Below are 72,089 nucleotides of genomic sequence, written 5' to 3' on the forward strand. Positions count from 1 at the left end.
TTTAAGAAATTAAACATGAAAGGAATCCAACAGAGACCTTTCAAGAGTTTCTCAGGATAGTTACCGTCTATCTTCAAAAGTCTGCTAGTTCAGTTCTTTTAACGTCTCATTGACACTCTCCCGCTGCTCAGTCGAATCTGTCACCATTCGTGCTGCCCTTCTCTGTATACGTGCAATATCTGGTGCCAGTCCCGTTCGGTACAGGTCCCACACACTTGAGCAGTGTTCTAGGACTGGTCCCACGAGAGATTTGCATGCTATCTCTTTTGTAGATCGATTGCATTACCCTAGTGTTGTCCCAAGAAACCCAAGTCTGCTAGCTGCTTTATCGACTACTGTGCCTGTGTGATCGTTTCGATCCGTGTCCCTGATAAGTGTCGCACCCTGTTATTTGCATGAGCTTACAGTTCCCAACTGTTACTCACTAATGTCATAATCATAGGATACCACGTTCTTCTTCGTTTTGTGAAGTGCAAAATTTTGCATTTTTGAAAATTTAGAGCAAGCTGCAAATGTTTGCGCCACTTTGGGATCTTATCAAGGTCTGACTTAATATTTGTATAGCTTCATGCACACCGTACTTCGTTGTAGGTAACTGCATCATCTGGGAAACGTCGGAGGTTACTATCAGAATTGTCCGCAAGGGCAATAGCACGAACAGCAAGGGACCCAACACACTTCCATAGCATACTTCTACAACTGTCGGTGGCTTTCCATCCAGGATAACATGCAGCGTCCTCCGTACGAAGGAATCTTCAGTCCTCTCACAAAGGTTTCGACGGTAGCCTCAATCGTCATCGTCAGGAGCAACTGCCTGTCTTCATTGCTGCTGTAGTGGCCTTATCAAGCCCGTGGACGGTTTCTGACGGGTCGGCTTGTGATTGGTCGGCGATTACGTCGAGACGGTGTCAATGTCTGCGCTGGTAGCGCCACCGCTCCCGTGGGAACGTAAACCTTGGCAGGAACGTCTCTGCTGCTTCTCTGCATCGCGCGCTCTTTTCCACGCACCGCTCACATAGTATCCGCTATCACAGTTAAAGTTCCTCTCCCTCATTCTTATTTCAACAGCCTCCTTAATAACAGAGTCCCAGTATGTGGAGGCATGGCACAAAATTTTTGTTTCATCTATCAGTATTTTATGTTTCTTCGTGAGGTTGTGCTCCGCAATTTCCGATTCCACCAGTTTTAATATGCCGTTGGTGTTCTGCACAGCGGTCGGAAACGGTAGGAATGGTTCCACACTCACAGGGAATATTATACACTCCTGGAAATGGAAAAAAGAACACATTGACACCGGTGTGTCAGACCCACCATACTTGCTCCGGACACTGCGAGAGGGCTGTACAAGCAATGATCACACGCACGGCACAGCGGACACACCAGGAACCGCGGTGTTGGCCGTCGAATGGCGCTAGCTGCGCAGCATTTGTGCACCGCCGCCGTCAGTGTCAGCCAGTTTGCCGTGGCATACGGAGCTCCATCGCAGTCTTTAACACTGGTAGCATGCCACGACAGCGTGGACGTGAACCGTATGTGCAGTTGACGGACTTTGAGCGAGGGCGTATAGTGGGCATGCGGGAGGCCGGGTGGACGTACCGCCAAATTGCTCAACACGTGGGGCGTGAGGTCTCCACATTACATCGATGTTGTCGCCAGTGGTCGGCGGAAGGTGCACGTGCCCGTCGACCTGGGACCGGACCGCAGCGACGCACGGATGCACGCCAAGACCGTAGGATCCTACGCAGTGCCGTAGGGGACCGCACCGCCACTTCCCAGCAAATTAGGGACACTGTTGCTCCTGGGGTATCGGCGAGGACCATTCGCAACCGTCTCCATGAAGCTGGGCTACGGTCCCGCACACCGTTAGGCCGTCTTCCGCTCACGTCCCAACATCGTGCAGCCCGCCTCCAGTGGTGTCGCGACAGGCGTGAATGGAGGGACGAATGGAGACGTGTCGTCTTCAGCGATGAGAGTCGCTTCTGCCTTGGTGCCAATGATGGTCGTATGCGTCTTTGGCGCCGTGCAGGTGAGCGCCACAATCAGGACTGCATACGACCGAGGCACACAGGGCCAACACCCGGCATCATGGCGTGGGGAGCGATCTCCTACACTGGCCGTACACCACTGGTGATCGTCGAGGGGACACTGAATAGTGCACGGTACATCCAAACCGTCATCGAACCCATCGTTCTACCATTCCTAGACCGGCAAGGGAACTTGCTGTTCCAACAGGACAATGCACGTCCGCATGTATCCCGTGCCACCCAACGTGCTCTAGAAGGTGTAAGTCAACTACCCTGGCCAGCAAGATCTCCGGATCTGTCCCCCATCGAGCATGTTTGGGACTGGATGAAGCGTCGTCTCACGCGGTCTGCACGTCCAGCACGAACGCTGGTCCAACTGAGGCGCCAGGTGGAAATGGCATGGCAAGCCGTTCCACAGGACTACATCCAGCATCTCTACGATCGTCTCCATGGGAGAATAGCAGCCTGCATTGCTGCGAAAGGTGGATATACACTGTACTAGTGCCGACATTGTGCATGCTCTGTTGCCTGTGTCTATGTGCCTGTGGTTCTGTCAGTGTGATCATGTGATGTATCTGACCCCAGGAATGTGTCAATAAAGTTTCCCCTTCCTGGGACAATGAATTCACGGTGTTCTTATTTCAATTTCCAGGAGTGTAAATACCAGGGACCCTGAGGCCGAGACTGTTCTTAACAGGGCGCATCATATCCTTAATTTTCTTAGGAGGACGAAAAATCGGTCCATCCAAGACTTTAACTGCGATAGCGGATACTATTTGAGCGGCGCACGGAAACGAGAGCGCGATGCTGAGAAGCAGCAGAGACATTCCTTGCAGGGTTTACATACCCACAGGGGCGGTGGCGCCACCAGCGCAGACATTGACACCATCTCGACAGCAGTACGTAATAGCCGACCAATCACAAGCCGACCAGTCAGAAACCAGAATGAAATTTTCACTCTACAGCGGAGTGTGCGCTGATATGAAACTTGCTGGCAGATTAGAACTGTGTGCCAGACCGAGACTCGAACTCGGCACCTTCGCCTTTCCCGGCCAAGTGCTCTACCAATGTAGGAGACGAGGTACTGGCGGAATTGGAGCTATGTGGACGGGGCGTGAGTCGTGCTCGGGTAGCTCAGTCGGTAGAGCACTTGCCCGCGAAAGGCAAAGGTTCCGAGTTCGAGTCTCGGTCCGGCACACAGTTTTAATCTGCCAAGAAGTGTCAGTCAGAAACCGTCCACGGGCTATATAAGGCCACCACAGCAGCAGTAAAGACAGTCAGTTAGTCCTGAGGAAGACGATGGAGGCTACCGTCGAAACCTTGACGCGGCAAGAAAACCGAGATCGTTGTACATACACCTCATTATGTCTGAACTCAGAATATGTTCTAAGATTTTACAAGAAATGAATGTCAAGGATATTGGACGGTAGGTTTGCGGGTCACTTGTACTACCCTTCTTGTAGACAGATGTGAACTGCTCTGTCTTCCAACTATTGGGCATAATTTTTTCTTCAATGCATCGACGATAGATTATTGTTAACAGGGTAGGTAACTCAGCAGCGAATTGCGTATAGAATCTGATGGGGATTCCAAAGGGCCCTGTTCCTGACTGTTGGCAGTTAGCATAGTGGCAGGTAAGGTTCTGCAAGGATCCATCAAACCCGAACCCTGCCATCGCACTGCCACAGGGCACAGTGTGAGTCATCACTCGAAATCCAGTCGTCCAGTGTCCAGTTGTGTGGCTCTTGACATATCTGAAGCATCGCTTAACTTTCACTACAGGAAAGTGTGCCTTCTAACAAGGGAACATCCCCATCGCACCCCCCTCAGATTTAGTTATAAGTTGGCACAGTGGATAGGCCTTGAACAACTGAACACAGATCGATCGAGAAAACAGGAAGAAGTTGTGTGGAACTATGAAAAAAATAAGCAAAATATGCAAACTGGGTCGTCCATGCGTAAGATAGGCAATATTAAGGGCAATGTGAGGGGAGGAGCTCCGTGGTCCTGTGGTTTGTGTGAGCAGCTGCGGAACGAGAGGTCCTTGATTCAAATCTTCCCTCGACAGAAAATTTTAACTTTTTATTTTCAGTTTATGTGAAAAACTCTTATGTTTTCATCACTTTTTTTGGAGTGATTATTACATCCACAAGAAAACCTAAATCGGGTAAGGTAGAAGAAACTTTTCACCCATTCGCCAAGTGTACAAGTTAGGTGGGTCGACAACATATTCATGTCATGTGACGCACATGCTGTCACCAGTGTCGTATACAAAACATCTGACGTGTTTTCCTGTGGAGGAATCGGTTGACCTATGACCTTGCGATCAAATGTTTTCGGTTCCCATTGGAGAGGCACGTCCTTTCGTCTACTAATCGCATGGTTTTGCGGTGCGGTCGCAAAACACAGACACTAAACTTATTACAGTGAACAGAGACGTCAATGAACGAACGGACAGATCATAACTTTGCGAAAATAAAGAAAGCAAAATTTTCAGTGGAGGGCAGATTTGAACCAAGGATCTCTCATCCCACAGCTGTTCACGCTAACCACGGCACCACGGCGCTCCTCGCCTCATATTGCCCTTAATATTGCCTATCTTACGCATGGACGACGCAGTTTGTATATTTTCCTTATTTTTTCATAGTTCCACACAACTTCTTCCTGTTTTCTCGATTTATCTGTGTTCAGTTTTTCAAGGCCTATCCACTGTGCCAACTTATAACTAAATCTGAGGGGGGTGCGATGGGGATGTTCCCTTGTAAGAAGTAACTCGATCATGTCGCCCCACTCTTTTCTAACTCTTTGCTCTCAGTCACCATCTTAGTAGGAGTGCCGGTAACATTTTAGAACTGTGCTGATCTTGTAGAACCATCCTACGAAATGCTCCACCATCCCTCGCCGCCAGATCACCGAGCCTGTCTGGTAACGCTGTAGCTATGGTTACAAGGGTTGAAATCTTCCTGACGAATTTATTAGCCAGGTCACGTCCAATGACCACGTTCGAAGCCACCGACCTTCTGATCAACCCATTACACCGGTTATTGCTTCTTTGCTGACAATCTAATACCCTCCGCTTCCTTATGTACGGGTGGGTTCGCCTCACGGGAAATCTAGGGCTAACTTCAGCATTATGTAGGGGTGTTGAGATACTTTTACTAGTTAGTGTGTTGACGTGGTAGTTTTCAAATGGCTCTAAGCACTATGGGACTTTAACATCTGAGGTCATCAGTCCCCTAGAACTCAGAACTACTTACACCTAACTAACCTAAGGAGATCACACACATCCATCCCCGAGGCAGGATTCGAACCTGTGACCGTACCAGTCGTGCGGTTCCGGACTGAAGCAGCTAGAACCGCTCGGCCACCGCGGCCAGCTCGTGGGAGTTTTCCGGAAGTATGTTATAGTAAAAACTCTGAAAAATCCCTTTGTTGTACATCATCATCATCATCAGTTACCTGCTATATTAGCAGGTCCTTTGCCTCTCCATTTTCTGCGATCCATTGCTTCCTCCTTAAAGCTGCTGTATGTTGTACCGTCCATCATGTCATCCAGTATCTGATATCTCTTCCTCCTTCGCTTCCTTTTCCCTTCTACATAACCATCTAAAACTGTTTTTATCAGTCCGTCATTCTTTCTTAATATATTCCCAATCCAATTTCTTTTTCTTCTCTTTATTACATCTAGTAACTGTCTTTTCTCTCCCACTCTTCTCAGTACCTCTTCATTTTTTACTCTGACAATCCAACTTATTCTTTCCATCCCCCGCCATGTCCAGATCTCAAAAGCCTCCAGCCTTTCTCTATCTTTCTTCCTCATAGTCCATGTTTCAGCGCCATACAGAAGAACACTCCATACAAATCATTTTATGAGTGTCTTTCTGAGTTCTCTGTCCAGACCGCTGCAGAAAATTCTCTTATGAAACGCCTCTTTTGCCATTGCTATCCTTGTTTTAATTTCTGTGCTGCACTTCCAGTCGGTGTCTATCCAGCTTCCAAGGTACTTAAAATTTTGCACCTGTTCTAGTATTTCTCCATTCAGCAAAATTTTTATTACCTTATTTCCTCTTAGTGCCAATACTTTTGTTTTATTTGTGTTAATTTTCATTCCATATTTTTTCCGTTAGTTTCAGTGGTGTCCACCAAATCCTGTAATTCTTTTTCCCCTGTGGTTAGAAGGACCATGTCATCAGCAAACCTCAAACACCCTACTCTTCTTCCTCCAATTTCTACTCCTTTGCCATTTAATGAGCATTGGTCAGTCATATTTTCCAACTAGAGGTTGAAAAGAGTAGGTGATAGACAGCATCCTTGTCTTACTCCTTTTCCTAGTGCGATCCAGTTTATACTTTCTCCTGTCACTTTAACTGAGGCTTTTTGATTAAGGTGTAATGAGTCTTCTCGTTTTCCAGTCCACTCTCTTTTTACCTCATTATAGTCGCCAGCTTGTCCCAAAACACACTGTCAAATGCCTTTTCTAGATCGATGAAGCAGATATATAGGTCTCTTCCTTTTTAAATAAACCTTTCTCCCTAGATTCGCAGGAGCCATATTGCATCTCTGGTGCCCGTATTCCGTCTGAAGCCAAACTGCTCCTCGCCAAGATTCTCATCCATTACTTTTTCAAGTCTTTTATTAATTATTCTTAACATCACTTTGGCTGCATCTGAAATGAGGCTGATTGTCCTGTGCTCGCTGCATTTCTTGGTTCCTTGTTTTTTTCGGTAATGGAATCATTACAGTTGTCAGAAAGTCCTCAGGCCATTCACCACTGTCATATATTTTATTACATAACCTCAATATTCCTCTTATTCCATCTTGACTCAAGCATTTTAGTATTTCTCCCGGTATTGTATCTGTACCTACCGCTTTGCCATTTTTCGTTGCAGCTATGGCAGACTTTACGTCTTTCATTATGATGGTTGTTGTACATAGCGAAGCCCAAAATGGCGAAACGTGTATCTCTACATATACTGTAGGACCAAAGAAGTTCGAACACCTACCTAATATCGTGTAGCGCCTGCGCGAGCACGGACAAGTGCAACAGAATGTGGCATGCAGTCGATTAATGTGTGAAGTAGTGCTGGAGGGAAATGACACCGTGAATCCTGCAGGACTGTCCATAAATCCGTAAGAGAACGAGGGGGTGGAGATCTCTTCTGAACAGCACGTTGCAAGGCATTCCAGATATGCTCAATAATGTTAATCTCTCCAGAGTTTGTTGGGCAGTGGAAGTGTTTAAACTCAGAGAGTGTTCCTGCAGCCACTCTGTACCAATACCGGACGTGTGCGGTGTCGCATTGTGCTGCTGGAATTGTCCAAGTCCGTGGGAATGCACAGTGGATATGAACGGATGCAGGTGATCAGACAGGATGTTTACGTACGCGTCACCTGTCAGAGTCGTATCTAGACGTATCAGGTTCCCCACATCACTCCAACAGCACACGCCCCACACCATTAGAGAGCCTCCACCAGCTCGAAGAGTCCCCTGGTGACATGCAGGGTCCCTGGATTCGTGAGGCTGTCTCCGTACCCCAACACGTCCATCCATTCGACACAATTTGAAACGAGACTCGTCCGACCAGGCAACACGTTTGCAGTCATCAACAGTCCAATGTCGGTGATGATGCAAATTAATGATTAAATGCAAAGCCCTTATTTATTCGGCATAGCTTCTCCAAGGTCTGAAGCCTCCTTGGTATACCCCCAGTTCCTTATCCAGTTGCTCATTGATTCTATTGCGTAAAATCTTGGAAAAACGTTGTAGGTACGGTGCAAGAGCGAGGTTAGGTTCCTCTACAGCTGTCTGGATCACTTTTGTCTCCTTTCTTATGAAGTGGGTTAATTATAGCTGTGGTCCATTCTTCTGGGAATTCTCCTGTTGCCAAATTTTTTGTAAAGTAATATGAACACATGTCTGAGTTGTTTTCCCAGCATACTTCCACATTTCCAAAAAACGTGTTGTGTTATTCCTCACTGCTTTAAGTGCAATTTCTATTGTACGTGGGTTTACATTTTCTGGTCTGGTTTTTACAGGGGTTCTAGTGTCTATTGTTGAAAGTTTTTCAGGTTCATCACATTTCAAGGGATTCTGCCATGATTTCTGCGTTTTCCTTCTTATTACTGGCTATTTTCCCACCTTTATTTCTCAGCAATAGTGTGGAAGACTTGTAATTACGTGACTGTTTACCAAAGGCTTCCAAATAATCTCTGGAAGTGGTTTTGTAGCAGCTTCTTCAATCGAACTCAGCAGATCCTTTTTATGTTGCCGCTTTGCTTTTGGAAGAATTTAAAAGAAATTTTTTCTGGTGCTTTTGGGGTTAGTTGCATTTTGGTCTGTTTCGTGAGTCTGAAATTTTGTCCAAGCTTGATATCTTTTATCATGAATTTCGTCATATTCGGTAGTCCCCCATGCATGTTTTTTACTTTGATTTACTGGGGGCGATAATTCAGCATTATTACTCGTTACCGTTGTATTTTGTGTCTCTCTGTGATGTTCGTCATTTTTGATTGTTTGGATCATACTTTCTTTTCTCTCCAATTGCTCTCTGCCTTTGTTTCCTCAATAGGGTGACTTTGATTTTGACCAAATAATGATCTGAATATTTTGATTACTGTATTAGAAAAGATTACACTTTAGCGTTTCTGAAAGTTGTTACGACATATTTCAACCAATAAAGGAACTACTGAGTTCCACCATTGAACGCAGAGCTTAGAAAGTTAAAAACATGATCAAAAATATATACTTTCCCACCATTATACTTTGCACTTTATACATTATGCCACTTATACTTTTATTTGTTCCTTTTGTGGTGAATGTCCTTGCAGTGTCGAATGATATTCCAGCAATAATCAGCCAGCATGGTAGGTATCTGTTTCACTTCGTACTGGCGTTCTAAGGTCACGGAACCTTCCTCCAGGTTCATCAGATACGTCGCTGCAGCTTCCTGGGAACTGATCCAAACGAGAGCGCATTAAATGCACTTTGAGGGACACGTTGCATCCCAATTTTTGGTACGCAAAAAGCAACTCATTTACCAATTCTTTGTAGTTACAGTTTTCCCAGATAGTTATTTGTGACATTCATGAAACATAATCAAGCTTTTTCTTTCTTTTGTCGTCAGGATTTCTTCAAAATTTGGGTCGTGCTGAATTCGTCTAATCTGGAGCTAACAGACACACCTTCCTTTATCTTTGCTCGTGTAAGACGAACAAATTTAATTCAGAGGTAAGCCAATCCTTATCCACTTTTATCCACTGCCTTAACAACTTATTAAGCCTAGTTTGAAGGAAGAAGCACATTTCCACTAGCTACCAATGTCTTACGCAGAAAATTTTTTCGCCCAGTTTCCATTTTCGGAGAGACCATATAATGCCAATCTCCGTCTCGACTATCCACTCACACATGAAACATCCATATTTCGTGCAGCCTTGCTGCATATCTAATACTACGGCTATAATTTTGAGGTCGCCACATATTTTCCATTTACGTATTTCAAACATGTGGACATATATTCCAAAATTTCATTTAACTCTTTTGCCATAGTAGCATAAGCAACTGGGACGAAAGGAGTTATGTTCCCATTGTGGAGCAGGACTGCTTCTAAACTAGTTTTGGAGGCATCTATTAACAGTCTCCAGTCTTGTGCATTATATTTGAAGCCCAGTGCTCTGATTAAACCACCACATGCACTATCTATCTATCTATATCCGAATCCCGCTCCAGCTACTGCCGGGTCTGGATGCTGACGAGTGCTCTCTGTCTGGCTCGGTCCTCCCACCACTTTTCTTCCTCCACTTGCTGCCAGGTCACACCTCTCCTTTCAACAGATATCCTCACTCCCATTTTCCACCGTGTTCTTGGGCGCCCTCTAGGTCGTTTCCCATCCATCTTTAGTTCATCCATAATTTTGGGGAGTCTCTGCCCATGCATCCTCTTAACATGCCCATACCATCTTAATCTCTTTCTTTCAATTTCTTCTCTCATACTTTCTTGTTTGAGGTCCTTTCTAATCTCTACATTCCTTACTCTGTCCATTCTTGTTTTTCCCTTAACTGCTCTGAGAAATTTCATTTCCCCTGCTTGCAGTTTGTTCCAGTCCCTTTCTTTCATTGTCCATGTTTCTCCACCATAGGTGACAATAGGGAAGTAATAATTTTTATACATCAGGAGTTTTGCTCCTTCTGAAATTTCATTATTCCAAATCAGATGTTTTATTGTTTGGTAGAAATTTCCTCCCTTCTGTAACCTCCTATTTATTTCGTTAGTTATTCTTCCATCCCTAGATATTTCACTCCCTAAATAAGTGAAACTTTCTACCACTTTGAGGGGTTCTCCATTCAAGGTAATATTTCCATTGATTCCTTTCTCTCTTCCAAATACCATTACTTCACTCTTATCTTTATTTATTTTTAATCCATACCTTTTCATTATTTCCTTCCACGCATCAAGCTGTAACTGTACATCTACCTCTTTATCACCCCATATTACCATATCATCTGCAAAAATCATCTTTTTGTCTTTTTCTTTTACTATATCTTTAACTGCCCTATTCATTCCCTCCATCACAACATTAAAAAGCGCAGGAGATAGAATACTTCCTTGCTTAAGTCCTTCTCTTATTTCGAAGTATTCAGAGTTCCCCAATGGTGTTCTAATTCTACAATTGTGGCCTCTGTACATTGTCTTTATAACATTAATGTATCCATCTTCTATATCTATCTTCTTCAGTTCTTCCCAGAGTCTTTCCCTGTCAACTGAGTCATATGCTTTTTCTATGTCTATAAAAACCATTATCACCCTTTTGTTATACTCCCAACTTTTTTCCATCAGTTGACGGATAGAAAATATCAGGTCGATTGTGCTCCTTCCTTTTCTAAACCCATGCTGTTCTTCACTCAGCTCCTTTTCTATCTTTTCACTTATTCGATTTAGTAAAATTCTTTCAAAAATCTTGGCTGTATGACTCATAAGGGTTATTCCTCTGTAGTTTTTACAAAGTCTTTTATTGCCTTTCTTGAAGATGGGAACAATGTCTCCTGTTCTCCAGTCGCCAGGTATTTTACCATTTCTCCACACGCTTGATAGTACTCTATACAGCCACTGGATTCCCACTGGACCTGCTGCTCTTATCATGTCCACTGATACTTCAGCAGGTCCTGGGGCTTTCCCCCCATTCATCTTCTTCATAGCTTTTTCCATTTCTTCCTGTGTAATTTGTCCTAATTCTGCTTCCCAACTTCTCTCAATTTCTCCATTATTTGTTGTTTCCACATGCACTATGTGATCAAAAGTATCCGGACACCCCCAAAAATATACGTTTTTCACATTAGGTGCATTGTGCTGCCAGGTACTCCATATCAGCGACCTCAGTAGTCATCAGAAATCGTGAGAGCAGAATTGGGAGCAACACGGAGCTCACGGACTTCGAACGTGGTCAGGTGATTGGGTGTCACTAGTAGAGTCCTGCATGATCGAGTAAGCGAGCACAAAATACGAGGTGGGGCGAGCACACCCTAACTGGATAGGCTACCCGCACTAGTTATTGCGACCGATCATAAAGCCGTGACCGAATACGTAGCACATAACTTCAAACACATTACACGTGCCATCATCCGTGTGACACTGCAGCCAGTACGGGCTTCTCATTTGTGGTGTGTCTCTCTCTGTAATCATGCAGCGCGAGGAAGCCAGTGTAGTAAGACGTAAGACTGAAATCAATGCTTACACGTTAAAGAAACGGGAAGGTCTAAAAAGCCAAGTATGGAGTACATTTCTGTTGGTCGTAGATAAAACATTGCGTCTACTGGGTACGTATCGTGCATAAACTGCTCCACTTTATTGTTTTTTCAGTCGGCAACCACTCATTTAAAGAAACACTGTTGCAAGAAACCTCACAGAGATCGTTTCTTTGGCCGTCCTTCCGTTATCTTAATAGGCTTGAAATAAGTGAAAAGCAGGAAATTCTTAACAATGTGCGACAAATGTGTGCTACGTACGCAGGTACAACATTCAATCATTAACATAATCGTTTTTGCATAGTGAGTGGAAAGTGTATTATAGAAAAACGGGTATGTTGTGACTCGTATAATATTTCATTAACGAGAAAACATCTCGTTTTTATGGGAACGGGGGGTCGGGTTGTTTGGGGAGAGAGACCAAAACAGCGAGGTCATCGGTCTCTCACGGGAATGTTTCGATTATTTCCATATCAGTTCTGTGTTACTTGTCTCTTTTGTTTATTATCATAGATCCCTCAAGTTTTGTGTCATCACCACCCAGAAAGAGAGCTCGTTTCAAGGAATGGAGGAACAACAGATCGTCCGCAGCAGATGAAGTAGATCCGTACATTTTAATGCACTCCGGATATGATGATGACATCTTAAAGTGGTGGAGCAGACATGAAACAGATCTGCCAGGTTTGGCTGCAGTTGCAAGACGTATTTTATGTATCCCAGCAACAAGCGCACCTAGTGGAAGGTGCTTTAGTAAAGCCGGCATGTTACTAACAAATTGCCGCAGCCAATTAAATCCGGAACGCGTTAGTGATTTCCTGCTGATCAACAATTACTATAATTTTGTTTATGTTGCAATCAATTGGAACGTATGAGAAGTTACGTCTGTAAATGTTTAATGTTCTTTGTATGCTTTCTTTATGAAGATGGTTGTCTTCTAGATTACAGGGAAAGCACTTATTTAATGTTCCCTATAAATGAAAGGAAAAATATCTCTTTTGCTTGGAAATGAGACTCGTCTTCTATCCACGATAGTATTGAAATATCATTTTACTTTGCAGGTGCTTTATGAATTTAGCTGTGTCACGTACCCGTTCTTGGAAATGTTACTTTTGTATTAAAAGAGAGCGAGAGAGAGAGAGAGAGAGAGAGAGAGAGAGAGAGAGAGAGAGAGAGAGGCGTTGTATTTGTACAGTACAGAGCAGCGAGCCGTGGCGAGGCGAGGTGAGACGTCAGCGGTGACCGGTCATGCTGGGTTACCCGCGTGTCCGGAATCCGGACATCAGACATGGGGCGAGTACGTGACCGAGCCGAGTCATATGGGGCCGGACCCGAGCGGCTCGGTCCCCCCGTCAACAGGCGGGCAGTGACCGGTCAAACACGGAGCGTTGCAGCACTCTAGTCACTAGTGTCATACGTCTGTGCGCGAGATTTCCACACTCATAAACATCCCTAGGTCCACTGTCTCCGATGTGATGGTGAAGTGGAAACGTGGAGGGACACGTAGAGCAGAGGCCGACCTCGTCTGTTGACTGACAGAGACCGCCGACAGTTGAAGAGGGTCGTAATGTGTAACAGGCAGACATCTATCCAGACCGTCACACAGGAATTCCAAACTGCATCAGGATCCACTGCAAGTACTATGACAGTTAGCCGGGACGTGAGAAAACTTGCATTTCATGGTCCAGCGGCTACTCATAAGCCGGTAAATGCCAAACGACGCCTCGCTTGGTGCAAGGAGCGTAAACATTGGACTATTGGACAGTGGAAAAACGTTGTGTGGAGTGACGAATCACGGTACACAATGTGGCGATCCGATGGCAGGGTGTCGGTTTTGCGTGGCACGATCACAGCACAGGCCTTCATTGATGTTTTAGGCACCTTCTTCCTTCCCACTGTTGAGCAGCACTTCGGGGATGGCGATTGCATCTTTCGACACGATCGAGCACCAGTTCATGGTGCACGGCCTGTGGCGGAGTGGTTACACGACAATAACATCCCTGTAATGGATTGGCCTGCACAGAGTCCTGACCTGAATCCTACGGGACACCTTTGGGATATTTTGGAACGCCGAATTCGTGACAAGCATCACCGACCGACATCGATAGCTCTCCTCAGTGCAGCACTCCGTGAAGAATGGGCTGCCACTCCCCAAGAAACGTTCCAGCACCTGACTGAACGTATGCCTGTGACAGCAGAAGCTGTCATCAAAGCGAAGGATGAGCCAACACCATACTGAATTCCAGCATTACCGATGGAGGGCGCCACGAACTTGTAAGTCATTTTCAGCCATGTTTCCGGATACTTGTGATCACATAGTGTACATCATTATAGAATGTCCGTCTTCCATAATCTGGAAAAGAAGAAAAGTACTTTCTCTATACCTATAAAAACAATGGTATCTCGTCTTGGAAGTTTACATTCTTTTAATCTAGATTCTTAGCGGTTCTTTCTTTTGTCTGCGTAGGCGCAAGTTACGGACTAGATCATTTAGGTATGCCTGACTTAAGAAACATGGATAATGATCACTTATTTCCTGATATGTTGGATTACTTGCTTCAGGAGAAGACGGCAAATCCTGAGCAACACGTTGTCCTTCACTGCCTCTGTGCCCAAAAACATCAGGTGGTATTCATAAGTAGTGCATGTAAGCCTTCTTTATGATGGGCGAAAATTTTCTTCCTATGCCTTTAAAGTGTGTAATCTCCTCAGATGTAACAGAAAGAGTGTGGATAAATCAGACACGTTCGGCGACAAGACATTTCCTAGGAAGAAAAAAATTGTATGCATAAGATACGGTAAAAATAAACAGCTAGGTATTTTTAAGTACAAAAGATCATGGGAGATTCCATTTGTGCCAAGAAGGATCAAAATTAATACAACAATAAGTTCTGTAAACTTACAGACTGAATTCTGCAAAGCCGGAAGCTGTCTGGTTCTACTTCAGTGTGACAATGATTTTTTTCTAGAAAAAAGGAAATTTTCACATTAATAGACTAATACGTCTAGAGACGTCTAGAGACGACTCTGACAGGTGACACATATGTAAGCAGCCTGTCTGATCACCTGCATCCATTTATCCATTGATCCATCGTACAATCCGACGGACTTGGGGAATTCCAGCAGCACAATGCGATACCCCATCCGTCCAGAATTGCTACAGAGGAACACTCTTCTGAGTTTAAAGAGTTCCGCTGGTCACCAAAATCCCCAGGCATGAACATTACTGAGCATATCTGGGATGCATTGCAACGCGCCGCTCAGAAGACATCTCCACCTACTGGTACTCTTATGCATTTATGGACAGCCCTGCGGGATTCATATTGTCAGATCCCTCCAGCACTACTTCAGACATTAGTCGGGTCCACCAGCAATACTTCGGACATTAGTCGGGTCCACCAGCAATACTTCGGACATTAGTCGGGTCCACCAGCAATACTTCAGACATTAGTCGGGTCCTCCAGCAATACTTCAGACATTAGTCGGGTCCACCAGCAATACTTCAGACATTAGTCGGGTCCACCAACAATACTTCCGACATAAGTCGGGTCCACCAGCAATACTTCGGACATTAGTCGGGTCCACCAGCAATACTTCGGACATTAGTCGGGTCCACCAGCAATACTTCGGACATTAGTCGGGTCCACCAGCAATACTTCAGACATTAGTCCGGTCCTCCAGCAATACTTCAGACATTAGTCGGGTCCACCAGCAATACTTCACACATTAGTCGGGTCCACCAGCAATACTTCAGACATTAGTCGGGTCCACCAGCAATACTTCAGACATTAGTCGGGTCCACCAGCAATACTTCAGACATTAGTCGGGTCCACCAGCAATACTTCAGACATTAGTCGGGTCCACCAGCAATACTTCAGACATTAGTCGGGTCCAACAGCAATACTTCAGACATTAGTCGGGTCCACCAGCAATACTTCAGACATTAGTCGGGTCCACCAGCAATACTTCAGACATTAGTCGGGTCCTCCAGCAATACTTCAGACATTAGTCGGGTCCACCAGCAATACTTCAGACATTAGTCGGGTCCACCAGCAATACTTCAGACATTAGTCGGGTCCACCAGCAATACTTCAGACATTAGTCGGGTCCACCAGCAATACTTCAGACATTAGTCGGGTCCTCCAGCAATACTTCAGACATTAGTCGGGTCCACGAGCAATACTTCACACATTAGTCGGGTCCACGAGCAATACTTCAGACATTAGTCGGGTCCTCCAGCAATACTTTAGACATTAGTCGGGTCCACCAGCAATACTTCAGACATTAGTCGCGTCCACCAGCAATACTTCACACATTAGTCGGGTCCACCAGCAATACTTCAGATATTAGTCGGGTCCTCCAGCAATACTTCAGACATTAGTCGGGTCCACAAGCAATACTTCACACATTAGGCGGGTCCACCAGCAATACTTCAGACATTAGTCGGGTCCTCCAGCAATATTTCAGACATTAGTCGGATCCACCAGCAATACTTCAGACATTAGTCGGGTCCACCAGCAATACTTCAGACATTAGTCGGGTCCACCAGCAATACTTCAGACATTAGTCGGGTCCTCCAGCAATACTTCAGACATTAGTCGGGTCCACCAGCAATACCTCAGACATTAGTCGGGTCCACCAGCAATACTTCAGACATTAGTCGGGTCCTCCAGCAATACTTCAGACATTAGTCGGGTCCTCCAGCAATACTTCAGACATTAGTCGGGTCCTCCAGCAATACTTCAGACATTAGTCGGGTCCTCCAGCAATACTTCAGACATTAGTTGGGTCCACCAGCAATACTTCAGACATTAGTCGGGTCCACCAGCAATACTTCAGACATTAGTCGGGTCCACAAGCAATACTTCACACATTAGGCGGGTCCACCAGCAATACTTCAGACATTAGTCTGGTCCTCCAGCAATACTTCAGACATTAGTCGGGTCCACCAGCAATACTTCAGACATTAGTCGGGTCCACCAGCAATACTTCAGACATTAGTCGGGTCCACCAGCAATACTTCAGACATTAGTCGGGTCCACCAGCAATACTTCAGACATTAGTCGGGTCCACCAGCAATACTTCAGACATTAGTCGGGTCCACCAGCAATACTTCACACATTAGTCGGGTCCACCAGCAATACTTCACACATTAGTCGGGTCCACCAGCAATACTTCAGACATTAGTCGGGTCCACCAGCAATACTTCAGATATTAGTCGGGTCCTCCAGCAATACTTCAGACATTAGTCGGGTCCACAAGCAATACTTCACACATTAGGCGGGTCCACCAGCAATACTTCAGACATTAGTCGGGTCCTCCAGCAATACTTCAGACATTAGTCGGGTCCACCAGCAATACTTCAGACATTAGTCGGGTCCACCAGCAATACTTCAGACCTTAGTCGGGTCCACCAGCAATACTTCAGACCTTAGTCGGGTCCACCAGCAATACTTCAGACATTAGTCGGGTCCTCCAGCAATACTTCAGACATTAGTCGGGTCCACCAGCAATACTTCAGACATTAGTCGGGTCCACCAGCAATACTTCAGACATTAGTCGGGTCCACCAGCAATACTTCAGACATTAGTCGGGTCCACCACAAAACTTCAGACATTAGTCGGGTCCACAAGCAATACTTCACACATTAGGCGGGTCCACCAGCAATACTTCAGACATTAGTCGGGTCCACAAGCAATACTTCACACATTAGGCGGGTCCACCAGCAATACTTCACACATTAGTCGGGTCCACCAGCAATACTTCAGACATTAGTCGGGTCCACCAGCAATACTTCAGACATTAGTCGGGTCCACCAGCAATACTTCAGACATTAGTCGGGTCCACCAGCAATACTTCAGACATTAGTCGGGTCCACAAGCAATACTTCACACATTAGGCGGGTCCACCAGCAATACTTCAGACATTAGTCGGGTCCACAAGCAATACTTCACACATTAGGCGGGTCCACCAGCAATACTTCAGACATTAGTCGGGTCCACCAGCAATACTTCAGACATTAGTCGGGTCCACCAGCAATACTTCAGACATTAGTCGGGTCCACCAGCAATACTTCAGACATTAGTCAGGTCCACCAGCAATACTTCACACATTAGTCGGGTCCACCAGCAATACTTCACACATTAGTCGGGTCCACCAGCAATACTTCAGACATTAGTCGGGTCCACCAGCAATACTTCAGACATTAGTCGGGTCCACCAGCAATACTTCAGACATTAGTCGGGTCCACCAGCAATACTTCAGACATTAGTCGGGTCCACCAGCAATACTTCAGACATTAGTCGGGTCCACCAGCAATACTTCACACATTAGTCGGGTCCACCAGCAATACTTCAGACATTAGTCGGGTCCACCAGCAATACTTCAGACATTAGTCGGGTCCACCAGCAATACTTCAGACATTAGTCGGGTCCACCAGCAATACTTCAGACATTAGTCGGGTCCACAAGCAATACTTCACACATTAGGCGGGTCCACCAGCAATACTTCAGACATTAGTCGGGTCCACAAGCAATACTTCACACATTAGGCGGGTCCACCAGCAATACTTCAGACATTAGTCGGGTCCACCAGCAATACTTCAGACATTAGTCGGGTCCACCAGCAATACTTCAGACATTAGTCGGGTCCACAAGCAATACTTCAGACATTAGTCGGGTCCACCAGCAATACTTCACACATTAGTCGGGTCCACCAGCAATACTTCACACATTAGTCGGGTCCACCAGCAATACTTCAGACATTAGTCGGGTCCACCAGCAATACTTCAGACATTAGTCGGGTCCACCAGCAATACTTCAGACATTAGTCGGGTCCACCAGCAATACTTCAGACATTAGTCGGGTCCACCAGCAATACTTCAGACATTAGTCGGGTCCACCAGCAATACTTCACACATTAGTCGGGTCCACCAGCAATACTTCAGACATTAGTCGGGTCCACAAGCAATACTTCACACATTAGTCGGGTCCACCAGCAATACTTCAGACATTAGTCGGGTCCACCAGCAATATTTCAGACATTAGTCGGGTCCACAAGCAATACTTCAGACATTAGTCGGGTCCACCAGCAATACTTCACACATTAGTCGGGTCCACCAGCAATACTTCAGACATTAGTCGGGTCCTCCAGCAATACTTCAGACATTAGTCGGGTCCACCAGCAATACTTCACACATTAGTCGGGTCCATGCCACGTCGCACTGTGGCACTCCTGCCTGCTCGCGGGAGCCCTACACCATATTAGGCAAGTGTACCAGTTTCTTTTGCTCTTCAGGGTAAATTACAACTGCTAAACCGCTATGTGAGCAATGTTAAATTCATAATTTCATGTGGCGATATTAACACTAAGAAAGGCTAGAATTAGTATAACAAGGCAATACTGTACAGGGATAGCTATCAATATTTGGATGCTAAAGCAAGTCAAATGCAGAAGCTGGTGTTACCAACTACTTTTAGTAAATTTACTCTTGTTGAGAAACAATAATATCTACGAAATATAAATTATATATATTTTCGTATAACTAAAAAAATGCAGCTGATGGTGAATTTCTGATTTGAGCGTTGAATTTTCCAAAACGCTGCAGAAATCCTTATTTGCATATTAGAAAATTTGCCTTTGTTCAACTGTATAATTTATTTCACAATTGACACATTAAATCTTCAAGGAATTACAGAGTCATTCTTAAGAGATTCAATTCAAGTGGTATACACATGGTGATCTTAATTCTGAGATGCTTGACGACTGAGTATCGCTGCTATTAGGTTTGGAAGTGTAGTGACCGCAAGGTGTGAGGATAACAGCAAATGAAGACAAGTATGCCACCGAGTTGGGACACCCAGTAGATGGTGCCCTGCTTCTCGGTCCCAAATGCGTCTACCGAACGTCTGATCGCAAAGGTCCATAAACGCGCTCCTCTCCGTTTAAGCTTTCCAACCAATCACCAGGTATTCCGCCAACACTCGCCAATGGCACAATTTTCTAATGTTTCTCTACTCCTGCGTATACATACGTACTCTGCAAGCCACAATACGGTGCGTCTTAAAGGGTGCCGTGTACCATTGCTAGTCATTTCCTTTCCTGTTCCGCTGGCAAATAGAGCGAGGAAAAACGACTATCTACACTCCTGGAAATGGAAAAAAGAACACATTGACACCGGTGTGTCAGACCCACCATACTTGCTCCGGACACTGCGAGAGGGCTGTACAAGCAATGATCACACGTACGGCACAGCGGACACACCAGGAACCGCGGTGTTGGCCGTCGAATGGCGCTAGCTGCGCAGCATTTGTGCACCGCCGCCGTCAGTGTCAGCCAGTTTGCCGTGGCATACGGAGCTCCATCGCAGTCTTTAACACTGGTAGCATGCCGCGACAGCGTGGACGTGAACCGTATGTGCAGTTGACGGACTTTGAGCGAGGGCGTATAGTGGGCATGCGGGAGGCCGGGTGGACGTACCACCGAATTGCTCAACACGTGGGGCGTGAGGTCTCCACAGTACATCGATGTTGTCGCCAGTGGTCGGCGGAAGGTGCACGTGCCCGTCGACCTGGGACCGGACCGCAGCGACGCACGGATGCACGCCAAGACCGTAGGATCCTACGCAGTGCCGTAGGGGACCGCACCGCCACTTCCCAGCAAATTAGGGACACTGTTGCTCCTGGGGTATCGGCGAGGACCATTCGCAACCGTCTCCATGAAGCTGGGCTACGGTCCCGCACACCGTTAGGCCGTCTTCCGCTCACGCCCCAACATCGTGCAGCCCGCCTCCAGTGGTGTCGCGACAGGCGTGAATGGAGGGACGAATGGAGACGTGTCGTCTTCAGCGATGAGAGTCGCTTCTGCCTTGGTGCCAATGATGGTCGTATGCGTGTTTCGCGCCGTGCAGGTGAGCGCCACAATCAGGACTGCATACGACCGAGGCACACAGGGCCAACACCCGGCATCGTGGTGTGGGGAGCGATCTCCTACACTGGCCGTACACCACTGGTGATCGTCGAGGGGACACTGAATAGTGCACGGTACATCCAAACCGTCATCGAACCCATCGTTCTACCATTCCTAGACCGGCAAGGGAACTTGCTGTTCCAACAGGACAATGCACGTCCGCATGTATCCCGTGCCACCCAACGTGCTCTAGAAGGTGTAAGTCAACTACCCTGGCCAGCAAGATCTCCGGATCTGTCCCCCATTGAGCATGTTTGGGACTGGATGAAGCGTCGTCTCACGCGGTCTGCACGTCCAGCACGAACGCTGGTCCAGCTGAGGCGCCAGGTGGAAATGGCATGGCAAGCCGTTCCACAGGACTACATCCAGCATCTCTACGATCGTCTCCATGGGAGAATAGCAGCCTGCATTGCTGCGAAAGGTGGATATACACTGTACTAGTGCCGACATTGTGCATGCTCTGTTGCCTGTGTCTATGTGCCTGTGGTTCTGTCAGTGTGATCATGTGATGTATCTGACCCCAGGAATGTGTCAATAAAGTTTCCCCTTCCTGGGACAATGAATTCACGGTGTTCTTATTTCAATTTCCAGGAGTGTATATGCCTCCGTATGAGCATTAATTTCTCGTATCCTTACGCGAAATTTGTGTTGGCATCAGTAGAATCTTTCAGCAGTCAGCTTCAAATGCCAGCCCTCTAAGTTTTCTCAACAGTGTTCCTCGAAAAGATTGTCGTCTTCCTTCCAGGGATTCGCATTTGTGTTCTCGAAGCATCTGCGTAACACTTGCGTGTTTTTAGAACGTTTTCTTTCTTTTTTTTCCTTCATTAATAAGTCATCCAACTGCTTTGATGCACCCCACCACGAATTTCTTTCCTTTGCCAACCTCTCCATCTTTCAACCTACCTCCTCAATTATTTGCTGCATTTATTCCAGTCTCTGTCTTCTTCTGCAGTTTTTGCCCCCTACGACTCCCTCTAGTACCATGGAAGTCATCCTGTCCCTTCTCCTTGTCACTTGTTTTCCACATATTCCGAGTCTGCGGAAAAGTCCTGATTCCGTACCTTATTAGTCTACCTAAATTTCAACATTCGTCTGTAGCACCTCAGGGCAACTGTGTAATTCTTTTTCACTTTCATTAAGAACAGCAATATCATCAGCGAATCGTATCATTCGTACCCTTTCAACTTCAATTTTAATTCCACTCTTGAACCTTTCTTTCATTTTCATCATTGCTTCTTCGATATACAGATTGAACGGTAGGGGCGAAAGACCACATCCCTGTCCTACATACCCCTTTTATTCAGCGCACTTGGTTCTCGGTCGTACATTCTTATTATTCCTTCTTGGCTCTTGTACATATTGTACATTACCAGTTGTAACGTCCCCTTTGAACAATTGTACACGACTGGGGTTAAACTGACACAATATTTTTAGCGCAACGCAATCTGACTTTCAAAAATCCCTGCAAAAGAATGGCCCTGACTAACATTAATCTATACCTTTCACAAATCACTTACCTCACAAAACTCTACTCGAACTACTGCAAGACAGCGAGCGCCACTATTGCCAGCTAAATAAAAGATTCAAACTACAGAAGGCACTAACTACTGACAGGCATAGTTAACAAATGAAAGATTTTAATAGAGAACAAACAATGTATTTACCTTAATAGTCATAATATATATAGCACTTCATGACAAATTACAAAACTCCGCCATCTCTCTCCTCACATCCACCACTGCTGGCGGCTCACCTCCCACTGCCTACGCCATTGTTTGCCGCCCGCTCCACAGTCTCTCCCCACAAATTGCTTCGATGTGTTCCTTTAACCCGACTTAGTGCGAATCCGAAACACCGGAACAGTAGCCAAGAATTGGTGGCACTACACTGCCGTGCTATGTGCGGGCTCCTTTACACTTTCCAAAAAATCTCCCAATAAACTCAAGTTGACCATTGCCTTCCGTACCACAGTACTCACATGGCCGTTCCATTTCATATCACTTTCCAACGTTACACCCATAAATCTAAACTACGTGACTTTGTCAAGCAGGACACTACTGACGGCCTTGGGAGAGCCAGTCCTGACAAAACTCTACCATCTGGTGAGCAAGATGTATGAGACAGGCGAAATACCCTCAGACTTCAAGAAGAATATAATAATTCCAATCCCAAAGAAAGCAGGTGTTGACAGATGTGAAAATCACCGAACAATCAGTTCAATAAGCCACAGTTGCAAAATACTAACACGAATTGTTTACAGACCAATGGAAAAACTAGTAGAAGCCGACCTCGGGGAAGATCAGTTTGGATTCCGTAGAAATACTGGAACACGTGAGGCAATACTGACCTTACGACTTATCTTAGAAGAAAGATTGAGGAAAGGTAAACCTATATTTCTAGCATTTGTAGACTTAGAGAAAGCTTTTGATAATGTTGACTGGAATACTCTCTTTCAAATTCTAAAGGTGGCAGGGGTAAAATACAGGGAGGGAAAGGCTATTTACAATTTGTACAGAAACCAGATGGCAGTTATAAGAGTCGAGGGACATGAAAGGGAGGTAATGGTTAGGAAGGGAGTGAGACAGGGTTGTAGCCTCTCCCCGATGTTATTCAATCTGTATATTGAGCAAGCAGTAAAGGAAACAAAAGAAAAATTCGGAGTAGGTATTAAAATCCATGGAGAAGAAATAAAAACTTTGAGGTTCGCCGATGACATTGTAATTCTGTCAGAGACAGCAAAGGACTTCGAAGAGCAGTTGAACGGAATGGACAGTGTCTTGAAGGGAAGATATAAGATGAACATCAACAAAAGCAAAACGAGGATAATGGAATGTAGTCGAATTAAGTCGGGTGATGTTGAGGGTATTAGATTAGGAAATGAGACACTTAAAGTAGTAAAGGAGTTTTGCTATTTGGGTAGCAAAATAACTGATGATGGTCGAAGTAGAGAGGATATAAAATGTAGACTGGCAATGGCAAGGAAAGCGTTTCCGAAGAAGAGAAATTTGTTAACATCGAGTATAGATTTAAGTGTCAGGAAGTCATTTTTGAAAGTATTTGTATGGAGTGTAGCCATGTATGGAAGTGAAACGTGGATGATAAATAGTTTAGACAAGAAGAGAATAGAAGCTTTCGAAATGTGGTGCTATAGAAGAATGCTGAAGATAAGGTGGGTAGATCACATAACTAATGAGGAAGTATTGAATAGGATTGGGGAGAAGAGTAGTTTGTGGCACAACTTGACCAGAAGAAGGGATCGGTTGGTAGGACATGTTCTGAGGCATCAAGGGATCACCAATTTAGTATTGGAGGGCAGCGTGGAGGGTAAAAATCGTAGGGGGAGACCAAGAGATGAATACACTAAGCAGATTCGGAAGGATGTAGCTTGCAGTAGGTACTGGAAGACGAAGAAGCTTGCACAGGATAGAGTAGCATGGAGAGCTGCATCAAACCAGTCTCGGGACTGAAGACCACAACAACAACAACACACTACTAATTCTGTAACACTGCTGAACATTCACTCGCATTTACTTACATTTTTCTGCCATCCGTGACACCAACTACACATTTTGTATCCTGCTACAGTCACTTAACTTTTCTGTGAAACCCTTTTCCCATTCAGCTTCTTTATCGGCAGTCTCATTTTAGAAACTGGATCTCAGGATCTACGTGACAGGCCACCGACCAGTATTGGACCGTGCTTTTCCCGCCGCTGTGTTTTCGCCATCGTGGGAAAACAAACAGGGAAGAAAGTCGTCTTACTCTTTTAGCTGAACCAGCTGACCACCCTCCAAGTTTCAGACCAGTTTCCCTTTTGAGCTCTACTTATAAATTTTGGCAGAGGCTCATCCATAATAGGATTAGCGGCTTCAGTCTGGAACATATCGCAGTTGAGCAAGCGGGTTTCAGGGCAGAGAGAAGTTGCTTTGACCGGGTACTGGCCCTAACAACTTTCACACAGGCCGGTTTCCAAGAAAACATGAGGACGTCTGTCATAGACCTGACCGCGGCGTTACGGCACAGTCTGGAGAGAAGGGATGATATACAAGTTACTAAAAAGATGCCAAAAACTGTAACTCTCATCAACACCACGATAAACGATAGATATCTCCGTGTTTATTTGGGAGAAATGTGAGCAAAGGGAGGGTAAAAATAATGGTCTACCACAGGGCTCCGTGTTAGTCCCTCTATTATTCAACCTGTATACCTTCGATCTCGCCCATACCAGATTCTGCTACGCCAACGATATCGCTCTTGCTTGTAGAACTAAGGATCTTGGACGAGCAGAGGCAATTCTCACACAAGATCTAGTCGTTATAAGGGCCTATTTCAGAAAGTGGCGACTTAAATCCAGTACAAGGAAAACAGAAGTATGTACATTCCATCTGACAAACAAGCTAATGCGGAGCTCAGAGTGAAACTTAACGGAAACATAGCAAGCACTGTAAGTACCTTGGTGTCACTCTAGACCACACCTTCTCATATGGAAAATGTCTTGAAAATACTGCTGCCAATATAAAAACTTGAAAAAAGAGACAGCATTGGTCGTATATATATTTTTTTTTATTATCACAAAATCGATATTCTGTCACTGAGTGACCATCTTCAGTGCTGTATTGTATAACTTAAATTAGGATGCACTGTTGTCACTAAGCTTACGGCAATCACAATCTATGTGATTGCCGTAAGCTTAGTGACAACAGTGCATAAGTACCAAACTATAGCATCAGATTTAAAAAGATAAAGTTGACCTTCATACCTCTGGAGCGACCACACCTAGCAAGAAAAAAACCAATACCTTATTAAGGCCCCCGTTGTCCCATGCAACTTTTGTCCCACAAACTTTTCAGCACCTATCATATTTTCGGGGTTATTCTTGGTGGCAATAGTTCGTGGCTCACCTTGTACATACACGGTGTTTCAAAAATGACCGGTATATTTGAAACGGCAATAAAAACTAAACGAGCAGCGATAGAAATACACCGTTTGTTGCAATATGCTTGGGACAACAGTACATTTTCAGGCGGACAAACTTTCGAAATTACAGTAGTTACAATTTTCAACAACAGATGGCGCTGCAAGTGATGTGAAAGATATAGAAGACAACGCAGTCTGTGGGTGCGCCATTCTGTACGTCGTCTTTCTGCTGTAAGCGTGTGCTGTTCACAACGTGCAAGTGTGCTGTAGACAACATGGTTTATTCCTTAGAACAGAGGATTTTTCTGGTGTTGGAATTCCACCGCCTAGAACACAGTGTTGTTGCAACAAGACGAAGTTTTCAACGGAGCTTTAATGTAACCAAAGGACCGATAAGCGATACTATAAAGGATCTGTTTGAAAAATTTCAACGGACTGGGAACGTGACGGACGAACGTGCCGGAAAGGTAGGGCGACCGCGTACGGCAACCGCAGAGGGCAGCGCGCAGCTAGTGCAGCAGGTGATCCGACAGCGGCCTCGGGTTTCCGTTCGCAGTGTTGCAGCTGCGGTCCAAATGACGCCAACGTCCACGTATCGTCTCGTGCACCAGAGTTTACACCTCTATCCGTACAAAATTCAAATGCGGCAACCCCTCAGCGCCGCTACCATTGCTGCAGGAGAGACATTCACTAACAATATAGTGCACAGGATTGATGACGGCGATATGCATGTGGGCAGCATTTGGTTTACTGACGAAGCTTATTTTTACCTGGACGGCTTCGTCAATAAACAGAACTGGTGCATATCGGAAACCGAAAAGCCCCATGTTGCAGTCCCATCGTCCCTGCGTCCTCAAAAAGTACTGGTCTGAGCCGCCATTTCTTCCAAAGGAATCATTGGCCCATTTTTCAGATCCGAAACGATTACTGCATCACGCTATCTAGACATTCTTTGTGAATTTGTGGCGGTACAAACTGCCTTAGACGACACTGCGAACACCTCGTGATTTATGCAAGATGGTGCCCAGCCACATCGCACGGCCGACGTCTTTAATTTCCCGAATGAATATTTTGATGATCATGTGATTGCTTTGGGCTATCCGAAACATACAGGAGGCGGCGTGGATTGGCCTCCCTATTCGCCAGACATGAACCCCTGTGACTTCTTTTTGTGGGGACACTTGAAATACCAGGTGTACCGCCAGAATCCAGAAACAATTGAACAGCTGAAGCAGTACATCTCATCTGCACGTGAAGCCATTCCGCCAGACACGTTGTCAAAGGTTTCGGGTAATTTCATTCAGAGACTACGTCATATTATTGCTACGCATGGTGGATATGTGGAAAATATCGTACTATAGAGTTTCCCAGACCGCAGCGCCATCTGTTGTTGAAAATTGTAACTACTGTAATTTCGAAAGTTTGTCCACCTGAAAATGTACTGTTGTCCCAAGGATGTTGCAACAAACGGTGTATTTCTATCGCTGCTCGTTTAGTTTTTATTGCCGTTTCAAATATACCGGTCATTTTTGAAACACCCTGTAGATGAGTGCTTGTAAGCCAGCTTACACGTGCACCACAGCTTGGCTGTTGTCTCTCGACAGCTGTCACAACGTGAATCAAAATTCAGGGACTTTTCTCGAATTAGTCCTGAAAACAACTTCCATTTTCTGAAGCACCTAGTGTCACAAACCCTTGGAAAAAAAGATACACTCTTCAGTAAGGCTATTTCTCCAGACGAAGAACTTTTGATTACTACAAGGTAAATAGAAATAAATGTAAACATTGGTATTAATAAAATTCACCAGTTTTATTTTTATAATGGTTTATAATATTTTACAAATTGTACCAATTAGTTTCACTTTCTTGCGGCAGTTGGGTGATAGGATTGAATCCTGAATAGGATCGAATCCTGAAGTCGTTGCAATATTGCTCATGTTAGACTGAGTTTGTAACACGTCATCGTAGGATGACGAACTCCAAGTAGAAGGACTGCGACCAACTGAAACACTGGATTCCACATTCTCTCCTTAGTCCTCTTCCAACAGCTTATGTGAAGGAGGCGTTGTGTGTATTTTAAAAATCCTCCTCCGATGCGAGCTAAGGTTTTTCAGATCAGGCAAAAGAGAAAGAAGGAAATGCTGCTCAGCATCTTGGTCACTTTTATTAGCAGATTTGTTAACTAACATATGTTTCTGGGTGGGGTCCGCCTTTAGCAAAACACTGTTTTGTTTGTTGTCTGTTTCACTGCAGTTGCAGCACCATGAGTGGTTTTTTTTTTATTATTATGCCTGTTAAACATAATGTTCACTACTGTTTAAATGCATGTAAATATTACTTTCTAAATCGTAATTACAGATTTTTGAATGTCCGCTTACGATTTAAAAGCTAATGTTTACATGTATTTAAACAGTAAAGAGCATTCCTTATGTTTAAGGGGCTCCGGAAAGGCTCAAAATCATGAAAAGTTCAATTTTTACTTTTTTGCGTTTTCTGAATCTGCAGACTATTACCTTTTAATAGATACATAATTTATTCAATTCCGAAGACTACAACTATTTTTAAATTTTTTTTGAAATGTGTTCTACATGGGCGTGACCCACTGTGGCGCTGTTAAACTGCTGTCAAATGGTGTTATTATTAACGTCCGTGTTCATCAGGTACGTTTTAGTGATGTGAGATAAAGTATGTGTTGTGGCTAACCTGTGATGGCTCAATATATATCGCTGGTGTGATTGTCGATTGTTTCATGTTTATTTACTCTGTCGTTATCTCGAAAATATTCGTAATTAATTCTGTTTCTTGAGTCTCAGTTTTGTTTAAGTATAATAATGAGTGAAAGTAAAGTTGCTGTTGCGACTTTCAATGATGGCAACATTGTAAGGTGCAAGGTATTTAGAAACATGGGAATGAAGATAGGTTCTAACATGGTACGAGTGATGCTTGCTTTAGACAAGGAACGCCTTCGGGCTGTAGACAGGGCTGTAAAGAGTCTAGAAATACAAGCAAGAGTAAACAGGAGGAGGAACAAGAGGAAGCTGGAGGAGGAGTTTGCAGAGGATGAAGATAATCCATCCTATGGACCTGGAATGCACTAAAAAGTTAATCCAATCTTTGTCGCTCGATTCCCAAAACTTTTATTTTCTCATACTAATTACATGTTTTCTAAGGATCTTCCAAACATATTTGTTTCAAACTTTCAGTAAATGTTACACAGTACCTTCTGCATAATTTAATACAGCCTTTTTCCAAAAAACTGTATATTTTTGAATATATAAATAAAAAATTGAAAAAAAATGTTGGGAATTTTCATTACAATTGAAAAAAATCATCTTTAATAACTGAACAAAAATTTTGCAAAATCCCTGTGTAAAGTTGTAGCCCATATTCCAATAAATAATCTGTAAAAAGTTCAACTTCCTACCTCAAATACTTTGTGAGGAAAGATGTAATTTATAGGCGTTATTTTAACATTGCAAGTATAGGGCGTTCCGGAGCCCCTTAACAGCCATAATAATAAAAATCTCACTGATGATGCTGCAGCTGCAGTGAAACATGTCCGGGACAACAAATAAAATTGTGTTTTGCTAAAGGCGGGCCCCACTCAAAAACATATCTTATTGTTAAAGCAAACCCAGACAAAAGAGCTTCAACAAGATTTTTTCATGTTCATCCATTCTATAAAAACATCGTCGACTTGGTCTTTTTCCCATTCGTTTTTTGTGTGTTTCACTTGAGCTTCTGCGAGCGGGTTTTCCAAGTAATTACACGGAAGAAGCTTCGTCAGGCGTTTCCTCTTCAACGAATGTGTCGCTTTCATCGTTTTGAGTAACACTGGACTCCTCTGCTGCTGTATCTTCAACGCGAAGACTGCCGGACGTATTTCCTCCTTTCAAATACGATTGCAGAAAAGCTAAATGCTCAGTCAAATAATACGTTTTCTGTGAATTCTGGCCAGCACCAGATTTTTGTGGTCTCAGCGAAGGCACATGTGGTCTTCTGATATTCTTCCATCGCTCTCGACAGTTCTTTTCTGAAACAAGATTTTAAAAAAGTAGACATCAATAGCATTTATTTAAAAATGTTATTTAATAAAGTGAAAACACAATTTCGTTTGTACATATGAAAACACAGTGAGACTTATGTAACTATTTACCACTTAAAAATCTCAGTTTACTTAATATGTATGTTATAGTTCTTATTTTGTTTTTATTGTAGTATCAAACTTGTTGAAAAAGAAGACACAATTTTTTTTAACTTTTTCAGTATCTAGCTCCTGCAAGCAGTTTTCAGGATCATCCCTCGCAGTTTTACACAGTCAGTTACGTTGTCCTACATCTACATCCATACTCCGCAAGCCACAAGACGGTGCGTGGCGGAGGGTACCTTGAGTACCTCTATCGGTTCTCCCTTCTATTCCAGTCTCGTATTGTTCGTGGAAAGAAAGATTGTCGGTATGCCTCTGTGTGGGCTCTAATCTCTCTGATTTTATCCTCGTGGTCTCTTCGCGAGATATACGTAGGAGGGAGCAATATACTGCTTGACTCCTCGGTGAAGGTATGTTCTCGAAACTTCAACAAAAGCCCGTACCGAGCTACTGAGCGTCTCTCCCGCAGAGACTTCCACTGGAGTTTATCTGTCATCTCCGTAACGCTTTCGCGATTACTAAATGATCCTGTAACGAAGCGCGCTGCTCTCCGTTGGGTCTTCTCTATCTCTTCTATCAACCCTATCTGGTACGGATCCCACACTGCTGAGCACTATTCGAGCAGTGGGCGAACAAACGTACTGTAACCTACTTCCTTTGTTTTCGGACTGCATTTCCTTAGGATTCTTTTCTGGCATCTGCTTTATCGATGATTGATTTTATATGGTCATTCCATTTTAAGTCACTGCTAATGACTACTCACAGATAATTTACGGAATTAACAGCTTCCACTTGCTGACCTGCTATATTGTAGCTAAATGATAAAGGCTCTTTCTTTCTATGTATTCGCAGCACATTACACTTGTCTACATTGAGATTCAATTGCCATTCCCTGCACCATGCGTCAATTCGCTGCAGATCCTCCTGCATTTCAGTACAATTTTCCATTGTTACAACCTCTCGATACACCACAGCATAATCCGCAAAAAGCCTCAGTGAACTTCCGATGTCATCCACAAGGTGATTTATGTATATTGTGAATAGCAACGGTCCTACGACACTCCCCTGCGGCACACCTGAAATCACTCTTACTTCGGAAGACTTCTCTCCATTGAGAATGACATGCTGCGTCCTGTTATCTAGGAACTCCTCAATCGACTTGTGCTGTTATGCAGTCTCACTTAACAACCGCTGTATATGCCACAACCAACGGAGGAAACTTGGAGGCAAATATCAAAATGTTATTATGAGTTACGGAATTTACCTAAGTGCATTGGTTCTCTCGATGGCAAACATTTCCGTATTCACTACTACTGGGTCCACAGATTATAACTATAAAGGATTCTTTTGAGTAGTTCTAATGGCTCTGTCTGATGCAGATGGAATGTTCACCGGAACAGAGGTTGGACACTACGAACGGTATAGTAACGGTGCTGTGTTCCGCCAATCGACGCTCGCAGAATTATTGCACAGTAATACATTGAGAATACCCGAAGCAACTTCCTTGCCAAGCGGGGCAAATCACAATCATTTTCCGTACTACTTTGTGTCAGATGAAGCATTCCCTCTCCAGCATAATATAATGCTGCCCTTTGCAAAAACAGTTTTAAATGCTGCCAGAAGAGTATTCGACTATCAAGAGGCAGAAAAATGTGTGGAATGCAGCTTTGGAATGCTAACCTCAGAATTTCGTCTACTTGACCGACCGGCTTATACCAACAGAAGTAACGCTGTACAGACCATTAAGGCAGCGTTCGTGCTTCGTAATTTTGCACGCAGACGACAAGGTCAACCTTATGTTCGGCAACAATTTAATAAGTGTTCTGTGATACCAGCATTAGCAGATAACAGGGCGTTCAGTCCATGCAACAATCTGAACGAAGCAAACCGCTAACAAAAGAAACTAGGTGAACAGTTGCTCAAACCTACTGGTGCAATCCCTACACTGTGGAGATGTGTACGTTTACAAGACCCACAAATTTTTTACATACCTGTAAACAGTTCAAATTCAAATAAAAAATAAACAAAATTTAAAATAAAACAGTAGGGCGTAGTTCATTATAGAGCCCCATTTGTTAATTTTTTAAAAAAATGTTTAGTTCTTAAATTTACCACGTTAATGAAAATTTAATTTGAAGCAACAATTCTGTAAATGACAATTCTGTCTATGTTGTTGTTGTTGTGGTCTTCAGTCCTGAGACTGGTTTGATGCAGCTCTCCATGCTACTCTATCCTGTGCAAGCTTCTTCATCTCCCAGTACCTACTGCAACCTACATCCTTCTGAATCTGCTTAGTGTATTCATCTCTTGGCCTCCCCCTACGATTTTTACCCTCCACGCTGCCCTCCAATACTAAATTGGTGATCCCTTGATGCCTCAGAACATGTCCTACCATCCGATCCCTTCTTCTGGTCAAGTTGTGCCACAAACTTCTCTTCTCCCCAATCCTATTCAATACCTCCTCGTTAGTTACGTGATCTACCCATCTAGTCTTCAGCATTCTTCTGTAGCACCACATTTCAAAAGCTTCTATTCTCTTCTTGTCCAAACTATTTACCGTCCATGTTTCACTTCCATACATGGCTACACTCCATACAAATACTTTCAGAAACGACTTCCTGACACTTAAATCTATACTCGATGTTAACAAATTTCTCTTCCTCAGAAACGCTTTCCTTGCCATTGCCAGTCTACATTTTATATCCACTCTACTTCGACCATCATCAGTTATTTTGCTCCCCAAATAGCAAAACTCCTTTACTACTTTAAGTGTCTCATTTCCTAATCTAATACCCTCAACATCACCCGACTTAATTCGACTACATTCCATTATCCTCGTTTTGCTTTTGTTGATGTTCATCTTATATCCTCCCTTCAAGACACCATCCATTCCGTTCAACTGCTCTTCCAAGTCCTTTGCTGTCTTTGACAGAATTACAATGTCATCGGCGAACCTCAAAATTTTTATTTCTTCTCCATGGATTTAAATTCCTACTCCAAATTTTTCTTTTGTTTCCTTCACTGCTTGCTCAATATACAGATTGAATAACATCGGAGAGAGGCTACAATCCTGTCTTACTCCCTTCCCAACCACTGCTTCCCTTTCATGCCCCTCGACTCTTATAACTGCCATCTGGTTTCTGTACAAATTGTAAATAGCCTTTCGCTCCCTGTATTTTACCCCTGCCACCTTTAGAATTTGAAAGAGAGTATTCCAGTCAACATTGTCAAAAGCTTTCTCTAAGTCTACAAATGCTAGAAACGTAGGTTTGCCTTTCCTTAATCTTTCTTCTAAGTTAAGTCGTAAGGTCAGTATTGCCTCACGTGTTCCAGTATTTCTACGGAATCCAAACTGATCTTCCCCGAGGTCGGCTTCTACTAGTTTTTCCATTCGTTTGTAAAGAATTCGTGTCAGTACTTTGCAGCTGTGGCTTATTAAACTGATTGTTCGGTAATTTTCACATCTGTCAACACCTGCTTTCTTTGGGATTGGAATTATTATATTCTTCTTGAAGTCTGTGGGTATTTCGCCTGTTTCATACATCTTGCTCACCAGATGGTAGAGTTTTGTCAGGACTGCCTCTCCCAAGGCCGTCAGTAGTTCCAATGGAATGTTGTCTACTCCGGGGGCCTTTTTTCGACTCAGGTCAATTCTGTCTAATTGAATTATAATTAATGTATCCACTACACGCGTCAAAAAAGTTTTGCATCACCTCGGTTCCGAGAGTTCCGGAACCTGCACAGAAAATTGGAATAGAGGTCAACATAAACATCATTTCCGCCCTTTTTATTGCTCATCAAAACCACACACTGCATATTGTACCACCGTACAGCGAGACCTTCAGAGTGATGGTGCAGACTGCTGTACACACCGGTACCTCTAACACCCAGTAGCACGTCCTCTTTCCTTGATGCATGTCTGTATCCGTCGTGGAATACTATCCACAAGTTTATCAAGGCACTGTCGGTCCAGATTGTCCCACTCCTCTACGGCGGTTCGGCGTAGATCCCTCAGAGTGGTTGGTGGGTCACGTCGTTCCAGCAGCCCTTTTCAACCTGTCCCAGGCATGTTCGATAGGGTTCATGTCTGGAGAACATGCTGGCCACATGTCGTTATCCTGCAGGAAGTTATTCACAAGACGTGCACGATGCGGGCGCGAATTGTCGTCCGCGAAGACGAATGCCTCGCCAGTATCCTGCCGACGTGGATGCACTATCGGTCGGAGGATGGCGTTCACGTATCGTACAGCCGTTACGACACCTTCCGTGACCACCAGGCGGCGTACGTCGGCCCCACATAATGCCACCCCAAAACAGCAGGGGACCTCCGCCTCGTTGCACTGCCGGCCGCGGTGGCCGTGCGGTTCTAGGCGCACAGTCCGGAACCGCTTGACTGGTACGGTCGCAGGTTCGAATGCTGCCTCGGGCATGGATGTGTGTGACGTCCTTAGATTAGTTAGGTTTAAGGGGCTCCGGAAAGGCTCAAAATCATGAAAAGTTCAATTTTTACTTTTTTGCGTTTTCTGAATCTGCAGACTATTACCTTTTAATAGATATATAATTTATTCAATTCCGAAGACTACAACTATTTTTAAATTTTTTTTGAAATGTGTTCTACATGGGCGTGACCCACTGTGGCGCTGTTAAACTGCTGTCAAATGGTGTTATTATTAACGTCCGTGTTCATCAGGTACATTTTAGTGATGTGAGATGAAGTATGTGTTGTGGCTAACCTATTTTCAGAGACTTAGCAGCACCTGAACTGTTGAAAAAGTGTATTCACGGAAAAACTCAAAACCCCAATGAAAGTGTAAATAGTGTTATATTGTCGAGAATCCCCAAGACTGTATTTGTTGGAATAGAAACACTTCACTTTGGTGTGTATGATGCTGTTGCGACTTTCAATGATGGCAACATTGTAAGGTGCAAGGTATTTAGAAATATGGGAATGAAGATAGGTTCTAACATGGTACGAGCGATGCTTGCTTTAGACAAGGAACGCCTTCGGGCTGCAGACAGGGCTGTAAAGAGTCTAGAAATACAAGCAATAGTAAACAGGAGGAGGAACAAGAGGAAGCTGGAGGAGGAGTTTGCAGAGGATGAAGATAATCCATCCTATGGACCTGGAATGCACTAAAAAGTTAATACAATCTTTGTCGCTCGATTCCCAAAACTTTTATTTTCTCATAGTAATTACATGTTTTCTAAGGATCTTCCAAACATATTTGTTTCAAACTTTCAGTAAATGTTACACAGTACCTTCTGCATAATTTAACACAGCCTTTTTCCAAAAAACTCTATATTTTTGAATACATAAATAAAAAATTGCAAAAAATGTTGTGAATTTTCATTACAATTGAAAAAAAATCATCTTTAATAACTGAACAAAAATTTTGTAAAATCCCTGTGTTAAGTTGTAGCCCATATTCCAATAAATAATCTGTAAAAAGTTCAACTTCCTACCTCAAATACTTGGTGAGGAAAGATGTAATTTATAAGCGTTATTTTAACATTGCAAGTATAGGGCGTTCCGGAGCCCCTTAAGTAGTTCTAAGGTCTAGGGGACTGATTACCACAGATGTTAAGTCCCATATTGCTCAGAGCCATTTCAGCCTTCTTGCACTCTCTGGATAGTGTGTCTGAGGCGTTCAGCCTAACCGGCTTGCCTCCAAACACGTCTCCAACGATTGTCTGGTTGAAGGCACATGCGACAATCATCGGTGAAGAGAACGTGATGGCAATCCTAAGCGGTCCATTCGGCGTGGTTGTTGGGTGCTGCAGGGTGTCGTGGTTGCAAAGACGGACCTCGCCGTGGACGTCGGGAGCCAAGTTGCGCATCGTGCAGCCTGTTGCGCGCAGTTTGAGTCGTAACACGACGTCCTGTGGCTGCACGAAAAGTATTATTCAACTTGGCGGCGTTGCTGTCAGGCTTCCTCCGAGCCATAATCCGTAGGTAGCGGCCATCCTCTGCAGTAGTAGCCCTCGGGTGGGCTGAGCGAGGCATGTCGTCAACAGTTCCTGTCTCTCTGTGTCTCCTCCACGTCTGAACAACATCGCTTTGGCTCACTCCGAGACGCCTGGACACTTCCCATGTCGAGAGCCCTTGAAAGGTCTCTGTCGGATTCCTTTCATGTTTAATTTCTTAAATCTATTGTCATTAACGGCATAAATTCCTCTTCTAAATTTACTGTGGCGTTTCTGACTATCTGGGAGGAGACTGAGTAGTGGAACGTGTTACTTTTACACATAAACAAGAACGATCTGTCACACTACTACACTTTAAAACACAGTTTATATGTAATTCATGTCACACAGCCTCATACGGAACCTACATCCGCTTTCTTTTATATACTGTATATGATAAGACACCGTCATCCCCCTTCCCTTCTGTGTGAGAGGATGAATGAGCAAACGTATTTCTAGTTGCATGCTTGAGGGTAGCAGACAAGGCTGTCTGCTAGAGAACAGTAGGACCAACGTCGGAACAGGTAGGTACGCTTTCTAAAAGCAAAGAGGTTTCTATCCTTAGTATGGTCCTGTCCGTCCCTTGTCATGTTGGTGTAGGAAGCTGCCCCTCTGGCCACTTCCGTTTGTATTTGTGAGCCACCCCTCAGGAAGGAACCAAGTGAGTCGGTCCGTGGCGAGCGTCTGAAGTGGTAAGATCTCCGGCTAAGCGCGTGTCTGCCAAGTCCGTAGGACAATGGATTTCTTAAGTTCAGCCTAACTGAAAATTTAATCACCTTTATTTCAGGTTTAGCTCTAAAATATCTAATGTTATCTTAAATTGCAGCGCAGTGTAATTCTCGTGTGAAGTTCAGATTATTTTCCGGCAGTTGCTTTGTCGCTACTTTGTGAGTAAAGTGGAACCACGTGTTGATCAGTAACTCTAACTAAGATCAATCTTAAATGCGAATGCTTGTGTGATTATAACGTCTCGTCTTGACAATATTTTTCAATATAGCAACTTTTCTTTATGTTCAACCCACGTGGGGTGTACTTTGCGAGACCAGTACCACGTGCTTATATAACTGCTTGACCCGTCAGGTTAACAGTAAGACGTTAGTAACCAGTTCGAGGTTTTTCTTTTGTAAATTGCTTTTCGATCTAATTTATTTTAATTATCAAAATTATTGTGGAGTTATACGCTTTGTGTAAACCAAGTTGACCACGTGAAGCATGTGGTGTAATCATCAAAGTAGCCCTCAGCTATTCTTTTTGGGAAGATTTCACAGAGAGTTAGTATGAATTTAGTATACCAGTGTGTGGTAATTACATGACGGACAGGATTGTGCTACGAACGTATCTTCTTTGGGTGAAAATTTGAATCTGTTGGTAGTGGTTAACTTTCTCTTGCATACGTTTCAACGTTCTTTGTGTGTTGTTTTATGAATGCAGTGTTGTATGCAGTTTCCCAATCTTGGCTCCATATTTGATGTGTTCCGTAAGATTACAAACTCACATTTTCACAATCCTAAATAAGGCACCAGCTCAGTTATAACTCACGTTTAATATGCTGAAATTTCAATGATCAATGTTAAAATAAATTTCCCAAATATAAACTGATTTCTTTCTTTTTATTTAAATTCTCCTTATATATATATATATATATATATATATATATATATATATATATATATATATATATATATATATATATATATATTACCGGTTGTTGTACGACTATTAAAAGATTATAATTAATGTTAGTCTGTTTTGGGAATTTGGTAAACCTAGACTAGTTACCTGGTGAAACAGTTGCGCAGTAATGCAAGGTTAACTTCCCCAGACAGCTCACAGCTTTTAACCCGCTTTTATTGTCCATCAGTACCGCTTTCATCATAGCAAATTAAAGTAACAAACTTACACCCTTCCTGGCACAAAGTAACAATGCGGACGCGGTCGAACTGCGGTATTGACCGTCCAGGGATGGTTGGACACGAGCCCTATACCTCCTCCCTGGTGGGATGACTGGAACTGATCGGCTGTGGGATCCCCTCCGTCTAATAGGCGCTGCTCATGCACGGTTGTTTACATCTGTGGGCGGGTTTAGTGACATCTCTGAACAGTCAAAGAGAGTGTGTCTGTGATCCAATATCCACACTCAACGTCTGTCTTCAGGAGTTCTGGGAACCTGGGTGACGCAAAACTTTTTTTGGTGTGTGTATAACTGAATTACTTATTTGCCGGCAGGTGTGGCCGAGCGGTTCTAAGCGCTTCAGTCTGGATCCGCGGCAGGTTGGAATCCTGCCTCGGGCATGGATGTGTGTGATGTCCATACGTTAGTTAGGTTTAAGTAGTTCTAAGTTGTAGGCGACTGATGACCTTAGAAGTAAAGTCCCACAGTGCTCAGAGCCATTTTTGAATTACTTATTTCGTGTGAGAGCTTCAAAATATTTACAGTATGAGTTAATGCCATTACAATTTCATTACTCACTTGTCTGTGTCTTTTATTCCTGATGCACTGATGACCTTTCACTAAATTAATGAACGGAAGTAGAGAATTGTCTTGTTCCCGTCATGCCAACAGCTGCTAATCGCTGCAGAGGGCGGCAAGCGGCGCCGCAGGCAGATACGTCGCTTACGACATGCTGCGCTATCGCGCCGACGTGCACCTTTCGTATCGCCTCCCTTTAGATTTAGAGTAGCTGTCCGTGCGTGTCTCGCATCGTGTGTCGCTTTCGATACATCCCTTAAGCCGTCGGCACACGGACCGTGCTGTCGAACGTTAACGTTGAGCGTGCCGAGTTCAACGTGCTGCTGAACGCTCAGGAACGATGCGACTTGTGCACACGGTACGTGGGCCACAACGTGGTATACGCGATCGCAACGCACTCTAGCGGCAGTTGTTTATAGTAGTTCGTAAATCACATTATTTACTCAACGGACGTGCGTAAAATTCCCACGTTGGCTCTATTAAAACGCACATTTTCTCCACCGTCCACGAAAAGGAAAGTACCATGTCCAGTCAATAAGGACACAGCCTTATAACAGTTCCATTACAAACAGCGACGTACAAGTCGGAATACTTCTCTGCATACGATAAACATTATTTCATCATTCCCACATTTCAGTAAAACTCCAGGGTCAGTCTTACTTGATCACTGTTCCTACCCAGTAGCAGAATCCTAGCAACATGTGAATTACGAAGCGTAAAAGAAAAATTAACAAAATAACTTTAGTAGCGCAAGCTGTCCTGTAGATTAAGCCAATGGAATAAAGTCACCCCTCAAAAAAAGGTGACTTTTTATATTTATATAACATCAAATATTATAGCGTATACTTATATTAAACTAATAATAAAGTATCAAAACCTAATAATGCGAATGATAGGAAAAAAATTTTTTGTAGTGTTAAGACGCGAACCACCGCCCCAACAAAATGAGCTTCGAAGGCAGAGACGCTAACCATCACACTAAACCCCTTTCATACTTGTCGTGCTTAATCATATTGTATTAGGGCTTGCTAAAACCGTTAATCGTTTGTAATTACACTCATGGAAATGGAAAAAACAACACATTGACACCGGTGTGTCAGACCCACCATACTTGCTCCGGACACTGCGAGAGGGCTGTACAAGCAATGATCACACGCACGGCACAGCGGACACACCAGGAACCTCGGCGTTGGCCGTCGAATGGCGCTAGCTGCGCAGCATTTGTGCACCGCCGCCGTCAGTGTCAGCCAGTTTGCCATGGCATACGGAGCTCCATCGCAGTCTTTAACACTGGTAGCATGCCGCGACAGCGTGGACGTGAACCGTATGTGCAGTTGACGGACTTTGAGCGAGGGCGTATAGTGGGCATGCGGGAGGCTGGGTGGACGTACCGCCGAATTGCTCAACACGTGGGGCGTGAGGTCTCCACAGTACATCGATGTTGTCGCCAGTGGTCGGCGGAAGGTGCACGTGCCCGTCGACCTGGGACCGGACCGCAGCGACGCACGGATGCACGCCGAGACCGTAGGATCCTACGCAGTGCCGTAGGGGACCGCACCGCCACTTCTCAGCAAATTAGGGACACTGTTGCTCCTGGGGTATCTGCGAGGACCATTCGCAACCGTCTCCATGAAGCTGGGCTACGGTCCCGCACACCGTTAGGCCGTCTTCCGCTCACGCCCCAACATCGTGCAGCCCGCCTCCAGTGGTGTCGCGACAGGCGTGAATGGAGGGACGAATGGAGACGTGTCGTCTTCAGCGATGAGAGTCGCTTCTGCCTCGGTGCCAATGATGGTCGTATGCGTGTTTGGCGCCGTGCAGGTGAGCGCCAGAATCAGGACTGCATACGACCGAGGCACACAGGGCCAACACCCGGCATCATGGTGTGGGGAGCGATCTCCTACACTGGCCGTACACCACTGGTGATCGTCGAGGGGACACTGAATAGTGCACGGTACATCCAAACCGTCATCGAACCCATCGTTCTACCATTCCTAGACCGGCAAGGGAACTTGCTGTTCCAACAGGACAATGCACGTCCGCATGTATCCCGTGCCACCCAACGTGCTCTAGAAGGTGTAAGTCAACTACCCTGGCCAGCAAGATCTCCGGATCTGTCCCCCATTGAGCATGTTTGGGACTGGATGAAGCGTCGTCTCACGCGGTCTGCACGTCCAGCACGAACGTTGGTCCAACTGAGGCGCCAGGTGGAAATGGCATGGCAAGCCGTTCCACAGGACTACATCCAGCATCTCTACGATCGTCTCCATGGGAGAATAGCAGCCTGCGTTGCTGGGAAAGGTGGATATACACTGTACTAGTGCCGACATTGTGCATGCTCTGTTGCCTGTGTCTATGTGCCTGTGGTTCTGTCAGTGTGATCATGTGATGTATCTGACCCCAGGAATGTGTCAATAAAGTTTCCCCTTCCTGGGACAATGAATTCACGGTGTTCTTATTTCAATTTCAGGAGTGTATGTTACTGATTGAAATTTAATTATAACAAATTGTACCAAGAACAATGCGTTTTTGGTGGATCGCTGCCTTCAAATAGCAGCGATCGCTGCCTTCAAATAGCCTACTCTCATAATACGCAGGTTACAATAATGCTTTTGCCACGAATATGATGTTCCTCACAATTTTATTGGAACGAATCACACAACTAACAACGGGTTTTTCAGTGATTCTCAATTTGCTGGGGCTCAGAAACCGAATATATACATATAGGTTTGAAATGAACGCCAATATGGCGCCTCACAACTCTGTACTGATGGGAGACGGCGTGCGTGTGACGTAGGTGGCGCTGTGCCATCTCATTGGTCAACGCTCAGACGCACGCTCGTAATATCTGACATGCCAGATACTGCTCCGCACGTTCGGAAAGACTCCCGAACGTGCTATTCCACGCTGTGACGTCAGAAACTCGGCACGCTCAACGCTCAACGTTCGGATGCACGGTCCGTGTGCCGACGGCTTCATCTTACAGACCGGGCGAGGTGGCGCAGTGGTTAGCACACTGGACTCGCATTCGGGAGGACGACGGTTCAATCCCGTCTCCGGCCATCCTGATTTAGGTTTTCCGTGATTTCCCTACATCGCTTCAGGCAAATGCCGGGATGGTTCCTTTGAAAGGGCACGGCCGATTTCCTTCCCCGTCCGTCCCTAACCCGAGCTTGCGCTCCGTCTCTAATGACCTCGTTGTCGACGGGACGTTAAACGACACTAACCCAACCTTATCTTACCTCGGCGTTGTATGTACGGCGCCTCGAGTTGGTTTGAGCAGTTGCCAGCAAGCTGGTGCGCATGCGCAGAGCCGAATTCGCGTACGAGCAGCGCCCTCCTCCCGCTTCTGGCTGCCTGAACCGTGGCTGCCTGCCGTGCGAGCAGTAGCAGCAAGTAGCCACACGCTGCCCGCAAAATTTCCTCTGGCGCTCCAGAGCAGTCTGAGTTATAGCGGATGGACCATCCTGCACGTCACCCGTGTATATGTTTCGTGACGTTGCTGATCACTGCTCATTTGCAGCTCCCACGTTAAATGGTAACACAGCAGATTTCTGTGGCCGGGAGCCATGAAGTGAGTTAATATACAGGGTTATTACAAATGATTGAAGCGATTTCACAGCTCTACAATAACTTTATTATTTGAGATATTTTCACAATGCTTTGCACACACATACAAAAACTCAAAAAGTTTGTTTAGGCATTCACAAATGTTCGATATGTGCCCCTTTAGTGATTCGGCAGACATCAAGCCGATAATCAAGTTGCTCCCACACTCGGCGCAGCATATCCCCATCAATGAGTTCGAAAGCATCGTTGATGCGAGCTCGCAGTTCTGGCACATTTCTTGGTAGAGGAGATTTAAACACTGAATCTTTCACATAACCCCACAGAAAGAAATCGCATGGGGTTAAGTCGGGAGAGCGTGGAGGCCATGACATGAATTTCTGACCGTGATCTCCACCACGACCGATCCATCGGTTTTCCAATCCCCTGTTTAAGAAATGCCGAACATCCTGATCGAAGTGCGGTGGAGCACCATCCTGTTGAAACATGAAGTCGGCGCTGTCGGTCTCCAGTTGTGGCATGAGCCAATTTTCCGCAGGCTACGCGTGAAACTTGCCCGCACGCGTTCAACCGTTTCTTCGCTCACTGCAGGCCGACCCGTTGATTTCCCCTTACAGAGGCATCCAGAAGCTTTAAACTGCGCATACCATCGCCGAATGGATTTAGCAGTTGGTGGATCTTTGTTGAACTTCGTCCTGAAGTGTCGTTGCACTGTTATGACTGACTGATGTGAGTGCATTTCAAACACGACATGCGCTTTCTCGGCTCCTGTCGCCATTTTGTCTCACTGCGCTCTGGCGGCAGAAACCTGAAGTGCGGCTTCAGCCGAACAAAACTTTATGAGTATTTCTACGTATCTGTAGTGTGTCACGACCATATGTCAATGAATGGAGCTACAGTGAATTTATGAAATCGCTTCAATCATTTGTAATAGCCCTGTACATTCCTGTAACCATTGGTGGCTAAATTAAATTAGTAGTTTCAAGTTCCTGATTTTATATTCTATCTACGTTATCAGCAATCAACCATTAGTCGTCCTAATTAAGTTATTTTTGTCGGTCAGGTACGTAAATTTGCTTCTATTAATATTTTCGGCCGAGGGTGTCAATGTATTTGAAACGCAGTGTTTCATTCCGAACCTTTAGCTACTATCAACTTTAAAGAGCACATTTTCATTTTCTGGCACGAATGGCATTATACCACAGTAAAGAACCAAACTCGTACTCCAAAATAATTGGTATTCCGAAGATCACGTAGAAAAGCTCAATATCAGGTACTTCAGTGCGAATCTGGGCAGAGAAAAAAGTGCACTTTGAGCCGATTTAAGCGGTTTAGTAACATTTACAAACTTCCGATGCTATTGGACTACTCTCTCATGTCCTGTATCTCTCATGACTCTGTAAGATCTCTTAACGCTATATACGCTATGTGATGAAAAGTATCCGGAAGCTGGAAGGTTTGTTGGGGAGTGGCAGCCCATTCTTCACGGAGTGCTGCACCGAGGACAAGTATCGATGTCGGTCGGTGAGGCCTGGCACGAAGTCGGCGTTCCAAAACATCCCAAAAGGTGTTCAGTGGGATTCAGGTCAGGACTCTGTGCAGGCCAGTTCATTACAGGGATGTTACTGTCGTCTAACCACTCCACCACAGGCCGTGCATTAACAACAGGTGCTCGACCGTGTTGAAAGATGCAATCGCCATCCCCGAATTGCTCTTCAACAGTGCGAAGCAACAAGGTGCCCAAAACATCAGTCTAGGCCTGTGCTGTGATAGAGCCACGCAAAACAAGAAGGGGTGCGAGCCCCCTCCGTGAAAAACACGACCACACCGTAACACCACCGCCTCGGAATTTTACTGTCAGATGACGTTCACAGGGCATTCGCCATACCCACGCCCTGCCATCGGATCGCCACATTGTGTACCGTGATTCGTCACTCCACTCTTCAATCGTCCAATTTTTACACTCCTTACGCCCAGCGAGGGTGGGAATTTAAGAAGATGGGACCTGGATAAACTGAAAGAACCAGAGGTTGTACAGAGTTTCAGGGAGAGCATAAGGGAACAATTGACAGGAATGGGGGAAAGAAATACGGTAGAAGAAGAACGGGTAGCTTTGAGGGATGAAATAGCGAAGGCAGCAGAGGATCAAGTAGGTAAAAAGACGAGGGCTAGTAGAAATCCTTGGGTAACAGAAGAAATATTGAATTTAATTGATGAAAGGAGAAAATATAAAAAGGCAGTAAATGAAGCAGGCAAAAAGGAATACAAACGTCTCAAAAATAAGATCGACAGGAAGTGCAAAATGGCTAAACAGGGATGGCTAGAGGACAAATGTAAGGATGTAGAGGCTTATCTCACTAGCGGTAAGATAGATACTGCCTACAGGAAAATTAAAGAGACCTTTGGAGATAAGAGAACCACTTGTATGAACATCAAGAGCTCAGATGGAAACCCAGTTCTAAGCAAAGAAGGGAAAGCAGAAAGGTGGAAGGAGTATATAGAGGGTCTATACAAGGGCGATGTACTTAAGGACAATATTATGGAAATGGAAGAGGATGTAGATGAAGATGAAATGGGAGATACGATACTGCGTGAAGAGTTTGACAGCCCTGGGTGAAACAAGGCCCCCGGAATAGACAACATTCCATTGGAACTACTGACGGCCTCGGGAGAGCCAGTCATGACAAAACTCTACCACCTGGTGAGCACGATGTATGAGACAGGCGAAATACCCACAGACTTCAAGAAGAATATAATAATTCCAATCCCAAAGAAAGCAGGTGTTGACAGATGTGAAAATTACCGAACAATCAGTTTAATAAGCCACAGCTGCAAAATACTAACACGAATTCTTTACAGACGAATGGAAAAACTAGTAGAAGCCGACCTCGGGGAAGGTCAGTTTGGATTCCGTAGAAATACTGGAACACGTGAGGCAATACTGACCTTACGACTTATCTTAGAAGAAAGATTAAAGGAAGGCAAACCTACGTATCTAGCATTTGTAGACTTAGAGAAAGCTTTTGACAATGTTGACTGGAATACTCTCTTTCAAATTCTAAAGGTGGCAGCGGTAAAATACAGGGACCGAAAGGCTATTTACGATTTGTACAGAAACCAGATGGCACTTATAAGAGTCGAGGGACATGAAAGGGAAGCAGTGGTTGGGAAGGGAGTAAGACAGGGTTGTAGCCTCTCCCCAATGTTATTCAATCTGTATATTGAGCAAGCAGTAAAGGAAACAAAAGAAAAATTCGGAGTAGGTATTAAAATCCATGGAGAAGAAATAAAAACTTTGAGGTTTGCCGATGACATTGTAATTCTGTCAGAGACAGCAAAGGACTTGGAAGAGCAGTTGAACGGAATGGATAGTGTCTTGGAGGGAGGATACAAGATGAACATCAACAAAAGCAAAACGAGGATAATGGAATGTAATCGAATTAAGTCGGGTGATGCTGAGGGTATTAGATTAGCAAATGAGGCACTTAAAGTAGTAAAGGAGTTTTGCTATTTGGGGAGCAAAATAACTGTTGATGGTCGAAGTAGAGAGGATATAAAATGTAGACTGGCAATGGCAAGGAAAGCGTTTCTGAAGAAGAGAAATTTGTTAACATCGAGTATAGATTTAAGTGTCAGGAAGTCATTTCTGAAAGTATTTGTATGGAGTGTAGCCATGTATGGAAGTGAAACATGGACGGTAAATAGTTTGGACAAGAAGAGAATAGAAGCTTTTGAAATGTGGTGCTACAGAAGAATGCTGAAGATTAGATGGGTAGATCACATAACTAATGATGAAGTATTGAATAGAATTGGGGAGGAGTATGTGGCACAACTTGACAAAATGAAGGGACCGGTTAGTAGGACGTGTTCTGAGGCATCAAGGGATCACCAATTTAGTATTGGAGGGCAGCGTGGAGGGTGAAAATCGTAGAGGGAGACCCAGAGATGAATACACTAAGCAGATTCAGAAGAATGTAGGTGGCAGTAGGTACTGGGAGATGAAGAAGCTTGCACAGGATAGAGTAGCATGGAGAGCTGCATCAAACCAGTCTCAGGACTGAAGACCACAACAACAACAACAACAACTCTACGGTCGCAGGTTCGAATCCTGCCTCGTGCATTGATGTGTGTGATGTCCTTAGGTTAGTTATGTTTAAGTAGTTCTAAGTTCTAGGGGAGTGATGACCACAGAATTTAAGTCCCATAGTGCTCAGAGCCATTTGAGCCATGCAGTTTGGAATTCCTGTGTGATGGTCTGGACAGATGCCTCCCTCTTACACATTACGACCCTCTTCAACTGTCGGCGGTCTCTGTCAGTCAACAGACGAGGTCGGCCTGTACGCTTTTGTGCTGTACGTGGCCCTTCACGTTTCCACTCCAGTATCACGACGGAAACAGTGGACCTAGGGATGTTTAGGAGTGTGAAAATCTCGCGCACAGACCTGTAACACAAGTGACACCCAATCATCTGACCACGTTCGAAGTCCGTGAGTTCCGCGGAGCGCCCCATTTTGCTCTCTCACGATGTCTGATGACTACTGAGGTCTCAGATATGGAGTACCTGGCAGTAGGTGACAGCGCAATGCGGCTAATATGAAAAACGTATTTTTTGGGGGTGTCCCTATACTTCTGATCACATATTGTACGTACGAACATACGTAAATATTCACTTGAAGCTGAGTGAGTGGGCTAATTTGCTCAGTAGTTTCGAATTAAATACGTCGTTTCAGATACACTGACAACTGTAGCGCTATTTTACCAACCTGCCTTCTGTGAAACGCAGTGTTTTCCGATCACAAGACACTTGCCTACTGCTTCCTCTAGGCTTGACGTTATTTCTCAATTTCTGTTGTTGACATCTTAAATTTCTGGAATGCCTTTGTATAAGACTATATTGTAGACTGGCAGCATTCTGTGTTTTATCGTTTTAACTCCCCACATGGGTTTATATTTTTTTTTATAGAGAAGAATATAAACTATCAGTTGGTACAGTTTCTTTGCCTTACAGACAACATTGTTAGTTGTTTAGACATTTTGAAAAAGAAAATGAAATATTTTGCAGTGAACACATGGTGTGTCGTGCGGCGATCACTCTGTTTTCAAAATAATTGGAAAGCCACGATCGTTTCAATATCGTTTAGTAGATGGCCGGTTTCAGCACTCTGAAGGTGCCATCATCAGATCTGAAACGTGTGAATCCACGTTTCAGGTCCCACGATGGTAACTTCAGAGTGCTGAAACCGGCCATCTAGTAAACGATATTGAAGCTATCGTGGCTTTTGTAACGTCTATTAGCAAAGGACATATTTTGTAGTAAAGAGAGAACATTGTGCACCATATTCTGCTATTGTATGAAATTATGTATTTCTTTTATTATTATTATTTATTTTAGATAATATCTGTGTCGGCGAGTACTGAAACCGCACAGACGATAAATATCATACAAAGATGAAAAAATACCACTAGTATAAATAATACAGAACGAACATTAATTTCTCGGTCTTCTTCTTGGAGTTGTACGAGTAAGATAGCCTGTGACGTTGCCGTGAATGCTAACGTAGTCTTCTTTTGTCATGGTCAACGGATGTACGCCATTACGTACTCATTGTAAAAGGTGTGTATTAGTTAAAATATGTGAATGTTTTGAATAGAGTTATTTAAATGAAACCTTGCATTATTATTTGTGGTAGCTTGCTCGGAATATTATCCCATCCTTTTAAGAAATTTTCAGTTATTTAAATATTATCCGTGGAGCAGAGCTGCGCTACGAACGAACGAGACGCTGCCGCGGCGCATTCAAACTGCATTAAAAGAAATCGGTCATACCGCAAAGAAGCGGGAAGGTAATAGTGAAATAAAATCATCTTTTTCAGCTTCCGGACTTGCAGAGCAGCGCAGCAGATTTTATGATGTGTTTTGCAGGTTGACGCGGGCTGCTGATAATATATTGCTAAAACAGTACAAAAGAGATAATTTACCTTCGTAACATAATAGGAATTTTGCTGTGCTTAGTTCTGGTCTGGCAAACCTTATAGTAAAAACGTACTTTTCTCCGACAATAGTCTCATGTTCTTGTGCTAGTCGTGGTAATTATTGGTGTTTTACTCTTAACAAAAATCCACTGCAATAGTTTGATGTTGAACAATCTTTGCGAACTGTAACGTCAGTATTTCATAACAAAGTAATTTTCATTTTCAATAACGATAAAGTAGGGAAGATATGTTGACTTTTATAGTGAGTTACAGTAACGAGAAATGTTCCTTTAATAGAAAGCCAGATACAGAACAATAAGAACCCAATATATTCTGTTTTGTTGAAAATTAATGATTATAAAGAAATTCAAGGCACAGCATTACTAAAAGGTATTTCGCGGCTCTTTTCGTATATGCGTTGTTACGCAAATAATAATAATAAAACAAAGCAAAATAAGAGAAAACAGTTTTTACGAAAAGTGAAACGGACGCGAAACTTTCCAATTATTTTAAGGACATGAAATAGTTTATTGTCCTTTATTCTGGAGTTAGCAACACAAGGAACTGTTTCTTTTATTTTTGCAAGAGATTCGTATTCCTTCTTACTAGCTTTTCGCAGTGTTTTCTAGATGTAAATCTGATTGGAAATGCTACACAACAATAATGGGGAGTACGAATAAAAAAATCTATATTACAGTCACCACATAGCAAAACGTTCGGGAACTTTGAGCTGCAGATTCTAGTATTGAAATGCATATTACGCAAAGAAGTGCTTCGTTACTTCCATTGCTTATCTCGGTATGTTGTTGTTGTGGTCTTCAGTCCTGAGACTGGTTTGATGCAGCTCTCCATGCTACCCTATCCTGTCCAAGCTTCTACATCTCCCACTACTTACTGCAACCTACATCCTTCTGAATCTGCTTAGTGTATTCATCTCCTGGTCTCTCTCTACGATTTTTACCCTCCACGCTGCCCTCCAATACTAAATTGCTGATCCCTTGATGCCTCAGAACATGTCCTACCAATCGATCCCTTACTCTAGTCAAGTTTGCCACACACTTCTCTTCTCCCCAATTCTATTCAATACTTCCTCATTAGTTATGTGATCTAGCCATCTAATCTTCAGCATTCTTCTGTAGCACCACATTTCGAAAGCTTCTATTCTCTTCTTGTCTAAACTATTTATCGTCCTTGTTTCACTTCCATACGTGGCTACACTCCATACAAATACTTTCAGAAACGACTTCCTGAAACTTAAATCTATACTCGATGTCAACAAACTTCTCTTCTTCAGAAACGCTTTCCTTGCCATTGCCAGTCTACCTTTTATATCCTCTCTACTTCGACCATCATCAGTTATTTTGCTCCCCAAATAGCAAAACTCCTTTACTACTTTAAGTGTCTCATTTGCTAATCTAATTCCCTCAGCATCACCCGACTTAATTCGACTACATTCCATTATTCTCGCCTTGCTTTTGTTGATGTTCATCTTACATCCTCCTTTCAAGACACTGTCCATTCCATTCAGCTGCTCTTCCAAGTCCTTTGCTGTCTCTGACAGAATTACAATGTCATCGGCGAACCTCAAAGCTTTTATTTCTTCTCCGCGGATTTTAATACCTACTCCGAATTTTTCTTTTGTTTCCTTTACTGCTTGCTCAATATACAGATTAAATAACATCGGGGAGAGGCTACAACCCTGTCTCACTCCCTTCCCAACCACTGCTTCCCTTTCATGCCCCTCGACTCTTATAAGTGCCATCTGGTTTCTGTACAAATTGTAAATAGCCTTTCGCTCCCTGTATTTTACCCCTGCCACCTTTAGAATTTGATTATCCCGGTAGGATATGATAGGATACGATAAAGCAATTGCTCCAGGTACGACCTACTCGCTCCTCGCAACAACAGGCGGCAGGGCCGCACGTGGCCAAGCGTATGCCCCACCACGCACTAAATTCCAATCAGAAATACGACGGAAGCGTAGGAGCAAACACCGAGCACGGGCTGCTCACGTCGTCGTAGCTGCGCATGCGCAGTGCGGCCTGTTTTCTGGCGCTCTCCGGCAGCTGCTCGAACTGCTGCTGACACACAGTGGCGGGTCCGTGGCGCGCATGCGCAGAGCCGGCGCCGCCGCCACCTGTTGCCGCCTCAAGGTCGCGCCGGGCAGAGGTCGCTGACCCCGCCGCCGCTGCGCCCGGCCTCCACTCGATTCCGCGGGAAACTGAAGTAATGCCTCGCCGCCTGCAGCCAACACCACCTGGACCATGGAGGAAAGAATAAGGGGAGATGGCGCTACGTATCCCAGCCGTACTACGTTTTGAAGCCATGGGGGCGTGGCTCGCTGCCATGACACACTGATAAAAACATTGCCAGTGTGCTATAGCGCTGCGTGTATTACAGTCGCTAATTGCACCGTATACGCGTGTAACGTCATCAGATTGGTTGTTTCAAAGTTTTTGTTTAAAATAAAATCTCGTAAAGGCGAAATTCCGCGTTTCTTCTGATTAAAAATAGTTTTTAATGTAATATTACGAATAGCTAGCCTTCAATGTAAACGATACAATTTTGTTAATTCAGTAATAAACGTGTATCACAAACTAAAAAATAGAAAATGAAAACTAAGTTAGCTATACCCTCACTCCAAAGCCCCATAAATACATCTTGTTTGTAATACGTACTGGGACATTTCAGTTACGTTACACTACTGGGAAACACTGTTCATTACCACCAATATTTACTGAAATACGGTACATAGAATGGCAAATCTACACAGTGTCCTGTTTAGGCCTATACTTTACGCCAGTTAATGCAGTGTTAGCTTTTAATTTGGTACATGATGAAGACAAAGTCAGTTAGTCAACACTTGGATTATCGACGATACGTACGTATTATACTGAAACGTGAAGTTGAAAACTAAGAATTTAATTCTTTGAATTAACATACCTTTTGCAAATGTTTTGGGTGTGTAGGGAAAACTGATGGTACAGCATTTTCTCGGAGCCTTACTGTTGAAAGGGAGGTTCGGTCTATGTCCTCTTCTCGGAAATGCTGAGAACATATAGTGCTCCATTTAGACGCACGCCAATTCTTCCTCCTCACGGCATTCTCCCACAGAGCTTTCCGACTTTCATTTTTAGGAAATCTAAAATCATACAGGAGAACAACACGCTATAGTACAAGTACCGATGTAGCACACGTTCATTCACAATGAAGTTGTAAAATCACACTCAACGAGACAACTTACACATGAAATGTTATTCCCTTCGATTTCGCATCACAATCAGAACGATTCGTACATCCGAACACCACACAAGTCACCATAATAGCGCAAAATCCTTCCAAAAGCGAGCGACAAGCCTATGCACACAAGCTTACAGCAGGAATGTTTTGGTCGGATTGAGATGGCTACCCTCGGCTCCACATAGCTTCACAGCTGTGACGTCACGGCGTCTCCCTCTATTGTTACCTCCCTGACCTGGACTACAGGCCTGCGTGCACACTTGTGACGTCACATACTGATGGCCGGGTCTGTATCGGAACTCTCCTGTTAAGCACTCTGCAGGTATACGAACTTTACCAGTTTTAGAGCTGAGACCGCATAGGGATTCCCGTGTTTCCTCTTCTACACGGCCTTGTAATGAAAGTATGGAAATCTATATCATTGCGTAAAGTAACTGAACAAAACTGCCCTATGATATTTCAAGATGTCAAATTATTTTGACGGTTTGCCTTATATACGCGTTTGTAGGCTCGAATACAAACTGTAATTTTAAATTCTGTCTTTTACCTCAGGAGCTATGTTTTCTTGCAGTAAAAAATCGGCAATATGCAACAACAAGCAGACGTTTTCCGTTTTCAATAAAGCAGCTGGAGCTCCTACAGAATTTAAGAATTCGTTTCCCCGGTTATTTTCGTAAATTTTCCTCTCCAGTTCAAAATTTCCTGACCTCAAACGAAACTCAAATCATTCGACGAAATGGAGCACCTGCTGACGTAATGTTTAATAAATCAAAAAACCCGAAGAAATATTTTATTTCCCTGTTTCTCCAGAACTTTAGAACCTTAAACTTGAAAAGACTGTTTCTCCTGTATCCTTGACTGAAATTCGTGTCACACAGTGCTGTTAATTTAATCATAATGCACTTAGATCGAAATTCTGCTTTCTATACTGCTTAATGTGTCGAACACTCAATTCATTAAAGCAGTTTTCTAACGTAATTTACTCAAATTGAAATTATTTCCGAATATATGTATAAAATCTGTAAAACTGAACAAAATCATTCTGTAGCTCTTGCAAATAAGAGTATTGGAAACTCAATAATCTGGTAGGAATGATAAGGAATACTAAACATTTTCGAGCCACACTAATTAATATAAATATCCTGTGTGAGAATAGTTGCTTCGTATTAACCTCGCAGCAATGGTCCAGAATTAAGAAACAAATTATACTGGTACATGATACGTAACTGCTTTTAAAAACAATGGCAAATGTGGTGCAATGGAAACAAATAACACGCTACAAATTTTTTGTCACTTAGTTACCCTTGAATGATGAGTAGACACAAATTCCTGTCTGGCAATAGCTGCAAACCAGCGATTTCTCAATTTCGCACGTTTGGGAAATGGAAACATGTGCACTTTCATGCCTTTTTGGGACTTGACATTTCCGTGGCAAAAGGGAACGCGACACTTGTATCCGATACTTCGAAGAACTGTAGGCGAATAGTGTATGAAATATATACCACTTTCACGTGGCACACACTTTCAACACAACATACTCGCCAACATTACTGCCGACTACAGATAAGATGGCCAACAGTTTGTGACGTCACGTGCCAATATGGCCGCTGCGCGTAGGCCTTGTGTCTAGAAGGCTGTGCTCCAGTTCGTCCGTACTGTGCAGCACCTTGAAGGGCCACTGCCTCATCTTATCTTCACCTACTGTAGTTATGCGCAGCATAGTCGACTGTTCGGCGCTTGGCGGAGGGTGCATTTTCAGTACTGAAACGTCCCCTTAGAACAATTTATACATGACTGTGCTTAAACTGACACACAATATTTTTAGCGCAACGCAATCTGACTTTCAAAAATCCCTACAAAAGAATGGCCCTGACTAACATTAACCTATAGCCTTTCACAAATCACTTACCTCACAAAAATCTCCGTTACTCGAACTACTGCAATACGGCGAGCGCTACTACTGCCAGCTAAATAAAAGATTCAGACTACTGAAGGCACTAACTACTGATAGGGATAGTTAGCAAATGAAAGATATTAATAGAGAACAAACAATGTATTTACCTTAATAGTCATAATGCATATAGCAGTTCATGACATCAATTTTTACAAATTTCAAACTCTCTCCCCACATCCACCACTGCTGGCGGCTCACCTCCAACTGCGCAACGCTACGCGCTGTTCACATCCAGCTGCCGCTGCCCAACACTACAATGGCAGACAACAATGCAAACTAGCCACAGGCTGCACACAGCACAGCCAGTGATTTTCATACAGAGCGCTACGTAACGTTGCCAATAAGAAAACATAAACAGCCTACTTACATAGCCCCCATGCTCCCCACAAAAAATTTTACAAATTGATTTGGGCAGTGGCCAATAATGATTTGATAAAATTTTTCATAATTACAATAACAAAGATATCAAATGCACACACTTATTGATACAATGTTGGACAAAGGCTAAAATTTTCTCACACTTCATAGGATTTGTCGACCTGGAAAAATCATTCGACAATGTAAAATTGCCCAAGATGTTCAAAATTCTGAGAAAAATAGCGGTAAACTATAGCGAGAGACAGGTAATATATAATATGTACAAGAGGTAACAGGGAATAATAAGAGTGGAGGACTCGGATTAAAAGGGTGTGAAACGTCCCCTTACAACAATTTATACATGACTGTGTTTAAACTGACACACAATATTTTTAGCGCAACGCAATCTGACTATCAAAGATCCCTGCAAAAGAATGGCCCTGAGTAACATTAAACTATACCTTTCAGAAATCACTTACCTCACAAAAATCTTGATTACTCGAACTACTAAATAAAAGATTCAAACTACGGAAGTCACTAACTACTGATAGGGATAGTTAGCAAATGAAAGATTTTAATGGAGAACAAACAATGTATTTACCTTAATATTCATAATTGACATCCAGTCTGGTTGTTGTTGTCTTCAGTCCTGAGACTGGTTTGATGCAGCTCTCCATGCTACTCTATCCTGTGCAAGCTTCTTCATCTCCCAGTACCTACTGCAACCTACATCCTTCTGAATCTGCTTAGTGTATTCATCTCTGGGTCTCCCCCTACGATTTTTACCCTCCACGCTGCCCTCCAATACTAAATTGGTGATCCCTTGATGCCTCAGAACATGTCCTACCAACCGATCCCTTCTTCTGGTCAAGTTGTGCCACAAACTTCTCTTCTCCCCAATCCTATTCAATACTTCCTCATTAGTTATGTGATCTACCCATCTAATCTTCAGCATTCTTCTGTAGCACCACATTTCCAAAGCTTCTATTCTCTTCTTGTCCAAACTATTTATCGTCCATGTTTCACTTCCATACATGGCTACACTCCATACAAATACTTTCATAAATGACTTCCTGACACTTAAATCTATACTCGATGTTAACAAATTTCTCTTCTTCAGAAACGCATTCCTTGCCATTGCCAGTCTACCTTTTATATCCTCTCTACTTCGACCATCATCAGTTATTTTGCTCCCCAAAGAGCAAAACTCCTTTACTACTTTAAGTGTCTCATTTCCTAATCTAATACCCTCAGCATCACCCGACTTAATTCGACTACATTCCATCCAGCCTTACAAATTACAAAACTCCGCCATCTCTCTCCCCACATCCACCACTGCTGGCGGCTCACCTCCAACTGCGCAACGCTACGCGCTGTTCACATCCAGCTGCCGCTGCCCAACACTACAATGGCAGACAACAATGCAAACTAGCACACAGCCACAGACTGCACACAGCACAGCCAGTGATTTTCATACAGAGCGCTACGTAACGTTGCCAATAAGAAGACATAAACAGCCTACTTACAGTATTAGCCAGTTTCTAGCATTGACGTATAAAGCCATGACTGCGTGCCTAACAGTTTAAGGGGGAACGAGAGGGTTACAGTGAAAAAAGATCGAAATTTTTTTTATTGCGGAATTCGAACGTACCGGGTGATCAAAAAGTCAGTACAAATTTGAAAACCGAATAAATCACGGAAAAATGTAGATAGAGAGGTACGAATTGACACGTGCTTGGAATGACATGGGGTTTTATTAGAACCAAAAAGTACAAAAGTTCACAAAATGTCCTACAGATGGCGCTTCATCTGATCGGAATAGCAATAATTAGCATAAGAAAGTAAGACAAACCAAAGATGATGTTCTTTACAGGAAATGCTCAATATGTCCACCGTCATTCCTCAGCAATAGCTGTAGTCGAGGAATAATGTGAACAGCACTGAAAAGCATGTCCGTAGTTGTGGTGAGGCATTGGCGTCGGATGTTGTCTTTCAGCATCCCTAGAGATGTCGGTCGATCACGATAGACTTGCGACTTCAGGTAACCCCAAAGCCAATAATCGCACGGACTGAGGTCTGGGGACCTGGGAGGCCAAGCATGACGAAAGTGGCGGCTGAGCACACGGTCATCACCAAACGACGCGCGCAAGAGATCTTTCACGCGTCTAGCAAACTTTTTTCCTGTTTTTTTTTTTCTATTAAAATCCCATGTCATTCCAAGCATGTGTGTCAATTTTTACCTTTCTATGTACATTATTCCGTGGTTTATTAAGTTTTCAAATTTATACTGACTTTTTGATCACGCGTTATATACATCCAAGAATTATTCCTCAAAATACGCAGAAGCTCCAATAAAACTGGTATAGGCATGCGTATTCATATGGAGAGATATCCAAAGTGACAGAATACGGCGCTGCGCTGCGGTCGGCCACGCCTGTGTAGGAGAACAGGTGTCTGGTGCAATTGTGAGGTCGGTCACTGCTGCTACAATGGCAAGTGATCAAGACTTAAGTGAGTTTGAACGTGGTGTTACAGTCGGCGCACGAGCGATGGGACACAGCATCTCCGAGGTAGCGGTGAAGTGCTGATTTTCCCGTACGACCATTTTACGAGTATGTCGTGAATATCAGGAATCGGGTAAAACGTCAAATGCCGGCCGGAGTGACAGTGCGGTTCTAGGCGCTACAGTCTGGAACCGCGTGACCGCTACGCTCGCAGGTTCGAAACCTGCCTCGGGCATGGATGTGTGTGAGGTCCTTAGGTTAGTTAGGTTTAAGTAGTCCTAAGTTCTAGGGCACTGATGACCTCAGAAGTTAAGTCCCGTAGTGCTCAGAGCCATTTGACGCAAAACGTCAAATCTCCGACATCGCTGCGGCCGGAAAAAAAAGATCCTGCAACAACGGGACCGACGACGACTGAAGAGAATCGTTCAGCGTGACTGAAGTGCAAACCTTCCGCAAATTGCTGCAGATTTCAATGCTGGGCCACCGGCAAGTGTCAGCGTGCGTAACCGATCTGACAACTGCGCCAGACACCTGTTGTCTCGTATAGGCGTTGCCGACCGCGGCGCCGTACTCTGCCTGTTTACGTATCCCTGTACTTGAAAACGCTTGCCTATACGGGTTTCTTTGGCGCTGCAGTGTATTTGTCTATGATTTAGCTTTCCGCCTAAGACCGGATTTTACGTGCGCACGTGCCCGCATCTCGTGGTCGTGCGGTAGCGTTCTCGCTTCCCACGCCCGGGTTCCCGGGTTCGATTCCCGGCGGGGTCAGGGATTTTCTCTGCCTCGTGATGGCTGGGTGTTGTGTGCTGTCCTTAGGTTAGTTAGGTTTAAGTAGTTCTAAGTTCTAGGGGACTTATGACCACAGCAGTTGAGTCCCATAGTGCTCAGAGCCATTTGAACCATTTTTACGTGCGCACGTAGGGTAACTTTCAACCTGTGTATCTCGGAAACGGATAAAGATATGAAGAACATTTTCGAGCTTGTTTGGTATCGGGATCTTAGGAGTACATCGTAAACATTAGAGACATTTGCTGTGCATACGCCTCTCTATATCCGCGGCTGGGTTTTGCTCCGCTGCGACAGTAAAAAAAAAAAAAAAAAAAAAAAAAAAAAAAAAAAAAAAAAAAAAAAAAAAAAAAAAAAGCCATTTTGATGGCTTATCCGAGGAACCACCCATGAGCTAAGTTCCATGGAGGCCAAAATAGATCACATAAAATACAAAACAACCAACCGATTTGCTCCGTTTTGAAACACCCCCGTTTAAATTCCTTATTGGGTTTTATGTAATTTACCTAAGCCGCCGAACAGTTAATTATTATGATTATACGTATGACCGTTTGCTTAATGGATGAAAGGGTATCGGTTTTTCTGCTGTGGTTTCGGGGGTATTTCAACCGAGTGCGGCTGTTTTGCAACTGAATAGTGGCACGATTGAAAGTTCGCCTGTTATTATGGACCATAAAGGTTGCGATTTAGAAACTGATATATATTTCCTACTAACAAACAAATTCTGAGGCAGTTGCTACCTTCGCCTTACACGTCTAATTACAGTTATATCTTTTTATTGGTTGCTGATTTTCAGTACTTTGTCACACGCAATGCTGATGGTTAACATTCACAACGATCCTCACTGCAGTCCACGGTTGTTGCTGGCCGACTACTACGCACTCGACACTCGCCTCACTGCCTCCTGCAGCGCTCGACAATCGACCCCCGTCTACTATCGACCTGGGCGTCGGATACAAGCATCTATGAAACTTCCTGGCAGATTAAAACTGTGTGCCCGACCGAGACTCGAACTCGGGACCTTTGCCTTTCGCGGGCAAGTGCTGTACCATCTGAGCTACCGAAGCACGACTCACGCCCAGTACTCACAGCTTTACTTCTGCCAGTACCTCGTCTCCTACCTTCCAAACTTTACAGAAGCTCTCCTGCGAACCTTGCAGAACTAGCACTCCTGAAAGAAAGCATACTGCGGAGACGTGGCTTAGCACTTGCCCGTGAAAGGCACAGGTCCCGAGTTCGAGTCTCGGTCGGGCACACAGTTTTAATCTGCCAGGAAGTTTCATATCAGCGCACACTCCGCTGCACAGTGAAAATCTCATTCTGGAAACCTCCCCCAGGCTGTGGCTAAGCCATGTCTCCGCAGTATCGTTTCTTTAAGGATGCTAGTTCTGCATGGTTCGCAGGAGAGCTTCTGTAAAGTTTGGAAGGTAGGAGACGAGGTACTGGCAGAAGTAAAGCTGTGAGTACTGGGCGTGAGTCGTGCTTCGGTAGCTCAGATGGTACAGCACTTGCCCGCGAAAGTCAAAGGTCCCGAGTTCGAGTCTCGGTCGGGCACACAGTTTTAATCTGCCAGGAAGTTTCATATCAGCGCACACTCCGCTGCAGAGTGAAAATCTCATACTAGCATCTATGTTCGTAGGATCACGGATTCCTTACAGTTTGCCGCAGCAGGGCGACGCGTGTAATATTCGTCCTTTGACGCTGTAGTGTGCAACAGTGACGCTAAGACGGTCCTTCTGTAGTGTACGCCGATGGTCCAGGGCCCACGGTCTAGCCAATACACCTCACCTTACTTTTTCATCACCAGCAGAACCCGACGTACGAACACCAGAAAATCCTGTTTTTATGCCTGGCATTTTGAAACACGTTAGTTATGCGTGCTGTCGCGTGCTCACCGTTTAATGTCAATGGTTGATCCAAATATTTACTCATTAGCAAAAAATCTTCGAGGGAACGGGAATGCCACGGCCACCAGTTTGACAGAGTAATTTGAAATTTAGATGTGAAAAGAAGAAAGAAGTCAGCAGTATTAAGACCGATGAGACTAGTACAAAGACTTCCGACTTGTGTTGCCTGCAGACAGACATTATAGTGAAGAAGAAGAAGAAAATGTTGCAGTGGAAACGCAGGCAAATCGCATGCAACTACAGGCGCACTTTCTCCGTCGGTCTGAAGACGTGTCGTAGTCTACAGTAGAGATGGCAAAACTGTTCTTTTCAGAGATCAGATCAGAACTGTTCACTTTCTGAAATGAACTAGCTCCTTTTCATGACTCACCACTCATTCACAATAGAAAATAAATGGAAGGCACATTGCCCTTTAAACTTGGTTTATTCCAGTACTATATCTGTATTTTGATCTTATTTGGTCCTATTTTGAAGTAACACAGATAGTGATTAAGAATTTTGTATTGTTTATTGAAATTACCACGATATGACAAAGTTTTTGATTATTGATTTATTTTGCACTATCGTGGTTTTTTTGGGTGATCTGAAAATGTTGTAACTTGAGATTTCCATTAACAATATATTTGGCTATAATGTATTATAATTTCATTAACCTCGTACAAATACATCGCAAGCCATATATTTTTAAAGTGAACGTTTCCTTCCTAAGACGCCTAAAATCGCAAAATCCTTACCAGAATAAGAAAAAAAATTTTTGACTGCAAGACTAAAGTGCAGCATATAGCCTTACGCAGAATAAACCAAGGAAAATATTGATGTATCACATTTTGCAATAGCTTTATCGGTTCGCTCGTAATTAAAGCGTAAATTCGAGTGTCCATAATAAAAATCCTATAGTAAGAGGAGTCATCAGGAACCTAATCTGATCAGTTTAAACAAATAAAAATAAAATAAAAACAAATGATGTATACATAACATAATAATGTAATATACATAGCGGTATTACTACGAAGAACAATATCCAGTAGGGACGAACTCCGATGCAGAGGCGCTGAGTCGTGCAGGTCGAGCCGCGAGCTGTATTACTGCGTGAGCTGAGACCGTAGAGACCAGAGTGACACCTGAGTCACTTTGCTCAACGCTCTGGCTAGAGTCAAGAACGGTGGGGTGAGCGTTGAGCGGGCGAGTTCCGTGGGTGGGGGGAGCAGTGAACTCACCCGCTCCGAGACAGATCGTCCGTTCCCTTGCGAGCAGGTTGTTGCAAGTAGTTCCTATGTTATCTGCTAGGTGGCTCTCTGTCCTGTTGCTCGCATCAACTGCCCAGAGGGCAGGACGTGCGACTGAAACGATCGCCGACAGAGTGCGATGCGAAGTTAAGCTGCGCCAGACACTGCACGCGGCAGACGACGCACAGAGATGGCACGGCATATGTGAAACACAAAATCCAATGGGGCACTGCACAATGCAGGCAGCCAAGGTAGAAGCAGGGCAGAGGCCGGCGCTGGCTGTGCTGTGTGGCGTGCACTGTGCTCTGACCAGCAGAGGCGCCGCTGATATACTCCGACTCTCTCTCTCTCTCTCTCTCTCTCTCTGCTGTGGGAAACGTTTGGAGCTTTTTTTCTGAATCACTGATTGTTCACTCCTTTGAAAGATTCAACTCTATGAATCAGTTCAGGAGCGGATCCCCCCACGTGTTCAAATTAGTAGACTAAAAACATTTTCTTCGAAAACTTTACATTTATTACACTTTGACATTCACATGCAGATTATATTTTTACACTGAATACTTTGTATGCATGGATTCGTTCTTAACCATCACTTTTATCCTGTTTGGCATAGTTTTTATTAACTTTTCACATGATACTATAATATGAGTCTCCCACGCCCGGGTTCCCGGGTTCGATTCCTGGCGGGGTCAGGGATTTTCTCTGCCTACCGATTACTGGGTGTTGTGTGATGTCCTTAGGTTAGTTAGGTTTAAGTAGTTCTAAGTTCTAGGGGACTGATGACCATAGATGTCAAGTCCCATAGTGCTCAGAGCCATTTGAATTTTTAATATGATTGTCATGGTGCCACATTTCCTCTAGTTTCTCCATGACATCTTGTTTGGTGGTAATTCCTTATCCTCTGTTCCACAATAGCCCTTAAATTTTAACTTGTGTTGATGTCAGGGCTATTCCCTGTCCAGGGCAACACTTTCAGTTGCTCTTCTTCCAAATACTTGGAAACACTTTTGGCTTTGTCGCAAGGTGCCCCATCGAGCATAAAAATGGCATCTTTTTTAGGAAACCACTCATTTATTTCGGGGAAAAGTTGCTTTTTATTGTTGTTGCCTCATTGTGCCTTCAACAATGTGAAATCTGGCAGGACAATTCACGGGCATAACACTCCAGACCGTAAAGGAAGCTGCACGCTTCACACATTGCTGCACACACTCAGCCTTTAACTGTTCTCCAGGTCTGCGACGAACATACTGGCTGCCTCCTTCCATAACGGTGACTACGGATTCGCCACTGAAGCGTACCTGGAGCACGTGTACAAAATTGAAAGTCAGAAAATTTGGGAATAGCAGCACAGGAGACGTCAACAGTGCCAAAATTCGAATGTGCGTTTCTTCAGTATCAATAAAACATCACACTTTGAAGCCAAAAGACCTAACTTTAGAGATCAGATCCACTTCATTTACCATATCATTGCAGATACCTTATCCCAGTCCTCACTGAAGTTGCTTAGCTCATTGCACATCTTTTGGTCTTCATGACAGGCGTGATTTTCTGTCTTTTCCTCGGTCGCCATGCCTTTAAACCACATTCAAACAGCCTCATACTCACTACCACAGGTGAAACTCCAACAAGCAAACCTTTCAGCTGGTGGCTCATGTCTATAAAAGTAAGTTTACAGTTCATTGTTGCCATGTTTCTCAGTCTTCTGACAGCTTTAGGATTGATTTTTCTTTTACGTCCACATTTTCCTTTCCTGTTCGGCTTGTACTCACCACCTCTGTCGACTGAGAGTTTTATTCTGCTGACAGTTTTCCGTGACATTCTCATTCTGTCAGCGACTTCTTGCTGCGTGCAACGATTTTCTGCGAGAAGTGCTGCCGCAGCCGAATCTTTCCGAGGTGAAACATCTTTTGTCTCCCCCACAACCTCACTTTCTTTGGAGACTCCACTATTTATTCTTATAGCTAAAAACATGCAAGTTCGCAAGCTGTTATAAAGGTCATTTCTTATTTGGGTTTAAGGTTTAAATATTTTTGATTGTCTTTAGCTTTATCAGGTTGTCATCTCTTGTTAAGGGGCTCCGGAAAGGCTCAAAATCACGGAAAGTTCAATTTTTACTTTTTTGCGTTTTCTGAATCTGCAGACTATTACCTTTTAATAGATATATAATTTATTCAATTCCGAAGACTACAACTATTTTTAAATTTTTTTTGAAATGTGTTCTACATGGGCGTGACCCACTGTGGCGCTGTTAAACTGCTGCCAAATGGTGTTATTATTAACGTCCGTGTTCATCAGGTACATTTTAGTGATGTGAGATAAAGTGTGCGTTGTGGCTAACCTATTTTCAGAGACTTAGCAGCACCTGAACTGTTGAAAAAGTGTATTCATGGAAAAACTCAGAACCCCAATCAAAGTGTAAATAGTGTTATATGGTCGAGAATCCCCAAGACTGTATTTGTTGGAATAGAAACACTTCACTCTGGTGTGTATGATGCTGTTGCGACTTTCAATGATGGCAACATTGTAAGGTGCAAGGTATTTAGAAATATGGGAATGAAGATAGGTTCTAACATGGTACGAGCGATGCTTGCTTTAGACAAGGAACGCCTTCGGGCTGCAGACAGGGCTGTAAAGAGTCTAGAAATACAAGCAAGAGTAAACAGGAGGAGGAACAAGAGGAAGCTGGAGGAGGAGTTTGGAGAGGATGAAGATAATCCATCCTATGGACCTGGAATGCACTAATAAGTTAATCCAATCTTTGTCGCTCGATTCCCAAAACTTTTATTTTCGCATACTAATTACATGTTTTCTAAGGATCTTCCAAACATATTTGTTTCAAACTTTCAGTAAATGTTACACAGTACCTTCTGCATAATTTAACACAGCCTTTTTCCAAAAAAACTGTATATTTTTGAATATATAAATAAAAAATTGCAAAAAATGTTGTGAATTTTCATTACAATTGAAAAAAAATCATCTTTAATAACTGAACTAAAATTTTGTAAGATCCCTGTGTTAAGTTGTAGCCCATATTCCAATAAATAATCTGTAAAAAGTTCAACTTCCTACCTCAAATATTTTTGTGAGGAAAGATGTAATTTACAAGCGTTATTTTAACATTGCAAGTATAGGGCGTTCCGGAGGCCCTTAATGTAGCAAGAAGTTGACAGAATAAATAAGAAGGCGAAGCACACTACAGAAACATAAAACGTCACTGTAAACACAGTTTCAGACCGTGTACGCAGACAACTAACACCAAGACGATTCGGAGAGAAAGTGACAAATGTTACCGACTGTGAAAGATTCAGTGGTCTGTGAGGTGCTCGGAAGGGAAATTTCGTGGCATCAGTCACACTATTGAAACTGATCAGTTATTACGGTTCTACCTCCTATTTCTACAGCAGAAAACTTGAGAGTATCAAAAACAACGGTTATCTGTAGTAATACGAACACGTCGGTACATTTGGCCGTGCGACACTGCTAGATAGAGTTCGTTAGTTTGGCTGCAGCAGGCAGAAGCCGCCTACCCCAGCCAAGAGCCCCCACACGATATGTAACAGTGCTCGGAGCCAGATTCGCCACATCCGAACCCACCCATGGGGTTCCCAGCCGGCCGACATCTACATCTACATCTACATCTACATCCATACTCCGCAAGCCACCCGACGGTGTGTGGCGGAGGGTACCTTGAGTACCTCTATCGGTTCTCCCTTCTATTCCAGTCTCGTATTGTTCGTGGAAAGAAGGATTGTCGGTATGCCTCTGTGTGGGCTCTAATCTCTCTGATTTTATCCTCGTGGTCTCTTCGCGAGATATACGTAGGAGGGAGCAATATACTGCTTGACTCCTCGGTGAAGGTATGTTCTCGAAACTTTGACAAAAGCCTGTACCGAGCTACTGAGCGTCTCTCCTGCAGAGTCTTCCACGGGAGTCTATCTATCATCTCCGTAACGCTTTCGCGATTACTAAATGATCCTGTAACGAAGCGCGCTGCTCTCCGTCGGATCTTCTCTATATCTTCTATCAACCCTATCTGGTACGCATCCCACACTGCTGAGCAGTATTCAAGCAGTGGGCGAACAAGCGTACTGTAACCTACTTCCTTTGTTTTCGGATTGCATTTCCTTAGGATTCTTCCAATGAATCTCAGTCTGGCATCTGCTTTACCGACGATCAACATTATATGATCATTCCATTTTAAATCACTCCTAATGCATACTCCCAGATAATTTATGGTATTAACTGCTTCCAGTTGCTGACCTGCTATTTTGTAGCTAAATGATAAAGGATCTATCTTCCTGTGTATTCGCAGCACATTACACTTGTCTACATTGAGATTCAATTGCCATTCCCTGCACCATGCGTCAATTCGCTGCAGATCCTCCTGCATTTCAGTACAATTTTCCATTGTTACAACCTCTCGATACACCACAGCATCATCTGCAAAAAGCCTCAGTGAACTTCCGATGTCACCCACCAGGTCATTTATGTATATTGTGAATATTATGAATAGCAACGGTCCTACGACAGTCCCCTGCGGCACACCTGAAGTCACTCTTACTTCGGAAGACTTCTCTCCAATGAGAATGACATGCTGCGTCCTGTTATCTAGGAACTCCTCAATCCAATCACACAATTGGTCTGATAGTCCGTGTGCTCTTACTTTGTTCATTAAACATCGCGACAAACCGCTCGAAACAGCTCGTTCCCAGTCGTCCAGTGTGCGCTGACGTCGCTATCTACACGACACCTAGCGTGACTCAGCACTGACTGCACACAAACATACCACACCCTGTTTCCAGCTCCACACCCGCAGTCACCGTGCAGTCTGGAGTGCTCTGGAATGCGCCACTTACTCTCTGTGGGACCCCGCCCACTCTTTAGGGTGCCTAAAGAACGCTAGTTTCTCGGACGGCTATACAATGATTCGAGCTAATCACAGTAATGGTCTTTGTTACAGCAAAGTAGATCGACCCTCAGCTGGGAGAGTATGAAGCAGGTTCCACGGAGGGGCGATCGTGCGTACAACGGATAATGAACCTCAAATCCATCCGTTCGTACCTGAAGCTCTGGAATAAAAATTTTCCTGTCACCTTTGTGGATTTCAAAAAGGAATACGACTCCATTGATCGTAAAAATCCTGATCAGAATTCTAGACGGACTTGGCCTAGACAATAAGACCAAAGCGATAATCCAGCAAACGCTAACCATTGTTGTTGTTGTTGTGGTCTTCAGTCCTGAGACTGGTTTGATGCAGCTCTCCATGCTACTCTATCCTGTGCAAGCTTCTTCATATCCCAGTACCTACTGCAACCTACATCCTTCTGAATCTGCTTACTATATTCATCTCTTGCTCTCCCTCTACGATTTTTACCCTCCACGCTGCCCTCCAATACTAAACTGGTGATCCCTTGATGCCTCAGAACATGTCCTACCAACCGATCCCTTCTTCTGATCAAGTTGTGCCACAAACTTCTCTTCTCCCTAATCCTATTCAATACCTCCTCATTAGTTATGTCATCTTCCCATCTAATCTTCAGCATTCTTCTGTAGCACCACATTTCGAAAGCTTCTATTCTCTTCTTGTCCAAACTATTCATCGTCCATGTTTCACTTCCATACATGGCTACATTCGATACAAATACTTTAAGAAACGACTTCCTGACACTTAAATCAATACTCGATGTTAACAAATTTCTCTTCTTCAGAAACGCTTTCCTTGCCATTGCCAGTCTACATTTTATATCCTCTCTACTTCGACCATCATCAGTTATTTTGCTCACCAAATAGCAAAACTCCTTTACTACCCCCCTTTAAGTGTCTCATTTCCTAATCTAATTCCCTCAGCATCTCATCTCCTAATAAAAAAAGGGTTCAAATGGCTCTGAGCACTATGCGACTTAATGTCTGAGGTCATCAGTCGCCTAGAACTTAGAACTAATTAAACCTAACTAACTTAAGGACATCACACACATCCATGCCTGAAGCAGAATTCGAACCTGCGACCGTAGCGGTCGCTCGGTTCCAGACTGCAGAGCCTAGAACCGCACGGCCACACCGGCCGGCATTTCCTAATCCAATTCCCGCACCATCACCCGACTTAATTCGACTTCATTCCATTGTCCTCGTTTTGCTTTTGTCGATGTTCATCTTATACCCTCGTTTCAAGACACTGTCCATTCCGTTCAACTGCTCTTCCAAGTCCTTTGCTGTCTCTGACAGAATTACAATGTCATCGGCGAACCTCAAAGTTTTTATTTCTTCTCCACGGATTTTAATACCTACCCCGAACTTTTCTTTTGTTTCCTTTACTGCTTGCTCAATATACAGATTGAATAACATCGGGGAGAGGCTACAACCCTGTCTCACTCCCTTACCAACCACTGCTTCCCTTTCATGTCCATCGACTCTTATAACTGCCATCTGGCTTCTGTACAAATAGTAAATAACCTTTCGCTCCCTATATTTTACCCCTGCCACCTTCATAACCTGAAAGTGAAATTTAGACGAGAAGCATCAGAAGCTTTTGAAGTAAAGACTGGAGTGAGGCAAGGAGGTGGGCTCTCACCTCTGCTCTTCATCTGCGCCCTCGAGAAGGTGATTCGCGAGCGGCGCAAAGAACTGGAAAATCGAGGAATTGAAAATGATCTCAGGCTGAGTTACAACAAACAAAATCTTCAAATCGATTGTCTCGCTTTTGCAGATCATCTTGCAATTTTTTCTGATTCCATGGAATCAGCTGAGAGAGAGCTTAACGCACAAGGACAGAAGATTGGCCTCCAAATTTCATTTGATGAGTTTATAATGAACATAAGTTCACTACCAAGGGAGGAGCGTCGAGCCAAAATTAAGCGACTTGAAAAGTTTAAATACCTCGGAGAGTGGATGACAGCCACCTTATCAGAGAAAGAAGCCTTCGTATCACGCATGAACAAAATGGAAATGGCACTCCATTCAATCAAAAACATCTACAAACTAAATATCAGTATCGTTCGATGCAAAGTTAAGCCATTAGTGCAGTGTTATTCGTCGGGAGGTCTTGTCTGCTTGTGAATGCATAGTAATAAACAAAAAAGGCCTAATCCAAAAACTGGAGGCCAACGAAGGGAAGATTTTGGGAAAGATGTTAGGTCCGATCAAAGAGAATGCGGAATATAGAAGACGTCCTAACCATGAACTGTATTCGCACATAGAGAAGATAACCGATACCATCCGGAAAAACATGTTTTATGGAAATATGACCCGAATGAGGCCTGGAAGACTCACCAATCGTATGATCACCTACTTTCAGAGGAAGAAAACAAAATGGCCTGGTTCACAGACGTCGAGAAAGATGTACTGCTCGAGCGTTTGGGATCCCTATCAGGTCGGATTGAGGGAGGACCTAGAAGCAGTTCAGAGGCGGGGCTGCTAGATTTGTTACTGGTAGGTTTGATCATCACAGGAGTGTTACGGAAATGCTTCAGGAAGTCGGGTGGGAGTCTCTGGAGGATAGGAGGCGTGCTTTTCGCGAATCGCTACTGAGGAAATTTAGAGAACCAGCGTTTGAGGCTGACTGCAGTAGAATTCTACTGCCGCCAACTTATACTTCGAGGAAGGACCACAAAGATGAGATAAGAGAGATTAGGGCTCGTACAGAGGCATATAGGCAGTCATTTTTCCCTCGTTCTGTTTCGGAGTGGAACAGGGAGGGAAGATGCTAGTTGTGGTACGAGGTACCCTCCGCCACGCACCGTATGGTGGATTGCGGAGTATGTATGTAGATGCATGTATCACCCATGATGACATCTTGGAGCGTGTCCCACTCGAGGAGAAACTTACGGCGTGGCAGGATTTCCAAGAAACGGCAAAACTGAAAGCGGGGAACGCTTGGAGCAGAGCAACACCGAGAACGGATGCGGCAGAGCTGGGCAAACATCGCAACACGCAAAGCAAGAGAGTTGAGATAACGTGGTCCAAAGATGGCCTATACGAAACCAATGAATGAGAGTAGACTGACAATACTTAACTTTGGTTTACAATGAGTTGGCGCAAGCGACGGGCGACATGCAAATAATCAATGTCCTTCGCTGAAGACAACGTCCACACAAGCAATTAATGTAAGGGACGAGTCTCAGTATAACAGCTGGCGTGATGGCTCCACCCCTGTGCGTCTTCTACCGTCCTCGTCTGCTACTGCCGCTCTACGGCCGAGGCTGTCCGGAGCCGAAGGTATCCAAATGTTTTAATGTTTTATTCTACAAGTAAAACGAAAGAAAAAAGTTCATAGAAACGTAGGTCCGCAATTGTTTACTTACGGAGTTACGGCTAATGAAAGATTTTGCCTGAGATTTAGCAAAAAAATGGTTCAAGTGGCTCTGAGCACTATGGGACTTAACATCTGAGGTCATCAGTCCCCTAGAACTTAGAACTACTTAAACCTAACCAGACCTAAGGGCATCACACACATCCATGCCCGAGGCAGGATTCGAACCTGCGACCGTAGCGGTAGCGCGGTGCCACACTGAAGCGCTAGAACCGCTCGGCCACCTCGGTCGGCGAAATTTAGCAACTTCTCTAATATGAATCCATCCACAAAACTGTATGAGGTTAAAGTAAAGCACGATTTCCACTTATTCTGTTGTTATTGGTCTGGTGAATCTAATGAAACATGTCCCAGACGTGTATCTGCAGTAGTTTTCCAGAACATCTAGAGAAACAAAGAAGAAATTTCGTAAAATTTTTAATTTATTAACTACTTGCCCCAATTTGTTTTTCAAATTCCAGACAGTTCGACGAAGTTCTCAACAGTAGCCGTAGGGTATTTAATTTTGCAAAAATAATGTTAATAACGTCAACCGATACTGTATGGACGTGTCAGGTAATCTGCTTTTATAACTACCACAGCACACACGTGAGTTCACGTCAAACCGGAAAAAACAAAGTTAATTGTTAAGGAAGTTGTACAGTGTAGATACAATTTCCAAATACACTCCTGGAAATTGAAATAAGAACACCGTGAATTCATTGACACATTCCTGGGGTCAGATACATCACATGATCACACTGACAGAACCACAGGCACATAGACACAGGCAACAAAGCATGCACAATGTCGGCACTAGTACAGTGTATATCCACCTTTCGCAGCAATGCAGGCTGCTATTCTCCCATGGAGACGATCGTAGAGATGCTGGATGTAGTCCTGTGGAACGGCTTGCCATGCAATTTCCACCTGGCGCCTCAGTTGGACCAGCGTTCGTGCTGGACGTGCAGACCGCGTGAGACGACGCTTCATCCAGTCCCAAACATGCTCAATGGGGGACAGATCCGGAGATCTTGCTGGCCAGGGTAGTTGACTTACACCTTCTAGAGCACGTTGGGTGGCACGGGATACATGTGGACGTGCATTGTCCTGTTGGAACAGCAAGTTCCCTTGCCGGTCTAGGAATGGTAGAACGATGGGTTCGATGACGGTTTGGATGTACCGTGCACTATTCAGTGTCCCCTCGACGATCACCAGTGGTGTACGGCCAGTGTAGGAGATCGCTCCCCACACCATGATGCCGGGTGTTGGCCCTGTGTGCCTCGGTCGTATGCAGTCCTGATTGTGGCGCTCACCTGCACGGCGCCAAACACGCATACGACCATCATTGGCACCGAGGCAGAAGCGACTCTCATCGCTGAAGACGACACGTCTCCATTCGTCCCTCTATTCACGCCTGTTGCGACACCACTGGAGGCGGGCTGCACGATGTTGGGGCGTGAGCGGAAGACGGCCTAACGGTGTGCGGGACCGTAGCCCAGCTTCATGGAGACGGTTGCGAATGGTCCTCGCCGATACCCCAGGAGCAACAGTGTCCCTAATTTGCTGGGAAGTGGCGGTGCGGTCCCCTACGGCACTGCGTAGGATCCTACGGTCTTGGCGTGCATCCGTGCGTCGCTGCGGTCCGGTCCCAGGTCGACAGGCACGTGCACCTTCCGCCGACCACTGGCGACAACATCGATGTACTGTGGAGACCTCACGCCCCACGTGTTGAGCAATTCGGCGGTACGTCCACCCGGCCTCCCGCATGCCCACTATACACCCTCGCTCAAAGTCCGTCAACTGCACATACGGTTCACGTCCACGCTGTCGCGGCATGCTACCAGTGTTAAAGACTGCGATGGAGCTCCGTATGCCACGGCAAACTGGCTGACACTGACGGCGGCGGTGCACAAATGCTGCGCAGCTAGCGCCATTCGACGGCCAACACCGCGGTTCCTGGTGTGTCCGCTGTGCCGTGCGTGTGATCATTGCTTGTACAGCCCTCTCGCAGTGTCCGGAGCAAGTATGGTGGGTCTGACACACCGGTGTCAATGTGTTCTTTTTTCCATTTCCAGGAGTGTAGATTCACAATAAATTTTCAAAATTGTCTCCACCGATTTCAATCCATTTAGCTGCACGTGTATGAACAGATTCTGTTGATCGTTTCAGTTTAATGAGGTTGTTCTTCATTTCGTCTATTGCATTCATAATGCCACCAAATAATGCCACACTTGTATTGACTTTGTCCTCATAATCTTTGTCTTTCATCCATCCCGGTGAAAGGGTACAGTACCGCCCGACACTGAAAATAGGTACAACATTCTTTGTTATTCTTATCGGAACAACATATTTTTTCGTAATAATAACTCCATTTCACTTAATACACCGGTGCCGGATACCAGTGTGGAAAAGAATGACAATTTATTCATTTAATTGACCACATGTGCACTCCCACAAAATAAATCCCTACACTCAATTTGGTGAGATCTGTGAAATGAATGAATGTATGGTCGTCTGCTAACTGCAGATAGTGAATGTGAATATATGACCATCTTTGAGACGGTCCTTTGGCCACCTATGGTGGAACCAAAGAGATGAAACTTACCGGAGCTTTGAGCGCCTGAAATGTGGCTGGCCAATATGGTAGCAAGGTGCTCCCCCACCTTGACAGAGGTGGGAGCTGACCTGAAGAACGGCCATGTTTCAGCACTCTGCCGCTGGATCTTGTGTTGGTAAGACCTGTCTCAGGCGTGCTCCGTAAGGACAAAAGAGTGGAGACATGGTATGCATGTGGAATACTTAAGAGTAGTTTAGAATAATAATTTCTCTATTTCAGGAACTTTTGTGGGGAGAATCAAATGTCAGGCAGATAATATTAAGGGGATCGTAGTAATCTTTCGAAGTGCCCAACGGTCACAATGAAACCACGTGTAGCAATAAGTTGAAATACTTCCGAGTGCTTAAGTTAAGCTGAATTACTGGCGTTGTGCTATAAGTTGGAAATATTTAAGAAATGGAGTGTACATGACTTGAAATTAGAGACGAGAACTTCCACGTGGTGAGTACTGTATGAGTCTCAATCTGTGTATGAGGCAAAGGATAAAGAGAAGTACTCGTCCATGGTATCAGTTGAGGACTCTCGTGTGTGACGAATATGATCTTAATATTAATTTTCGTTTTGTGTTTCCGTGTGACGCTGAATTCAAACTATAATACTCTGAGAGAGAAGCAAGGTGAGTCAGCCGTCTATCCAGCAACGCCACTTGGCTTGCATTGCACTGGAAGACGTGCATATATCCTCCAGAGTTCGTACTAGGAAAGGAAAGTTACGAAGTGGGGCAGTGTCGTGTGGAACGGGGATCATTATTAATTGAAGTGGGAAAGCTGAAAGTGATGTAATTATAACGTTGTGACTATTCTTTGTGTAGTATTCCATGTTGCCAGTGTGATGTGTTTCATGTAATTTAAGTATGTGTGGTTCGCATGGGAGAGTAGCAAGATAGGTTCAGAGGCAGTGGGTTATGCATGTTAATTTTTGTACCGCTCGGTCTGGAGGAAAGTTTCGTGATGATGGTTGTGAGAGTCGAAGTGTGAGAAATAATAAAAGATCCACCATCCTATCCAGAAAGTGCACTGTAGCGTTAAATAATTACGAGACCATAAGATAGAGAATCACCAATGTAAAGCCATGCCCACTGGGCGGAATTTCTAATGTGTTATTGTTGTAGGTTATGGAATTTGTGTGTTTAGGTCATAGAATTTATCGGAATAAATAAAATAGTGAAAAGAAAAAGATTGGTGGCCTTTTCCTTCGAATTGTATGTTGTCATGATGTCCAGAATTTATAATGTGTGCGGCATTCATATTCAGTGCAATGGCCACGTATTGATCAAAGCCGTTGGGTAAGAAAGAAAATGTGGTATTGCCAGTGCATAGTGAACAGTCAGTTGTGTAAATTCCTAATAGTCAGATGTGCGTTATCCGTTTCCATTGCATAATATTGAGACAGGAGAATAACTTGTAACTTAATTGTGAGTACTAGAGCTCATGCTACTTGATAAATAA

General features: G+C 44.2%; 1 non-coding gene across 1 annotated transcript; it reads left to right on the forward strand.

Moving 5' to 3' along the window:
* The first annotated feature begins 41,214 nt into the window (after positions 1-41,214).
* Positions 41,215-41,287, forward strand: Trnaa-cgc (transfer RNA alanine (anticodon CGC)). Its single transcript has one exon. It is a non-coding gene; the product is annotated as a tRNA-Ala (tRNA).
* Positions 41,288-72,089: the final 30,802 nt, after the last annotated feature.

This window comes from Schistocerca cancellata, chromosome 11 (assembly GCF_023864275.1).
Source record: "Schistocerca cancellata isolate TAMUIC-IGC-003103 chromosome 11, iqSchCanc2.1, whole genome shotgun sequence".
Taxonomy (NCBI): domain Eukaryota; kingdom Metazoa; phylum Arthropoda; class Insecta; order Orthoptera; family Acrididae; genus Schistocerca; species Schistocerca cancellata.